Below are 72089 nucleotides of genomic sequence, written 5' to 3'. Positions count from 1 at the left end.
TTTAACATGCACCACAATTACATGCCACAACCAGAACATCAGAACCATGGGCAAGTGATGTTTGATTTGATGAAAACACTCGGAATTGGAGTTTTTTAAACATGATATTTGGGACGGACTTATTTTCATTTTTTGCTGATATTATATGAAGAAATACTTTATATAACTTTTTATATATATACGGTATAATTTTTCCTAATATTATATATACGCATACATGGGGGATTAAATTTTCTTTTTGACATTTTAGATCATAGTGACAATATTCAACACTTTCATCGAATGATGAAATTACAAATAGCATTTCACAAAATAAATACTTAGTCTAAACCAATAACATTACCGTTTCTTTGAGGAAAGTAATGCATGTGTTCATGTGTTGTCACCTCTATTTTATCTGTCGTATTTTTTCGAATAGATTTTAATTTGAATAATTTACTATATGATTCACACGATTGATATAATTAATTGTGGTGATGTTTCTTTTGTGGAACAAATAATGAATTTACATCTTACATTTTTTGGTCCGTAAATTTTAGGTTCAATTTTTTTTTATCATACAAAAAGAAACTTTACACAACAAAATAGCCAACGACTCTCAAAAAAAAAAAACTATTAACAATTATAAAGCAACAAAAAAATAGTAAAAATTCCAAAACATTAATATATAGACCGAAAATCCAACAAAAAGTTTTACCACACAAAATGAAATTATCTTTTTCTTTTTTCAAAGCATTATACTTTCCGTAACTAAGGATGAAAAAATTTATACACTTTTACATTATCAAGATCAAAAAATTGTAGACACATCGATCACCCCAAATACCAAATTGGAAATCACCCCAGTTGCAATTGTTTTCACCAAATGAAACATCACTTGATTAATTCGTCCGCCATAATTTACACCATAATGAGTTTGTGCCTGCCCATGATTTTGTTGGTATAGTTGTGGCACAATATTGTTGTTGTAATGGTTCATATTAGATGGACCAGGAAAATTATTTGGATTAGGATAACCAACAAAATAATGTTGTTGAGGTAATATAGATGGTGGGAAGTACGTCGAAATCCCTCGATGAGTTGTTTTATTTTGACATTGTATTGGGACGCAACGTATATGAATATCAAAATTACATAGTGCACATCGATAACGCCATGAAAAAGCGTTACATGCTCCTCTACAAATAACACAAGTAATTCCTTGTTCGATCGAGCTCAATAGCCTTAAAGGATGCGGCTGAAATATTGATGAAAATATCATGATTATCAAATTTTAAAAAAACACTTGTTGACAACCACATATATATGATAGATATTAAACTATAAGTGGTCCAAATATTTATATATAATTTTTTTAAATAAAAGAGAGTTAATTATTTAAATGATCATTTTAGGTTAATATTAATGCATGAAAATCAGTTTTCAATGTATAGAGTTGCATTGTTCATCTAATTTTTGAATGTCTCTTAAAGGTCACCTAATAAGTTATAATACAAAAAAGTCTACTTTTGTTTCTAAATGAACTCCATGAATAATATATATTTGATAATTCTTTGAGTTAATGGTTAAAAATATATCTTAATTTTTTTTTTGAAATTTTATATCTCGATCATTCAATTACCTGTTTAAATTATCACTCTATTTGTATTAAAATATACCAAGATGATGAGTCGATCAAATATTTCAAAATCAATCGATCTTACACAAAGCCCATAAAATCAACCTCCTAACATCTATAATTGAACTTACTAATTTATTTATTTTTAAAAAAACTTTTTTAGTTCAAATCCTTCTCCCCCTTTCTTCATTTCTCCATGACAATGAACCCTAAATTTTATACAATTCCACAATAAATCTTAATTCTTATACAACCCTAAAATTTTATAGAATCCTAGATCTTTTTTTATTTTTGTTTTTTCAAAATTAAAAGCTAAACTAAAGATATTATTGCACACTAAAATTAAAGGTTAATGGAAAAAAAATTAAACCAAGGTTAATGAGCACTTTCACTCATTTAATTCTAAAATTTTAAAATAAACTAAAAATAAAAAACGATCACATAAATTAGGACATAAAAAATACTAGCTAGGTTACCTGATGTAGAATATGGTTGAGTGTTTCCGGCAATAGAGTACATATAGGATGAACATCAAATCCACAAGGCTCACACCTATAAGATAGGCCTTCAATTAGTTCACGACATATGTTGCAAGCGCGATCACCACTCTGGTGATCGCGCTCAACAAGCCTGAGTGGGTGGTGAGGATGCATAAAAGACCATAGAATTCGAGGACACTTTGCACAATCTTCATGTAGGTTAGAGGTACAAGCATGGCAATGATATCTTGTACCAAAACCATAAGTCATGCAACCCTCACATAAATATTTAGGGTTTATGGTATCATGGTGTAGTATTAGTGAATGTTTGTGAGTAAAATGTTGAATGGTTGTTGGGATAGGTGCCATTTTTTTAATTAAAAAAAAAATGGTTGCTAGCTTAGAAGATGGAAATTGAATTGTGTGGAACTTAATAATTCCAAGAAGAAGAAGACGATTGAAGACTTTATTTATAGTTAGGATTCGAAGTATTTCACTGGTTTTTAATGTTTCTTTATAATTAAAAACAGTAGTAACAACTAGGATGCTTCCTATATGATGTGGACGGTTGCTTGTTGACATGTCGTCACAGTAATATATTAAGTGTAATTTCATAAGCGAGATATGTGGAGAAAGTATACACATATGTTACTCATATCTTGGAGTTAGAGAGGTTGTTTCTAATAATAATATGGCTATAAAAATAGTTAACATGACTGAATTAATAAGTCATAGCAAAATATTATAGAGAGTATGTCAACTGTCAATTGTCAAATCATCAATCTGAAAAAAAAAAAAAAAGCATAATTACAACGAAAATATATGGTAATTAAAATGCAATAAAACATAGACATTGAAGGACAAGAAACTCCATGAATAATACTATGACTTCTATATATTGAATAATTTGTATGAATTAAATATAAATTAGTGTTTAAAATTTCATTGAAATTGCAATAACTTGTGGATATGAGCTCATAATCTATAAAACTTAAATTCTGAATTTACTCTAGCTCTGTCTATGAGTGTTCAACTATAACATGTAATTCCTTTTTGATTCTAGAAAATAAAATTCATATGTCACACAAAATATAAATGATTAATCTTGATCGATCAAAATCTTTTATTTTGTCTTGTTACTTTTTGGACACCAACATTTCAATACTGCAAAAGAACCAGTCTCCTATTGATGACTCTCAAGTATTAAATGATATAAAAGAAAAAAATGGATTTGACATGTATGCGTTGACTGGTAATGAAACGTGTCGGGAAAGCTGTTTTTACTATATGTGTTATTTATTATGTAATACTACTATACTAAGGTATAGTTTGTTTCTATTAAAATTAAGAGGTCTGAATCTGAAGACACATGTGAATATTAAAATTTGTATTAAGATTTGGATATTTTGATCTGAAAACATATTTGAATATTAAGATGTGGTCTCTAAATCTGAACACTAAATAATTAATATCGTTCGTTTTCAATATCTGATTGTAAGATTGAAATCCAAATTATAGTAATAAAATATTATAAATTTTTCATTTCAACAAAATATATAACTTTTGATAAAAAAAAGTTTTAATAATCATGATTTGGAGTACTATTTTTTCATTTAAAAATCTTGATAAACAACAATACACCAAAAATATTATCGCAAAACAGTGTTCTTGACACACATAACTACAACAAAGCTATTAATATAAAAAAATTATTTGAAAGGATTTATAAAAACTTATCGGTTAGGAAAAAATGGTGTTTGATTGAGAAAAGTGAGACAGGAAGTTTTTAATTATGAGATAAAAATGCACCCCCAAAGCAAAGAAACTATGATTTATTATTTGATAACTTATGAAATAAGTTTGAATGTTGTTAAGAGTATCTTCTATAGATCTGATTCGTTCAGATCTCTTCAGACCCATTAAGAGGTTTTTTAAAAATAAAATAAATAAACTTAATCGGTTGATTCAAAATTTAGAGTTAAAAATTAAAAGTACTTAATGGACTGAATCTGAATAATTAAAATTCAGATATCCATTAAATATTAACAAATGAGGCCTAAATAGCTTTCAAAGTAATATTTTTACCATATTAGTGCATAAATAGAAGCTAACTTCGTGCACTAAAAAATGTTCATTGGCTATTTTTATAAATATTTTGATTGAATAGTTAAAGGAAAAAATATGTACTATTATTTTAATATGGATGGGAAGTAAATAAAAAAGTACTGAACCATGAATAACGTCATATTGGTAGTTGACATTATTATTATTATTATTATTATTATTATTATTATTATTATTATTATTATATCGCAAGTCAAGTGAGTAGTACGATGTCCTTCCAGAAATCCCTTAGAAAATTCAGAAAGAAAGTATTTAGAAATTAGAGAGTCGTATGGAAAGGAAATTTCGTGGGTTCACGTGAATTTATGTGCTTGGTTTCTCTAGATTATATATTTAAATATAAATATGTAAATTTATATTTAAATTATCATCTAATAATACGATGATAACTAAGTGTGTCTCTCTAAGTGATGATAGGAATTTAGATCTTATATCTATCTTATTTTTGTGAGTAACACTCTTCAAGTAAATATCGATAACTCTTTTAACAATTTTTTTTAGCTTTAATCTTTTAAAATTTTCAGGATCTAAAAAATTTCGCACCGTAATCTTTTTATATTTTAATATAATTAAATTAAATGTGGATATTGAAATTTAAAATTAATAGTATTATATATTTTGAATCTATAATTTTTAAAATCTAACAGTTCATTTTAAGAAACTAAAAGTTAAACCAATTAAATTTATATTTTAGATATTTTTTTAAAAACAGTTTATCCTTCTGAAATTTTGAATACTACCTACACAAGTGGACATGTTAGAGGTACATTTACCCTGTGGAAATCTTTTCTCTTTTCAGTTTTTAGTTAAGTTATATATGTGAACACAATTTAGTTTGTAGTTAAATAGAGTACTACTTCCAGGAAAACACTTGGAAATTACATATAAAGATAATTTCAAGGATTATTTTTTTTGGGTAATAATTTCTCAGGATATTACCAAGAAAATGAATGAACTTGATGCAAGTTGGGCACGGTTTTGTTTATTTATTTTTGCCAGTTGAAGATGGCAAATAACAAGCAGAATAATTGATTGAAAAATAAAATATAAATTGTTGAATATAACAAATTAAGCAAAAAGAAAAAGAAAACTTACATAAATATATACTTCCTCCGTCTAGTTTACTAACATGGTCAAAGTATACATTACCTATACACATTGATCGTAGATGTTGTGCATAGATATTTATATATACGATATGTATAGAGGGTCAAAATTTGCTTTGAACTATGCGAAAATAGATCACTTATACCCTCTATTATAAATTGGAATTAAAAATATCCCGTTGTTAATCTTAGGAGACCACAAATATCCTCAAGAGTTAACACACCAATTTTTTAGTGACGTGGCATGCCACATGAGACTAATCCCTCCACCTAAGCGTTGCCAACTGAGATTCACTACAAAAGAACTTGATTTGTCGCCGCAAAATCTCAAAATATTACCACTAAAGGTTATGAGTGACTTTTACTGACGAGTGACTAATAGTAAAACTTATTTTTTCAACAAAAGAATATGATAATTAATTTTCGATTGCAACCTAATTTTCTAAAATAAATAACTTGAAATATTAATATTAAAAACACCCAATATTATTACAAAAAATTATGAAAATTACTTCTCGAGTCACATCTCCTACTATTAAATTTATCATTGTACATTTTATACATTTACATATAACATAAAAATAAATTATACAGTATCTTCAAACTCCTACTTAATCGATATCATTTTTGTTTTTTTAAAAAGGGATAATGCCCAAGTACCCCCTCAACCTATGCCCGAAATCCCAGAGACACACTTATACTATACTAAGGTCCTATTACCCCCCTGAACTTATTTATTAATAATTTTTTACCCCTTTTCGGCCTACGTGGCACTATCTTGTGGGCCCAACGCTGGTTGACTTTTTTTTTTCAAACCAGTGCCACGTAGGCTAAAAAGGGGTAGAAAATTACTTATAAAATAAGTTCAGGGGGTAATAGGACCTTAGTATAGTATAAGTGTGTCTCTGGGATTTCGGGCATAGGTTGAGGGGGTACTTGTGCATTATCCCTTTTAAAAGTAATAAAGATAAAAACACGAAATTAGAATTTAATGTTAAAAACTTTTAGTGACGATTTTTTGGGCTGATGACTATTATCGCCTCTAAAGGTCTAGTTCTTTTATAATGAATCCTAGTTGGCAATGCTTAGGTGGAAGGATTAGTCTCACATGGCTTGCCAAGTCAATAAAAATATGGGATATTAACTCTTGAAAGTATATGTGGCCTCTTAGGATAACAGCAGGGGCATTTTTTTATCCCAAAATGTAACGAAGGGTATAAGTGATCTATTTCACATAGTTCAGGGGCAATTTTGACCCTTTCCGTATTAAATATAAAGTTTACTCTATTTGTACATTGTGTACAGATTTAAGTTTTGCACGGAATGCCCCGATTTCAAGTTAGTCTTTAATTTTCGTCCTTCTAATTTTAATGAAAATTTATGAGTCAAAAAGAATCACTAAGTAAAATGTTGACTCACACATACCACGGTGTATTGTTGTCAATTCACATAGTCGTACCTACAAGCAATAAGACCATGTCCATCTAAATGAATCAACCTTTCCACGGAGGTAAATCTTTGCCGCTAGGCAAGAGGATAGCAAGGGCACCTACAAACTCACTCATAAGGAAACACATCAAGTAGGTTATTCGAGTTGAAAATTTCATCCAGCTCCTAATCTATTGGTTATCTTGTTAGTGATGGTTCTACTTCGTCAGATTTCAATATTTGAAATACGAAATAGATTAAGTAATTTGAACTATGATTCATTCTTAATATTCAGACCTCGTGTCTGGGCTCCAAAAAAGTGTTCCGACTCTATCTTTCTTTCTTTACCCTAGACTCCGTTCTTCAAGGAGACCCACGTGCATTTCCTCTGTGTTGTGCTCGGGTCCAAAACCCAACGTTGTAGGTTCTATTCTTAATTGTGACCGAATTTCTCAAGTTCTCTTTAAGGCATAAGGTTCTGAAACTGAATGTATGCCTCTGAGAGCATCATAAGTTGAGTAGGAGCTTAGTTATGCACTTATAAAACATAATTTGTGGTTGTGAACTTCTTAAACCATAATATTCTGAAACTAGACTTATGCCTTATAATACATAAGTTGTGCCTGTGATTTATTGATTTCTAATATAATGTGTGTGATTTTGTATCTTTAAGTTGATATCTGTATGTTGCAGCAACTTAAAGAAAGTTGCCAATTCATGCAATAACATTATTGTTTTCATCTTTCATCTGAAGGATACATGAATTGCCTGAGAAAGAAAACTAATCCAGTAAACAAAATCACAGAAATGCTCTAATTTATACAAGGATTGCCTCCACTGATGTTCATTATTATAGCCAGTATTACTGCAAATAAGTTTGATGTGGTTATAACAATTGCTATTTCTTACCAACTTTGACGTTACATCCATCATTGTCTATCGTCTGACATTGGCCCAATGTTTCTTCAGTAAGAACACCAGATCACCATCAACTAGAAAAGTAAAGGATAGAAATCATTGATATATTACTAATAGCTCGAAATGAAAACAGTTAGACTCACCAGGTTCTAAATATCAATGAAAAAAGGGTGCTAGTTTTCGACAAAATTCTTGATGTTTTTAAGCCACCGGATATATTCCTTGGTGTCTTTGCTAATTACATACTCCAGTATAAAGTTAGCAGTGCTGCCTGTCAGCCCTCTGGCTTCAATATATTCATACACAGACTTCTGAAGACTTTCATTTAGAAATCTGAAAAGAAGACAACACAACTTGGATAATCAGTATAAGAAAGCTTTGTTGCTCGGAATCTCTAAAACTGCACTACTTCTGGAGGATATGACACACCCTGCAGTGTTTTTAAAGAGTCCGAGCAGTATGGTAAGAAAGTGGATACAAAGCAACTCCATCATATAATAGGTAAGTACTTACGAGAAAGCATGCCCTCTATAGTCTAGTTGATTGTTCGAACTTTTTGGCTGCTTGATGGACATGCCACAAATTGAAATTTTATTTGGAAAAGCTCTTACATCAAACTCTAGTGACAAGCCATTTTCTTTTGACACAGTGACGGACAATGGAATACAAGGTTGTGGCTCACTCTCTTCTTCACTGTTAACAGCATCATCTTCAATATTTTCACATCTGGAATTAGGCATGTCCACTACTATACTTATGGTCTCTTCACCATAATCTCTCGTAAGAACAATAACTCTTTTTCCTGCTTTATCGTGAACCTTAAAAGGAAAGTCATCCGGGATGTCCACAACCTACATAAAAGGGAAGTTTCAATAACAACTGGTGCCAAATAGGTGGTAAACGTGTTCTGTAACACTCCATTCCAGTATAATTACAGACAAATTGTGGAATGATATGCGCATTTTGCAATGATTTACACTTACAAATAAGCAGCTAAACGGCCTAGGGGACTTTGTTTAATGGTGAGGACTTGTGATATGTGAGTTAGGCTGGGGTCAAGGGCTAAGAGCCCTTCCACAGACAAAAAGGTAGCCACTTTTTGGATTGTTAACTGAAATACAGCCAGCATTTGCGAAGTACTTGAAAGATCACAGCTCAAAATGGAGGCAAAGTAATTGAAAAAGAGCAACATGAATTCCAAAAATACTCCAACAATTTGAAGTGTTCTAAATGAAACTTCGGGACCGTGTTCCGGACTTCCAACTTATGCAAGTAAAACTCAATGAAAGAGTCCTAGAATTCAAACTTATACAATACAAGCTCCACGTTCATATCCTGGACTTTGAATTGACAATAACTAATTATATTCAGGACTATACATTCGATTTTACTCTGATAGATTGTTCTAATAGATGATACCTCCTCTGAATTCTTTACATTGCAATTTGTTTGTGTCTTTTTTGGCTCTAACTTGTAAAATTAACTAATATTAATAACAAATACATTAGTTACATTGACGTTCAGCAAGCAAAATCTGAAATATGTTCCAAAAGTTTGAAAATATTAGAACATGTATTTGTGCCTTTCATAAATTTAGGTAAGTTGGCGGAGTATAGCCAAAGGATCAGTGAATGTGGGTTGATCAGAAGAAGTGAAGAACCAATAAAGCTCATCTTCTACATCAAATTAACTCATATATTACCAAAGAACCGAAAGACTGAAGTTGCCAAGTTTAACCGTAAGAACGTGGGGAACGTACAACTTCTAAGGATAACGCTGCAGAAATTATAATCTTGATGAACATAAGTCATTTTTTGCGTTTGGTATGACAAACTATTTTTTGGGGGGGTCGTTATTCAGAGGATAACTCATTTTTTGGTATTTAGAAGTCAAAATTATTTTCAAGAAAAGCATTTTCCACCAAAAGGGAGAAAATGACTTCCCTCATTTATGATAGAAGTCATTTTCTTTCATAGCTATCTCAGCTCTTCTCTTAATTTACTACCCCAACCTACACTGAAGACACTATAATAAATATTTAATAATAAAAAATTTCATCAAAGTTCACTATCCCATTCAGCTAACATTATTAATGATGTTTTTTCAGAAGAACTTTTCCCCTCTACAACCAAACACCGGAAAGCATTTTCTCTGTCTTAGTCTTTTAAAGAGGAAAAGATTTAACAAGTTCAAAAAATTTAAGCTCCCTATGTTTTGTTTTACTGGCGGTATCATTTTCTTTTTTAGCTTGTTTAAAAAAGAAAAGGAAGTTTTTTGACTTTGGAAAAAAAAATTAAACATAAACTTCCCCAAATCCTTAATAACAAACATTCATAGTCATACAAATGAAATGTTTAAGACTACAAGTTTTAAAAGTCCAGTAGCCACACAAATATTATCCAATGTGATTTATTTATTTTTTGGATAAAGGCAACATAAAATTTCAAAAAATATTATGCAATTTAGAACCATAAATTTCAAAAGTACTCTATCTTTCCTTATACCATACTCAGTAAAATTATGTCAAACAAATTGAAACAGAGGGCGCATTTGGTTTGATATGAGCAGCTACTTAAACATGATAGAGTAATTAGTTTAGTACTATTAAGCACCTGACAATGGATCAGCTAACGATGTAGTTATTTCAAAGAAATGGCTATAAGACTCAACAGGGGACGACTGGGGATAATGTCATTTGGTAGGCCAGAAAGTTTTAACAATCGGGTCAATGTAGCATATTCATTGTCTCCTAAACTGTGTAGCGCCTATGCTTTCAAGACAAACATATCATCCAAGTACTAAATTATATAGACAACATACATCAATGATATCTCACCACATGACCTTGATACATTCAAAACAGACTTATCTCACATTCAAGGCACAAATAAATTAGAAAACAAGCTTATGGTTCAGAATCTATTCTAGCCTTATCAAACATACCAAGTAAAGACTTTCTATGCACGCTACTAATATGTGAGGCCCAAACAAGTCAATGACAGAGAAATCTCAAACAAAAGCTTCTTATAAACCAGGTTCAACAGAGAAAATCCAGGAAACAACCATGGGAAGGAATCGCAAGAAAAAGGATCAAAAAGTGCATTTTTCAAGTAATTGAATGTTTAGAGACTACACTAGCGCGATTAAGGATATGTATAATTGAGCCAAGACTCGGGTCAGGACAGTTGGAGGAGACTTGGAGCACTTCTCGGTCATTATGGGGTTGCAACAAGGTTCAACCCTTATCCGGTTTCTATTTGCATTGGTGATGGATGGATTGCACGACATATCAAAGGTGAGGTGCCTTGGTTATGTTATTTGCAGTTGATATAGCACTTATGACGAAACTCGCATAGAAGTTAACGTTAGGCCGGAGGTTTGGAGACAAACTTTGGAGTCTAGAAGGTTCCGGTTGAGCAGGATCATTATTGAATACTTGAGATGCAAGTACAGTGATGTAATGCAAGAGGTTGGCATAAAAGTGAGGCTTGATGCACAACCCATTCCCAAGAAAGGAAACTTCAAATATCTTGGGTCTTTAATTCAAGGAATAGGGAGATCAATGATGATGTTACACATTATATTAGTACAGGGTGGACAAAGTAGAGGCTTGCCTCTGGAGTTTTGTGCAATAAGTATGTTCCACCGAAACCTAAAAGGTAAGTTTTCTCGAATGTTGGTTAGGATGACGATGTTGTATGGAGCAGAATATTGGCCAGTTAAGAACTCTCATGTTTAAAAGATGAGAGTTGCAAAAATGAGGATGTTGGACATAATAGGAAAGATAAGATTAGGAATGATGATATCCTAGACAAGGTGGAGTGGCCTTTGTGATGCACAAGTTGAGGGAAGCAAGGCTGAGGTGGTTTGGACATGTGAACAAGAGATATGAAAATGACATTGTGAGGAGGTGTGAGCAGGGGTGGCTCGACAGTGTTAAAAAAAAGACATGTGCCTTAGGCCCCCAAATTTAAAGGGATTCATTTTTAATAATAATAATAGGTTATAAGTTATTATTTTTTAACAAATATTGAATACTATTTATAGAAAAAGTAAATTTTTTATGAAAATGAAGAAATTATTAGAAGAAATTTGACATATTTGGAGTATTATATCTCATGAAAAATAATTTAAAATAAGAATGACTATATTATTAACTGAAACTAGAAGAAATCAATTATATAAAAGTTATTAACAATTCAAGTTTAAATCCCCGTTTGATTTTTGCTTTAGGCCACTAATACGTTTGAGCCGCTCTTGGGTGTGAGAGGTTGGATTTGGAAGGGGGGCGTACGAAGATGTAGAGATAAGTTAGAGAAGTATTGGGAGGGGTAATTAGACAACACATCACACATCTTCAACTTACTGAGCACATGACCTTAGACAAAACAGTGTGGAGGTCGTGGATTAGGATAGAAGGTTCGTAAATAATTGTGTGATTATAGGTTTGGTACTCTATATTTGTTTCTCCATCCATACCAATATTAATAGCATTATTCTCGTAGATTCCAGTCCTTTGATTTATGTTACTACTTGTTATTTATTGTGCTTTGGTTATTGTATTATTTGGTTGTTGTTACTGTACCTTCTCTTGAATGCTAAGAAATACTTCCCTTATTATTTAGTATTTACTATGTCCTATTTGAATCTTACTAGCTTTGATAAGCTTTGCTTGAATCAAGGGTCTTTCAGAAGCAACCTTTTTACCTCCATAAGGCTTGCGTACACTCTACCCTCCAAGACCTCACCTATGAGATTCAGTGAATATGTTGTAGTCTCATTTTATGTGGCACCTTCTTCTTTTTTAGTCCATACCCCAAAAGGTATGTCACCTTACTATAATTAGAAATAATTTAACTTTAAAATTCCCCTTTTGCCACTAATGAAATGAATCTCAACCACACAAATATCCAAGCATTGTTTAGACCACAAGTTTCAAAAGTCTGTTTTTTTTTCTTAGACATCGTGTCAAGTCAAAGAGTGTCACATAAAATGGGACGTAGTCGTGGGAAGTTCGAAGTAGCATTTGGAATAATTGAGTTACCAAAAATGCTACTAGGGAGTAGCATTTATGAATATCCAAGTTAGTTTTTTTCCTATGCATGTTGAAGCTCCCAAGTATTTAAATACCAACAACAAAACAACATACCACAATGTGTGATTCCACAAATGGAGTCTGGAAAAAATAGGATCAAGAATGTATATAGACATTACCTATGACTTTAGTGGCACAAAAATATGAAAGCAAAATAAAAAGATATAAGGCAAATGAAGCCACAGGAATGTTTAAGTTATTTTTCCAGATGGTTGATATATTCTGAAGAAAAATAACTTCCTTTTGTTTATGTTGTTATTTATTCAAAAATGATTATATTCATGAAACTCGAAAGACTCTTGGAGTCGACTAATTAACAAATCACAAATGTATGTTAAAGATACTGGTGCCTCATATACTAAGCGAAGAACCCAAATAAGAAGTGACTGAATTAGGTGATTAAATTCAAACCAGACATGATGTATAGTTGTACTCTCAACACAACAGACTAAGCAACAGTCAGAATAACCCAAAAAAAAACCAGTCGACATTTCATATCAGCATTCATATGGAAGGAACTTACGCAGTCGTGAAATTCAGAATCTATGGCAAATTTGATTTCGGAATCGACGATTTGAAGCAGAATATCATCAAAAGAGCTTTGTTTTCTCTTCTTCTTGACTGCGCTGGTGGAGTAAGGAAGCGCCGGAATCAAGAAGCTTCTAGAAGCTCCGCCGCAATGGCCATTTCCGACGGTGGAAGCGGTGGCCGTAGCAACGGAGCGAAGTGCGAGAGGAATTGTGAACTTAGAAGCTCTGCGAATTGCGGAGTATAGCGCCATATGAATGGGCGTAGTGCCAAGGTTCCCCGTTACGGCGCTTTTGATTTAACAAATAAAAATAAATCAAAGGGCGTATTTAAAATTCTAAATAATTTTTATAGCATAAAGCAGTCAAAGTTCAAAGTGTTTCTTCGCCACAGCTGATAGTAATAATAAATTTTCATAAGTAAAGTTTACACTTTTATATATGTTAATTAATTTTACATGTTTATGACTTATCTATGTTTAAAACATTACAAGATTGGCACACTTCTTCCTTGCAAAATAGTTTATTTTTAACCTCTTTTTCACTAACGAAGCCATTTAAAAAAGGAAAAATTGTATAAAATAACAAACTAATAACCTAAATTAAATGGAATAGCTAGGGTTTGATTTAATTGTGCTCCATAGCAAACATTATCTAAAATTTGTCAGCGTCTCTCTCCCAGGAATCTCGCTCGCCACTCTCCATTCTCGCTCGCCTCTCTCGCTTTATACACAGAAGTGTATAATTCTGTTTCTGTTTTGTATAAAGCGAGAGAAAATTATTTATACACATGCAAAAATGTATATCTTCGTGTTATACATTTAATTATACAATTTACAAACATTTTACTTCAAAAATTGCAGAAAAAAAGGCCAACGAATTATACAATTGCAAATTATACAATTGCAGTGAAATACAATTTTCTCTAACTTTATACAACAGAAGTGTATATATTGTGTTTCTGTTTTTGTATAAAGCGAGAAAAACATATATCTTCTTGCTATACACTTATAATTATGCAATATATATACATTTTAATTCGATTCAACTATATGCAAAGCAAATTATACAATTGCAGCGAAATAGGCCAGCGAATTATACAATTTAGGCCAGCCAATTATACAATTTAGGCCAGCGAATTATACAGTTTTTATGTTTGCTATGGAGCGCAATTATGCAAAGTTTGCTATATTATACAAATATGAATCTTTTGTTTCCTATATGTGAAAGTTGCCCTTTAAAAAATATATGTTAATAATAAATGTGAAAAACATCTAAATTCGGCTCTCTAATTTGTGAAGTATTTACTTAGGGCCTTGGTATAATAATAACATTTAATTACTTGAGTTAGTTCATTTTAAAAAAATAATTACTTATTTTATATATATTTTTTAAATATTATTATTTATAGCAATATAAAATAATAGTATTATATTTTATTGTCAGATTTTTTTCTCTCTCGCTTCTTTCTCTTTTTCTTTCCTAGTTTTATTATTTTTCTCTCTTTCTGGTACTTTTTTTTCTTTTGTTTCTTTCCTTATTTTCTTTCGTAGAATAGTCAATGATTCATACAATGAATAAAATTTGTATAAATAATTAATTAATTAAATAAATAATTTAATCATAACAAATAAATAGACATAATAATTGCAAAATGAATTGAACTTGAATTAAAAATGTATTAATTACATACTAAAATTGAATTAAAAATGTATTACACGCAATGATGTATAGAGTAAATTAAACTTGTATTAATAATGAATTAAACAAGTAATTCAATACTAATAAATAAATCAAGAAATTGCAAAATAAATTAAATTGCTTTAAAATTGTGTTACACAATATTAAAGTTGAATTAGAAGAGAAAAATAATAATAATTGAAAAATTAACTAACGAAAGACAAGACAATAATCTATAGATTGAACTAAACTTGTATTATTCATGAATAATACATGTATTATATGTGTTATAAATTATTTTAGTTTGTATCACCGAGAACATAAGTGATATTTGCAATATGTATTACAAGTGTATTAATTTATTTTAGTTGATATCACTAAAAAAAGAGAGAAGTTTGTAGCATGTATTATAAATGTATTGTTCGTGATTTTAATGTAATTTTAATACAATTATGAAACATATCTAATACAACTTTAATACAATCACGATATCTTTTTATAAACTTCACCTTTTTCGAGTTTCAAAATTTTAAAAAATTTAATACAATCACTATATTTTGTTTAAATTTTAAAAATTTAAAATTTCTATTGGAGAACATGATATTTTATAAAAAAAAAATTCCTTTTCTTGTTATGTTTTTGAATAAAAATAGTGAAATATGGAAAAAACTAATTCAAAAATAATTATAAAAATTAAAAAAAATGGAGGAAGAGAGAATGACACAGAAAGAGATGATTGAAGAAGTAAAAAAATATAAAAAGAAGAGGAGGAAGAAAAAAAAGAGAGAGAAAGAGGCGAAGGAAGATCAATACACTTTTTTAATTCTTAAAAATTGTTATATTTAGTTAAAAAAATTATATTGAAAAATAATAAATATTTTTTTAATATGATACAATTATGTGATTAACCCCTAATAATAATAGGGAAACTCCATTATCTTTTCTCACTAAGGGCTCCACTTTGAACCCCAATTTTATGCATGTTAAAAACCACAAAAATATACTTGACCATTAATTGAACCACCTCTTATTTACTAACTAATTACCTCCGTTATGTACTCATTGCATGTGTTACAACACATTAGTCGGTAACAGGAGAAGAGCGAGACAGGAACTGAAAATGGGCACTGCCAAGTGAAATTTAAGCATGCTATGTGTCTATGCTAGTTTCATGTCGTTTCAAGTAGTAGCATGAGAAACATGTTCAATTCCCAAGTAGAAACATGTTCAATTGCCAAGTATTAACTATGATGTTTAGAACCTCAAACATTATTCTGTTTTCTTTTCTTCTTTTTTTCTTTCCCGTCTGATAGACAAAACTTACTTAATTCATCCACCAAATATAGCCTGCATAGTATTTAACTACTCCGCAATAAAAGAAAAGATGACTGCAAAAGTGGATGGTTTGGTAGTATTATCCCAGCAAATCAAATTGTTTGAATACTGTCTCGTAGAATCTGCGAGGTTTCTTGAATGGTTTTCCAGCATAGAGTCAATAGAGGGACAGGGGTGCAAGGAAACGTACATCTAATGGTTTGACAATTCACCTATCTCCAAAAGTTTAAAGGAAAAGGAAGTGCACAAGAAGCTTAAATCTCTGAGACAAATGGATTCAACAGTTAATTCATATTGTGACCCTAAATCTCACCATCCCACAGCTCTTCAAGTGTTCTGTACTGGCCATGCGTCTCGTGAGCAAATGAAGCACCTTTCAGCAACCTTGCCTGCAATGTCAATAATCCATGAACTGTATTAATAAAGTTTGTAATCAAAGTATCTGGTAAACAGACTTATATAGCCACTTATCGCAACCATCCAGGAAGATTAAAGAGTATAAGTGAGGCAGTGCACAGATAAAAGGGCCTTTGAATTTCTTTTGGTCCAGATGGGTGTTGTCTAACAAGCACATGGCAGAATATATTCATGTACATTAGATGTTCGTTTGACAGTATGAATCAGTCACTACTAAGAGGTATCAAAGCATCTATTTGTAAATTATATGAATCTCACCAAGAGGTATCAAAGAACTCATGAATACAAGTCTGACAGAGATTCCTTATGTGCAATGCAAGTCTCATTCATGTTTCTTTCTTCATTTATTTTTTTTCCCTTGGAACAGGGATTGCTATCTCAGAGAAGATATACAGCTAATTTTCTAGGTCCACTTGCACTTTCCAAATTTGAAATTAATATGACAAGAGACAACAAATTTACAGTTGCAGTCTCAGTAATATCGATGAAAGAATTTACCTGTGGAATTTCAGAGAACTTGGCAAGCAAGTCATCAGGTATAGACCAGTTCAGTACATCAAGGTTCTCTTTAATCCGTGCTTCATGTGTGCTCTTAGGAAGTACACTCTGACCCATCTGAATGCCCCAACGAAGACAAACCTGTGCCGGAGTCTTGCCCAATTTCTCAGCAACTGAGATTACAGCTGGCTGCTTTAGCACATCACTTTTAAGCCATGTTGTACCTGGAGAACCAAGCGGCGAATATGCCTGAAATAAAAAGGTGTCAATAAAAGGAGGAAAAACAACTCATTGTAAATCTACTAATGTAGACAAATGACTAGTCAATAGTTACCAACAACCAAAATTGTTGAACAAGCAAATTTATCCCCTACGAACAATTGTTAATAGTAATGAAAATTGGAAAGAATCAAATGAAAACGTGACCACAATGTACGCAAGGAGTACAAGAGCTTTAGAAATGAACTCACAGAGAGGTGCACGTTATTGGATTTACATAATTCCCGCAATTTGGCTTGTTGCCACGAAGGATGGCACTCCACCTGGTTGACAGCAGGAGGAGTGCGTGCTACTTGCAAAAGATCTTCCAGTTTCTTAGTAGAGAAATTGCTAACACCAATAACTCTAGCCTTCCCGGAATCATAAACTTTTTCCATTGCTTCCCATATCCTGGGTATGTTGGTTGGCATAAGATTTTCAGGTTTAAAGTCAACCGAGCCAGGTTTCATACTGACAGGCCAATGGATCTACAGAAACAGAAGTCTCAATTCATTTACAAAGACATTTGATACAGAAAAAACAAAAAGAACAAGTAAATCACTTAAATTTATAAAAGTCATGAACTTTTAAATTTTTTCCAAGACATGTAGAAGTTCAACGGCAGTATCTAGAGTTCTCAGGAACATCGTGGCAGCTCTAAAATTTCATTTTGGTGCATCTACTTAAGGAAGAGTGGGAGTATACTGCAGTAAACACTTCTTAGAACTATTTGGCAAAGTTAGAAATACTAGCAGAAAAAAAGCTTCACATTAAGAAGAACTTACTAGGTACAGGTCAACATATTCCAGCTGCAAGTCTTGAAGAGTTTTGTCTAGTGCGACTGGTACATCTTCAGGTGCGTGATTAGTGTTCCTAAAAAAAGTTAATACACTTGAATGTATGAGTATCCTGAAACACTATGGAGACCACAATGATCGAAAAAACAGAGGCCCATCAGCACCATTTTAGTGCTAAAAGCAGAGTAGGAATTGAATTACCAAGCCATCAGGAAACATAAATAATAAAAGAGGGAACTCAACAATGATAAAGAAAAGACAAACGGTAAAGATTATGAGAATAACTCCACAGAGTTGAACAAGTTAACTTCATAATTGGAAAGAAATAGACGCCGCATATATAATTTTAGGGTGAACAACAGGGAGGTAAAGTTGTAATAGGAATGTTTGAATACATACCAGAGTTTGGATGTAATGAATAGCTCTCGCCTCTTGACAACACCATCTTTAAACAGCCTGCTCAATACTTCACCAATCTTCGAAGTAGAGCAAAATGACACAAGGAATTATGTTTAGTGACAGGTCAATCTATTAAAGTAGGACACGTTTTACATTCTAACAAATAAAACTTGGTTTGAACAAATTCAACAAATCAGACCAGAAAATGTTGATGACTGATTGATCTGGAAACAAATGATAATCATTGATCAACTTTCCCTAGGCAAAAGATGAAATCCAAAACCATCAAAGATTGACACAAGATTTGTCCACAAGACCTTAATATTATAGGCATAATGTCTATCACATCAATAGGGAACCTTAAGTGCCACCTTAATGGCTTCTTTGCATATGTACTGATTTTTCAGATCTTAACATAAAGCGATCATTTCAAATGTTGCAGCAATATTTCAGGAACAGTAAACAAGATACATTAAAGCTGCATTTACACTTGGAATTGAAATTGTAAGTGATAACTTGATAAGCCCCTCTATCATGCCGTCTCAGTGCAAAACATCCACTGGATGCAAAAAAACAAGTTATTATGTTCACTCTTTTTTGAGAAGTAAATCAACAAATAAGTATCCCTCTCCAATGATTTAAAATCCTTTTGGACTAGACAGTCATACGGTTTGACATGATCTCCGACCAGCCAACAGATTATCTATACATGTTTGTCCCTAAAACGAATATGGCCAACATATGAAGGGGCGTGTTGTAGATATAAAACAAATAACGGAAGTGTCATTTCCGGCTTTAGATGAGAGAACCACTTCAATAGGATGCAATGTTCAGTATGAATAAAGCCAAATTACCTCCTTCTCATTTTTATAAATTTGAGCACAATCAATATGCCGGTAGCCCATCTGTAGCAAAAACAAGAGAATGATTAGGTTGTACCAGAATGCCAAAAATCACTAAGTTGCATGTGACACTTAAAAGTGGTTTCACTCTTAGAACTACTCCAAAGTTACTTTAGTAACAACATAACTTCATAACATCTATTTTGGCCATTACAAGTAAGAACTACGACACAGAAAATAATTCTCAAATAAAAGTTAGATCCATGCACAATTTCATCACTAGGCATATGTTTGAAGTGGGAACGCATATTTCCTTCACTTTTTTCCACATTTGAACAGGATATCACCGTGATCTTACTCTAGGAAAGCATATATTACACTATGTTTGGATCATTGTTATCCATTGTATTGTATTGTAATCGTTACTATGCCTACAATGTTTGTTTTGATTGTTACTTAAAATGTATTGTATTGTATTGTTAAATTTCATTGTTACGTAACAATGAAAACCCCTATATTATGGAACAACCAATTTGGTGTGTTCCCATTGTTACTTAATTTCTCTTTCCAATTATATATTTACATAATATTTCAAAATACTATTTTACCCTTTATCTTAATTATTTAAATCTAGTCAAACCTCCTACCTAGAATAATTAGGATATTTTAGTAAATTTATAAATTACAGTACAATACGATACGATCAAACCAAACAATTAAAATATTATTAAACAACAACAAACAATACAGTCTAGTCAAATATTGTATCTACCATACAATACAGTACAATAGAGTACAATACAATACAATACATTATGAAACAATGGGTAACAATGATCCAAACAAAGTCTAAAGGGAAAAAACATTCAGAACATGTATCTCTAATGTTGAATCCGATTACCTCCAATAGTAAGAGCTTCTACTCATTGTTTTCAAATTCTTAATATACAACAAACACCACATCCAGAGAGAACACTGCTGTTTACCAGAGACAATCTCTCTGCCCTCGATACTAACTATTTAATCTTTTCACACCTAGAGACATCGGAATATAGCACTATTTCCAATCAAACATAGTGCTCACTCGATAACGTTTCATGTGACATACTTCCCTTTACACTCTTTTCCCAAAAAAGAATTGGCACCTTTCAACTTCAGAAACAAATTCATTTTACCCTTAATGAAATTATTACAATGTGTATGACTTGTATACCACAACTCTAAGAAATCTTTTTCCTTTCCTAAACTATGTCCACAGAAGTCTTTAGTGTTTTGAGGCATCCACTCCATAGTCAGCTTAGGATACTTACCAGCAGAACATAGCAAAACACATATATCCATCTTTATTCATATGAGTTTTTTTCCCCTAAACTTAATTGAAACAATGCACTAAACAAAAATTAACAGTTAAGCACAAACTTTATGCACTGCAATTTTGATATATAATCGTTTGCTCCACTATATTACAAACTTTATGCACAAACTTTATGCACTGCAATTTTGATATATAATCGTTTGGTCCACTATATTAGTCTCTACCGAAGTGTTTGCTATATATTTTAAAAAGAAAAAAATCAAAATGTCCAAAACTAAAAATATCTGAATTACGAATAATAAATCTTAAATTATAAACGAAAATCTCAGTATCATACTACTACTTATTAGGCATGCGTTTTCAAGCTTTTCGGAGAGGCAAAACAAGCATTTACGAAATTTCACTCAACAAAACATAAGTCACAAAAGCTCGAATACGTTAGATCGAGTCTCATTGAAGAAGAAAAACAGAGTATCAACTGTTAATTCGTTAGTTATTAAATCTACATAGAAACTAAAACTACAGATATATAGATACACGGTGAGAGATAGATAGAAAAAACCTTGATAGCAGTCTCCACGGCTTTGCCGACGACACCGGGATCGGACTGCCACGTTCCCAAACCGACCGCCGGAATGCTGAAACCGGTATTCAACTCAATGTACGGCATCTCCGTCGCCTCCGCCATTGATACAAAAAAAGAGGAGGGAAATTGAAAAAAACGAGAGTGAATCGTATACAGCCAAAGAGAGAAAGAGTGATTGATGAGTAGAGAGTAGCAATGCGAATTGAACTTTTCACTTCCACTCACTTAATATATGTGAATGAAATGAAGATCGTGTGCAAGTTTCAACTGTTACCTTCTGAAGCTGACACGTGGTCGGTCATCTCTCAGAACGATTAGTCGGTATTCTAGATGGTTATTTTTGGGCAAGTGCGAAGGTCTTTTTCAAAAAAAATTAATTTGTCAATAATTAGACGGCAGAATCTTGTGTAAATAAATCAATTTTAGATTTGGAGAAAGGGCTAATAACGAAGGCCGTACAAAAATGGGGAAATGGATTTAGTCGATTTATAGAATTAAAAAAATTATGTTATTTATTTATTTTTTTAAAAATATTTTTGAATTTGACGTAAGTTATTAATTTTATCTTAAAAATATTTATCTATTTAACGAACTAAAACTTAACTACACAAATGACATAACAAATAGTCTCAAACTCTTGAATGAGCATGTAGCTCCTAATAAAATACCAAGAGAAGGGTTGAAAGCACTTCTAAATATTAATGTATTTTTCTCATCATGCAAGATTAGAATGAATTTAATTAAGTTTAATTAGTCGGATAAATAAGTGTTTTTAGGCTAAAAATAGTTAAAAGGATGAAACTAGGCAAGAAAAAATATTGTGGAGATCTTACCCGAAGACGTTTTGCTCGATTCAGAGTGGATTATGAAGGTTAGAACAAGGATGAACACGATTGAAATATTAGGATAACTAGGTCAACGCTTAGAAAAGGTAAAATGCACTCTAAGTGTTCTTGAGGTCACACTCTCAAAAAGATTGAGATCATCCAAACTGATTTGAATAGAATACACAAAAGACAAAACTAAGATAGAGATAAAGAAATTATCGCTACCTTAGAATGCAAACTCATGGAGTCGTTGAGCACTAATGATGTCATGAAGGTAAAGATAGAGGCATGAAAAGAGCACATGACTCAGACAATATATATATATATATATATGATCGCTACCTTAGAATGCAGACTTATGGAGTTGTTGAGCACGAATAATATCATGAAAGTAAAGATGGAGGCACTCAAAAGAGCACATGACTCTGACCAAATATATATATATATATATATATATATATATATATATATATAAAAACATATTAGTGGTCCCGTGAATTTGACACAAATTTACACCTTATATCGCATCTCATTGTGTCATTTTAATACTTTTCACTGATTAAGCATGGTATATGTGCTACACGATTTTTTTAAGGGCGTTAGAGATTTTTTTTTGTAAATATTTTAATTTTTTATAAATATTTTATTCTCCTTCTTTCTTGTTTTCTCCTTTTCATCTTCTCCACCTTCTACCATCCTCCATCACCACATAACTTTAAAAAAAAAATCTACAATACTTTATTAGGTTACACTCTTTGAATCTTCCATCTTCTTTGATAATCGTATTGACATCTTGATATATATTCGAAAATAAAATCGATTTTAAGAAAATAAAAAAAGAAATCAACTTCTTTCAAATGGAAAAATTGATTTACATTCTTACCTTCTCTATTGAAATTACGAAATTAAATTGATTTCAAAGGATAAAAAAAAAATAAAGAACAACCTCCAATGAAAAAAAAAAGAAATTTATCTTATATATTCTTCATAGTAAATCTCAATTGTACTAGCTCAAGAAATCAACTAATTACTTGTCTACTTTTTCTTTATAGTTATTCCTAATTATTTGTTCATTTTAACAAATTAAGAAAGGATAAAATTTTTTATCTATTCTACCCTCAATTAATTATTTTGAAGAATGTGAAATTTATTAAAAATTTTAAGTTTTTAATTCATCTACTTCATGATTAATAGAAATAAAATGATAAACTTGTTATTGCCATTGTTTTCTTAATAGGTATATTAATTTAAAAACTAAATTAATTATGAACAGAGAAAGTATTAAACATTTTATTTTACCATTAATTCCTTTGTCTCCCCCATTCTTTCTGCTGTGCGGAATTTGAGATAATACGAGAAAATATAAACGCGAAAAACAAGACAACAGATTTACGTGATTCACCAATAAATTGGCTACGTCCACGGGAAGAGAGGGAGCAGTTTTATTATGGAGAGGCAAAAACAGAATTACAGAATAGGGTTTCCCATAGCGTCTATATATATAGTGCTAAGCTACGCCCTAAAAGGCTTGGGCCCAACATACAGAATCAACAGAAAATTAAGGGCCCAATACAACAACATTGTATACCGTCGGGCCGGGGGCGTCTCCGCCCCCCCGGACCCCCAGGCCAGGGGGCGCGTCGCCCCCTTGGATCCCCCGACTCGCTGACCGGGCAGCGAGACCCCCGTCCTTTCTGTTTGTAGCGGGTCCGATTCAAGGCATTCAACACTTTCCCTCTATGTTCTTCTTCTCTTTGTTAATTTCTTAATTTCCCAAAAACCATCTTTATATGCATTAACTCCTAATTGTATCACCAAACATTATAGAGAAATTAAGAGAGAAACAGATACATGACTTATCTCGCAATTAATTTTCTTATGAGCAACATACAACATCAATAGTATTCACTAGTTGTTTAATTGGCTATCGTTTTATGAAATTTTTGAATTGTTGAGAGGTATTTGTAGTGTAACATTGGAAAATAATAGCATAGACTTTGCAATGGGGCACATCTAAAAAAAAGAAATGAAAGGAGAAGAAGAACGTAGAGGGAAAGAATAGAGAGACGAGAGAGAATGATTTAGGAAATTAATGGTAAAATAAAAGGTTCAATATTATATTTTAGCGTGTCGGGTTAAATAAGGCGGGTTATTAAATTGTAAATGGATATATATTTGTTTCTTAAAATTTTAGTTAATAATTAAAATTTCTTTTCAACAAATTTTAATGAAAAAATAATTAAATAGATTGAGTGACTTTCTATGCAAAATAATCATAGTTAAGTGACTTTTGAGTTGAAAATAAAAGTTGACAGACTTTTTGTGAAAAAAATTAATAGTTAAGTGACTATCAAAGTTATTAGCTCATATTAAAATGCTCACAGTCACCAACAATAACTAATGTATAAATGTAAATTTAAAAATTAAGAAAATTAATCACTCAACCTAAAATATTTCACGATTTTATAAACAAGTCTGAGTTTATGTTATCTAGTCTCAAATAACAATTCTATATTAACTAGTTTCTCTCCGACATCAAAAAAACCACTTAATTAACCATCCCTAACCCAACTCAAATGTGGTTATGAGAAACTCTCTTATTTTTCCTAGTAATTGTAACTGTTAAGTGACACCTTAAAAAATTCTTGTTAATTATCTATTTCGATATCATTTTTTCTCTTTCAAATTCAATTCTAATATTTCTTTCTTCCGTCTCTATTCAGTTGTCCGTCTCTATTTAGTTATTCACTTTTGAAGTGACACACATACTAATCATTATTATAGTTTAGTTATAATTTTACTCATAATTTTAAAGATTATGCAACTCCCCAAGTATAATAAATGTATTTTTTGATTCCAATACAACTTAGTAGTACTAAAAATTTTCTAAATAACAGCATATTTAAAAAAAGTTTATTATCCTTTCTTGATTTATTAAAATAAACAAGTAATTAGAGATAAATATAAAAAAAATATATAGAGAAATAAATAAAAACAAAAAAAGTATATTATAAAACGATACATAACAAGACTTAAACTCTGATAAGACTCACACCTACATATAGCAAGACCAATTCAAAAATTCTTAGATTCTATAATGTGGGCAGATCCAACAAGATAGTAACAATAAAAGAAGAGTTAAAATTTGACACAATTAGTATAAAAGCGAAGTCCACGCAATATTGTCTCCCATGACTGCCTTCACAATGAGTACAAAATAGGTCGTTATAGCCAATTTTCGTCAGCGAGCTACTAGCTTGTAGTGCCAAAATTGTTGACAATAGCATATGCCGTTCACTAGCAATAAATATCAAGTAATTTTATTTATAAAAAATATGGGAAAAAACGTAAAATATTTTCAAAGTATTAGACTATAAAATTATCCTTAATTCATATATTAGATTCAAAATATCCTTCTTATCCACCTATTTACTCAAAAATATCATTTCATTCACACTTGGATTTCAAATTGATCACTTATTTAACAGTTTTGAATTTAAATTATTTAAATATTTTTTTAAATACATGACGCTCAACTATCTTTTTTTTATAATTTAACTTATTTATATAATTTATAAATCAATCCACTATACGTCAATCACTAATTAAACCCCACTAAATTAATAAATCCGTCACAAAACTAATGCAACAACAGGAAATCTATTGCCAACGCGTGTTTTTAAAAATTTGAGGCGAAAATATCTGTAGAAGTAAATTATCATACATTCAAGTGTATAAATAAAAATTACCGATAAACTTAAAAATCTGACTATGCTCATCTTAATTGTTCTTTTGTCTCAATCATGTGATGTTACTTCATAGATAACTTTTTTTAAAAAAATAATATATCAATGGTTTTAAAACAAATCATTAATATTTATAAAATTATACTTAAAAAAAATGCACGAATTAATTCGGGATGTACTATTGCTTTACCTTTAACCATAAATTTCGAATTCACGCTTGAAAGTGTACTCCTAAATAAACGGTTCAACTTAAATTTTATTGGGCTTCGATTCGGACTCGAATAATTTTGAATGTTATTTTTATGAATCTATAATTTCGTTGTGTTTTAGTAGTGTTTATGACGATTTTGATATTATAATTGGTTTATTAATTAGATGGGGTTTACTTAGTAATGAGTGAATAGTGGGTTAGTTTATAAATTATATTAATAAATTAAATTATAACCAATAGTTCAGCGCTAAGTATTTAAAAAAATAGTTAACCAGTTTAATTTTGAAATAGTTAACCAAGTGGTCAATTTTGAACCCAAAGGTGAATAATAAAGATATTTTGGAGCCAATAAGTGGATGAGAAGAACATCTTAGCGCCAATAGGTGGATGAAATATAGTTTTATATCATTTCTAATACTCCAAAAATATTTTAAATCTTTTTTCCGTAAAAATTTAAGATAAATACGAAAGTGTAAGAAAAATTAAAATATTTAGACCTCATCTTATAAATGGTAAGTTAATAAAAAGAAGACCAATTAGATAATACTTGAAATAATTTGAAGGACTAGTCTTTTTTTTTTTGGTCAATACAAGTGCCTAAATATTATATTATTAGTAATTATTAGATATTAGAAATTAATTCTTGAAATATGATTGTCAATCCTAAAAAACATATTAAATGAATTAGTTTCTATCTCCACGTCTCTACAGTGTAAAAAATATAATTTTAAATTTAAAAAAATGAAAAAGCAGATCCAAAATGTAACATAGTGACATGCAAAATCATCTCAATTAGATGATCTTATCAATCAACTGCTTTTATTTGCCGTTCATGTTTCGCTTTATAAATTACACGAGCTCAAATATGTCCCGCTAAATATAAGTTCAAAATATTTTCCTTAATTTAATGTTTGTTTTGTTATTTCATTTTTATTTTTTTATAATTATTTCAGAATAAATTTAACTGAGCAAATTTAACAAAAATAATTAATAGAGGCATAGAATATCTAAAAAGAAGGCAAGTGCAATAATATATGCATTATGCAATATCTTAATGATTGTTAGCAACACAAAAAAGTTGTTTAAAGATTAGAAAAAAAGTAATGCATAATTCTTTACTTCTTTTTCCTTATACGGCACTCTTTCTTTTAAAAATAAATTTATTGAAAGAATATGACTTCTTTTAATTTGTTATAAAAAGATTGATCTTTATTTAAAATAAAATAATATTTGGCTAAGCCGTTAAGCTGTCAAACTGACTTATAATTCCTTTTCAAATTTATTCAAATAAAATTACATTATGAAATATAATTAAGTTAGAATAATTTACAATTAAAAAACTAAAAAATATATCTATAGTGAACATTTTCATTTGCCTTGTTCATTCTCGATTTGCTGGGTTTTTACTGTCTATGAAGATTCGGTTTATCATCTTCTTCGTCTCGTCTAATCTGATATAGTTACAGAGATCGATGCTTAGCAATTTGGTTAGTTAGGGTGCTGATATGGGTAATAATACAGAGATCTAGGGATCTTAAGAGGGCCCTTTTAGTTTTCTTGCAAAAAAAGGGCCCTTTTTGGAGCATAATAGCAGTTAAAAGTTCACTTTTTTTGGGAGAAGAAGAGTAGGAGGAGGATGAAAGAGCTGGTGGGTAGTCCAGGAAGTGTGAGTGGATTGTTTTTAAGGCTTGGACAATGTTTATTTGCAGTTGGGTCAATTGTAGTCATGGTTTCTGCTTCTGGGTTCTCTAATTACACTGCTTTTTGGTATGTTCTTTTTTTTTTTTTTTACTTCTCCTTTTTTGGATGAGTTAATGCTTCCAATCTTCAATTGTAATTGTCTGTTTGTTAGTGTTTTTCTGTGTAGTAGTTTTTTCCCCTTTTGGTGTGTTGATGACTATAGCATTTGGCTCTTTCTTTTGTTTCTGCTAGTTATTTTTTAGGTCAATTGGGATTTTGCTATGTATGACTTTCTCTTCAGTTAGGTAACAACAAAAACATACCCAATATAATCCTACTATTAGGGTATAGTGTAATCTCACAGGTGAAGTTTGAGGAGGGTAGTGTGTACCTAGACCTTTGTCCGACCTTGGATGGGTGAGAGGTTGTTCTCCATAGATTATGTATCTCCTTTACTAAAATAACATACCCAGTATAATACCACTTGTAGGGTATAGTGTAATTTCACATGTGAGGTTTTGGGGGGAGTAGTGTGTACGTAGACCTTAACCCTACCTTGGAAGGTGGAGAGGTTGTTTTGAAAGATTATGTATCTCCTTTAAGCTAAGTAATTTCATTTTTTTGGGAAGTTTAGTTGGTGTATGCTACATAATCAAATCAATCTATCACTTTAACCAAAGGGTATCTCAAATTATTTGTGATAAACACAATACATATATGTACTCTTTTAACTTGGCCTTACCCGGTATCTATTGCCCTCTTGCTTTGAGTGTACATAAGTAAGTGCTTAAATTTATATAAAGTTGCACAAGACACATGTGTCCTATGTGGTGTGCTACATGTATTATTCCACGTGGAACATAGGTGTCAACTTATTCAACTTTATACAAGTATAATTGGTCACTTGTGCACGCTCAAAGTTGAAAGACATAGATGTTAACTAAGGCCAAGCTAAAGGGTACACTTATGTATTATGCCTTTGTGAGAAAAGTCAAAAACTTTGTTGACATCTATGTATTATGCCTTTGTGAGAAAAGTCAAAGTAGGATAGGGAAACTTGGGCTAACTTGATTGTTCACCAATTAGATTTCTAGCCTGCATTAGTATTTTAGGTTTTCCACTCGGTGTCCGGCACCCGCATTGGGGCCTAACTAAATTTGGATTCACGCACTACGATGGCACTCCCAACAAGATATTTTTTCCATTTCTGAAGGATCGAACAAAGAGTCTGGTTAGGTCCCAACCATCTCCCCACAAACCATGTTGGTTCTAGTGTGCATTAGCTAATCATGCTAATTATTAAGCGCGGGGAGAAGTTATTTCTGTAGTAAATTTTATATAGTTGTGTGGAGTGTCCATTTTTTATCATAGGAGAGAGCTGAAAACAGATTTAGAAACAGAACTATCAAATCCCTTTAACATGTTCTAGCCAGTAGCATTTCAAGCTAGTTACGAATCTTATATGGCTCCCTTCTAATTTGTGATCTATCTGACCATATTATTCAAAGGAGGATCGATCAACTTTGATATCTTCTGATTATTGAAGTTTACAGTCGAGAATGTGCTTCTTCATTATAAAAGAAGCCTAGTAAAGATGTGAGTTTACATTGTATGAACATTACTTAATAAGAGGTCTTCACATATGGTTCCATATGAGTGGTCCCTAGTTCTTGATTTTACAATACATGATAGCACCATCAATATATCTTAAGAAGTTCTATTTACTTGACAAGCAGGGGCTTCCGCATCTTCATTCTCTCTATTTATGTTATGCACTTTCATCTGAAAAGATCCACATCTTTTATGTGCGGATGCATGTCGGGTCAGTTAATGGAACTATGGGTGAAGATACTTTTGAATTCTTGGGCCAGTTTGGATGAAAAGACTTGATCCTGCCTATTATAGATTCATACACTTAAATTCATTGCACCTATTTTGATATAGCTCAGTAACTTTGTAACTCAAGAACAGTTTATTTTCGCCTTTATTTTGGATTCATATCTAATGAAAGTTTAAGACATGTCATTTTGAAATCTTCATCTTTGAACATTTGAAGTTCCCTGTCAAATCAATCTCCAAACCAACCTTTGTGTATTGATTGTTTTGTACGAAGTTTTGCAGTTTACTAGACATCTCTTTCACTGTTTTTGTTACCAAGTTATTCAGTATGGTGATCCTCTTAATGGACATGGACCTCCTATTAATAGGCCTATTTAATAGGAGATCACTTTTCCATTTAGTTGATGTATCTTGGCATCTTGCTTTGTCCCTTATCTATCATATCTTATAATGTTTGATATCTTGCAGCTATTTAATTGCATCAATGGGGCTTCAAGTATTGTGGAGCTTTGGACTTGCATGTCTTGATGTGTATGCTTTGAGGATAAAACAAGATCTTCAAAATCCAGTCTTAGTGAGCCTTTTTGTTGTTGGAGACTGGGTATGTACTTCTCAGCTTGCTTTCTCTTTCTGTCTAACGCAATGCTTTTTAAGTGTTCAGTTGTGACATATACAGGCAGCCTTCCTTGCACATTAATCCCCCTGATTTTTGTTTTGTCTCAATAAGATAAATACTTGCATCCTTGTCACAATACTAAGTTGCTAAATGATTTAACCTCCCTTTGCATCAACGATAAGGCGCTCGCCTTTCTGTCCCCTTATCCCTAGTTCTTGCTTGAGATTTGAGAATGCTGTTTCTTGCTCACTTTCATGTCAGAGCTGAAATTTCAATCACAGTTCAGATTAGGGTGCCTTTGGACACTGAAATAATATACTATCCCTGTACTAGAGAACTTCAAAGAACTACACGTGAATTTTGTCGTGCACTTGTAATTATCACAGAATTTACTTGTCAACGATGTGTGTTTTATGCAGCACATACAGGTTTCACTAAACATAGCATTTTATACCTCGATGAATGCCCTATTTACATGATCCGATAATGTTAGTTACCTTGTCCATGCCGTTCAAAGGATCCTCCCTTTTTCGTTACTAATCTTGTTCCTCTCAATCTTTCCTTTTCCATACCTTAAATAGAGGCTGCTAGAGAGAAATATCTTCTACAATGTTATGGCTAGTTTTTTAGAACCCTTGCCATTATATAATTTTCTTGACATTATGTGAACTGTAATTTGTGGATAACTGGCTTAAGTGCAATCAATACAGGTAACGGCGACCTTATCACTAGCAGCTGCATGCTCGTCAGCAGGGATTGCTGTTTTGTATTCCAAAGATTTACACTTTTGCAGTAGTTCATCGCATCTTCCCTGTGGCAGATTTGAGCTTTCTGTTGTCTTTGCATTCATAACGTGGTTTCTTATTGCCATTTCTTCCCATGTGATGTTTTGGATCCTTGCCACAGTTTAACATTGGTTGCCACTCAGAAGATAATTCCAGTCATGTTGACTTCCAAGCACCGATCATGTGTATGTGACTATCTTCCTCACCACTGTCATCGTAGAATGTCTTCTGAACTGAATTGATTTCTTCTAACATTTGGGGTTAACAATCGAACTCTGTTGAGTTCCATTTCATTCGAGTGTAAATTTTAGTGTTCAAGTTACTGAGAATCTTGATGGTTTCAGTTTATCCATGATCTGGACATTTGAAAATCAAAAGTTTAATGGCATTCCACACTGCATAAGCACCTTTGTACTTTTTCCAGTTTTACGTTCACGTTCTGTTCACATTACATTAAGGGTAGCTTTTCATTAACTAAGAAAACTCAACGAGTCGTGATCATCAATGTGATCATAAGAAACAGACCAATCCTTGATGGATTGAAATGACAACATAACAAAAGAACATTCTCTGGGAACAGATCTTTAATTTCCAAAAAAGTACCACATATATACCATCAATTTTACTCACATGACAATCTCTGGCTCCAGAATGCTGGATTTTATCTCTTTATGGGGTAGAACAACACCACCGTTGCTATAAACTTCGTCGCCAACATGAACATCTTCTCCCAAGATTGACATGTTCTCTACCCGAGCCCACCTCCCAACAGTTGAGTGCCATCCAACAATGCTACTTGAGATACAAGCATGGTTCTTAACTCGTACACCACGCATTATACTACAACGTGAAAGCCTAACTCCTGATTCAATAACACATCCAGGGCCAATGGCCACATCTGGACCGATAAGACATCCATCTCCTATTACAGCACTCTCGTCTATTAAAACATTTCCAAGAATGTGGTGTCCAACAGCCAGATCAGGAGAGGAAATTTTCCGCAAGGAATCTAGGTATAATCTCAAGCCTGTTATGTAATCCCTTGGCTGACCAATGTCCATCCAAAAGCCAGGGAGGACCATGGCATGGAGCTGCTTCTCTGCTGCAATGCTGGGGAAGACTTCCTTCTCGATTGAGGTGGGTCTCAACTGAATCCGGTCCAAAACAGAAGGGTTCAACAAGTAGATTCCAGCATTGATCTTGTTACCCACGAACGCCTTTGGTTTTTCTACAAACTTTTCAACTCTCCCAGTCGCTTCTTCCATGACCACTACACCATATTTTGATGGTTCATCAACCTAACAAAGAAAATACATTTGAATATTTGTTTTCCTTTATAATGCATACAGAAAAGTAAAAGAAGCAAGGAGTTTCCAACCTTCGTCACCATAATGGAAGCTTCTCCGCCGTGGGACTTATGAAACAAAATCAGTTCTTTCAATGGATAGTCACATATAACATCACTATTGAGGACGAAAAAGGGTTCACCAGAGTCATCTCTCAATATATCACGAGCTAAAGCCAGTGGCCCTGCTGTGCCTAAAGGCTCTGTCTCTTGTGAGCAAGTGATCTTGATATCTAACTTTTTTTCGAACTCTTTCAGGAAGTTTTGCATTATCTAAAATGAAAAGGATAAAGAAATTGACTAGTAAACATTTGATGGTTGTATGAGAGCTAAGTTTATGTTAACTAAACTATAAGATCTAGCCTTACCTTTGGCTGATAGTTAATTGCCAAAACTACTTCGGTCACTCCAATAGCTTTTAGTGCTTCAATCTGGTCAAAATTAGATTTGTTACAACTCGTGCATAATAAAGCTTTCATCAACAACAAAAAATGTAGTACTCTAGTACCACTATCTATAGATTACGGATATGCGCTACTTTGATTCTCAAGTAGAAGGCGCAAGATACAAGAGAAGTATCTGATCATGGTAACATACTAACTCAACTAACAAGGGAATCAATGTATGCCACTCGAAGAATAGAAGAAGCGAGAAAATAACTGAATGATTTGATTCAAAATGCTAACAAGATCAAATGGTTCATGGTTAATATAACATTTTGAGTTTAGTAGGAAAAATGGGGTTTATATTAGTCCCAATGACGAGGAATGAGGCTATAGAATAGAAGTATTACATAATGAAAAAATAACAGAGGATGTAGGAATTTATGATCCATCATAAACAAACAGGAATGATAGAATGAAACCTGATGAAGTATCATGGGCTTATTAGCAAAGTCAACTAGCGGCTTTGGCACGCTGAGGGTCAGTGGCCTCAGCCTTGTTCCAAAACCTCCTACAAGGATGAGCGCCTTCATGATGAAAACCAATAGGCTGCCTGCCCCAGAAAAACAAAACATCAAGAAATATAACCATTTGCATCATGTCGAATTTTAATCAAAGGACTAAGGAGGTGTGAGATGAAAAAGTTCTACATATTGTGAGGACCTTCAATCAAAGGATAGAAAAGATTAAAAATATGACAGTAACATTCCTTGGTCTAGCGCAAGAACATGGGTAAAAGTTGGGTTATGGCTTTCAGAGAAACGTTAATGGAACTTGACAAAGTGTAAGAAGATAAGTAGAAAAAAGTATCTACCATGTCAACTAAGAGGAGAATTGCAGCTTCAGAAAGTGGCAATGAAGCAGTATCGCAATTGGAAAACCGCATATATCAAAACAAATCACAGAGTTCTGCAGGTCACTATGTAATTGTCTCATGTACAAGATTAGGAACAGATATGTATCCAATCCGAGTATGCTTAACTTTTATTAAGTTCTGTAACTGTATGTTTAAGGACTCTTACAAAGTAGCAAAAAAAAGCAACCCAATACACAAGCATCCCGAGTTAACAGAGTCTAGGGAAGGAGCACCCCAAGGGGTAACCCATTCTCATGGATACGTCTGAGAAAAATGAAGTGCATATGTAAAATACGTTTGGCAAACTACGGAAGTAGTCCAAAATATGTGGTTATTCCTATACAACTAATAAAACTAAGTCATTTAGAGTATGAGTGTGCTTTGGGTGATCAATTTCATATATCTGATTAAATTGTTGCTTCACACAATAAGACTAAAGCTAAGTTGCTTGATCTGTTATCCAAATCTAATGTTGATATCTACTATGACAGACTCATAGATAAAGCTCCAAACTTTATCCATCACTGTGCAGTTTTTGGCACTTTATCCCCAAGCACATAGCTCTAGTGCATCTTTCTCTCTGTTTAACTTCCCATTCAGATTCGCAATGACAAGCTTCCTATTACAACCTAACTAAAATACTCAACCATGTGACTGTTAACCCTTTTTTCTAGAATTGGGGTGGCAATTGACTCCAAAGCCAGATAAAGGAGAGGCAACAACATCAACGTACCCAGATAAAGGAGAGGCAACAACATCAACGTACCCAGTTTAGTCCCACAAAATGGAGTCTAGGGAAGGTAGAATGTACGCACACCTCAAAGGTGAGTAGAGAGGCTCTTTCCGACAGACCCACAGCCCAAGACAAAAACAATCTAGAAAAAGACTCATTGAAAATACAAGAGACAAAACAACATACTCTTTAAAATCCCACACGGCCACAAGTAAGGTCTGGTATGGTAGAATATATGCAAACCTTACCTCTACCTCGTGGAGGTAAAGCGGTTGTTTCCAAAAGTACAAGAGATGATAAAAACAACAGATAGTAAAATAATCAAACTATGACAAGCCATCGAAAAATTGATGAGTGATATAGATACTAAGGACTCATAAAGCCAATTGAAGCATACTTGATTGCTTGGTACCAAAAAAAATTCATTGTTGTGTTTTCTAGAAAATTGCCTACTTAATTTTAGGTTCAATTGTGTCTATTGCTGCAGTATGAACTAAAAGTTTCAGCAGATACATTGTTTAAACATAAGGAATAGCAACATAAAACCTATTGTTGCTTCAGCTAGTAGGAAGCAAATAATATAAACAATTAGCAAAACTATAAGGTTTAAATCGTTATTTCAGTCACAAATTGGTGTAGCCAAGTAGTTAATGAAGCTAGAATTAATCATTAGACACTAGGGTTTCATATCTCGGGCCCGGTGATTATTATTCGCTTTAGAGCTCGATTAATTTGACTTTATGCCTTAAACTCTGACTAATCTAAATTCGTATCGAAAAGTTGCACTCGAGTAAAAGCGAGACCACTTCATTCAAAAATACTTGAACACGAAACTTTAATTAAGAATATTTATTGCTTACCGTAAAAATGGCGACGGAGAAGACAATGGGCTGATCGGAGACTGAAAAGGTGACAGAGATGACCTTTTCCCCTTCACTATATTTTATGTGCTTTTTATAGCGGAATCACGGCATCTTTTCTGTTTGTATTTTTTTTTCGTAAACCTTTTGTTTGCAATTTTAAAAAACAGAAAGCCTAAAATATCCTCCGAATGAAAATAGTACAAAATTTTATCAACCTGTATCTAAAATATTTTTTTCACCCATCCATTGACTTCAATATATTCTTGTCATTTATATTTATATTTAAAATAGATCGATTATTTAAATGTTTCAAATTTAAACTATTTAAATATTTTTTAAAATATTTGGCTCTCAACTATTGAATATAATTTAATTTATTAATATTATTTATAAACCAATTCACTACCCACCCATTAATAATGAAGCCTCACCTAATTAATAAAACATTTCTAATATTAAAATTGCCTTAAACACTACTAAAGCACGATGAAATTATCGATTCCTTAAAATAACATTCAAAATCAATTTGAGTCCGAATTGAAACCCCAATTAAATTTAGATTGAACCGCTTATTTAGGAGGACACTTTCTATAGGATTTTGTTTCAAACTTAAATTCGAAATTTATGATTAAAGATAAAAAAAAAGAAGTAGCACCTCTCGAATTAATTCATGCCCTTTTTAATTATAATTTTATAAATATTTATTTTTTATTTTAAATATTAAAACTTCAATATATTTTTTTTAAAAAAAAGGTTTCTATTAAGTAATATCACATAATTGAGGCGAATGGATAGTTAAGATGAACATAGTTAGACTTTTATGTTTATCGGAAATTTTTATTTAGATACTTGAATTATAATATGTTTTGATTGAAGACTTGAATATATGATAATGTACTTCTATAGACCTTTTCGTCTCAAATTTTTAGCAAGACTCATTGATAGTAGCTTTTCTGTTGTGCATTAGTAATGTGACAGATTTATTAATTGTGTGTGGTTTAATTAGTAATAGATGGGTAGTAGATTGATTAATAAATTCTATTAATAAGTTAAATTATAAAAAATAGTTGAGCTCCGTGTATTAAGATAATATTTAAATAGTTTAAATTTAAAATCGTTAAATAAATGGTTAATTTGAATCGAAAGGTGGATGAGAATGTTATTTTGGAACCAATAGATGAATGAGAACATTATTTTGAGTGCTTTATTAATAGAGTAACTTTTAAGTTTTAGCAAAAATATAATTTATCTTAGTGTATTAGAGATATAGTTTTTATTTGCATTTCATAGCAAATATACTTTTATGAATTTTTGTTTTATAAATAGCTATTATAATAAATTTAATTATGCTTCATGACTATAATTTGCATATTTATGTGTTGTAGCTATAGTTTAAATTATCTCAGTTGTACAATTTGCGAATCTATATAATTTGCGAATTGTATAATTCATGGGTGTACTTGTATAATGCAATTATTTCCGTATAAACTGGAAATAACGAATTTATATACTTACAAACATCAAAAGTATAAATAGTTATACAAATTTCGAATTACACAAAAGTTATACAAATTATATTATAGGAATTCCAAATTATACTAATGCGCAAATTACTACAAAAGTAAAAAGTTGAGTTGTGTAATTATAACTAAAAGTAAGTCGCGAATTGTAATTAAGACAAACTATAGCTATATTAAGTAATTAACTAGTATATATTTGCTTATACGCGTAATTTTTTCTTTGTACATAAATCACAGACAAGCAATTCATTTGTATAAAAAGTGCATCGATTATATATGTATATCGGTTAGATAATTGTATATATATATATAACTATTATATATATGCATCAATGATTGTGTTCATATATCTGCATAAAATTTTAATTTGTATATAATTGAATCGAATTAAAATATTTTTATATCAGATCTCTCTCACGCTTATCATTGTATTTTGTATAAAGTGAGAAAGAGAAAAAAAACAAAAGAGAACTGAGGAAAGAAAAATTTGTATTGTATAATTATAAGTATATAGTTAAAAGAGATATGTATTTGTATATACAATTTTTTCAATTTTATACGTACACAATTTATACATTGTGTTTGCATAAAATGAGAGAGGCGAGGGAGAGCGGCGATATAGATTTTTAGGAGAGAGGCGAATGACAAATACAAATTAGAATTAATAAAAAAGTGAAATAACATTTATTTTGAATTAATATTTCGTTTATACAATTTTTCCTTTTTAATATCTAAAAATGACGACATTATTTAAAAACTGATTTTAATATTAATTAATCATTCTCCAAATTATTAACAAGACTTAATATTATATTAATTAAATATGAATATTGCGATAATATATTTATATTAATTATTATTTCTTAAAAAACTTGTAAAGTTCTTAATGAACAAATAAAAATGAATGAGAAAAACATTTTTTTAATTGATGGACAGAGGTATCACTTATTTTGGTAAGCGGTGATAGGTATTTGATGAAATTAGTCAAGATGAAAGTTATTGGATTGAATACCACACATAAAAATTCTTAATTAATTAAGTAATTATTTAAAAGTAAAGATAATTACGATATATATGGATGTATGTATAAATAAGATAGTTTTTCCTCTATGGCCAAACGGGTCAAAATTTGACCCGTCACTCTTCTGTGGCCTGACCCGAACCCGAACCGGCAACAGCTCGAGAATCTGGACACACAAGGGCACGATCCATTATCCAGTTCCATTATTCCGGTAACAATTGAAGAAAAATGGCGGGCATAGTAATGGCGGCAGCGTACTCCGGCGCTACTCTGTATGCAAAGTCACATCTACCATTGTCTTCATTTTCCATTAGAAAAGAATCGAAGCATCTTCTTTCTTCACACTCACTAATAAGTATTCGTTATCCCCAAATTGTATCAGCTTGTTATGCTCAGTCTTCTTCCTCAGCGACTCCGATCAATTTCAATTCCTCAACTAAGCTCTTTGTTAGCGGTCAGTTTCTTTTGATTTTTCATTAGTACTATTTTTGCTATTTTCTACTTTTTGTTGAAACTAATTTCATTTTGTAGGACTCTCGTTTCGCACAACTGAAGAAAGCTTAAGAAAAACCTTCAACCATTTCGGAGAGCTCGTTGAAGGTTAAAAATGAAAAAATTCAGTTCATCTTATCCTGCGTTTGACCATAAATTTTGGGAGTAGTTTTTGAAAATTTATTTTCAAATGTATGTTTTATCATGAAATTTGATATATCTTTGAATATGTTCATGTTTTCAGATACTGATTCAGAATAAAATGTATGTCAAAACACAACTTGATCAAAACCTCAAATTTCAAACTTCAAACTTCAAATTCATTCATACATATTTACCACTCATGACTCGTTATATGGCAAATTTTGTTTGTACCCTGTGGTATTTTGTTTGTACACTGTGGTATTTTGTTGTACCTTATACCGTAACTGAACGAGTATTAGCCAAAAAAGGGCACTCATATGGCAATGTTGTTGTTGCACTCACGCAGTTGAGTAAAACTTGCAGCTATCTTATGGATGATTAATTTGTTATGAATTTCTAAAAAACATGTATGTATCTTCGATTTTGCAGTCAATTTGATGATGGACAAAATAGCGAACAGACCAAGAGGATTTGCTTTCATTCGTTATGCTACGGAGGAGGAATCACAGAAGGCAATTGAGGGAATGCATGGCAAGGTAATTAGTAAGTCTTAAACCACCATTGATTCTTTTGCCGAAATAGAATCTAATTCGAACATATCCTTCATTCTTGATGATATTGTGTACTGAAAATATATTGGCATATGACATATCACATGAAAACGTTTTCAAAAGTAATGAAATGAGCCTTTCATTAAACGAACATGGGATGCCAAATAAAGAGGACCTGAATGAAAGACTCACATAAGACAAACTAAACGTTTTATTCAGTGTTGTTAAAGGCACACTTTTAAGCCCTGAAGCGAGCATCAAAATATGTTAAGTGTTTCGCCTCTTAAGTGTGCTTTAGTATCATCATTAGGGCTCTAAACACACTTTTTCTTGCAAATGAGCATTTCTTGAGGAGACGACACTAAATTATTGATATAGTCGACCCCTATTTGTTTGGGATTGAGGCATAGAAATGCTTGTGTGTGGAAGATCAGCTATGGTCATCAGTGAAGCAAGTCATTTTTGTGTGACATGGTGCAAATAATTTTCAATAAATAGCATGATTTGCATGATGATTGGTTGTATTTTAATAAAACTAACTTCTTCATACACCTGCAAAGGGAAGCAGACTTAAGTTTCGATTATTACTGGAAGAAAATGTCATCTTTTGGGGTTTGGATAAACTCTGTAGTCTGTACTAGCCAACTGTACTGATCATATTTCAGTCAGTATGCCAAATTTATGGGCTTGTGATTTGTGAGTGCTAACTTAATCCGGGTTAAGTGTGAAGTTACCTTCTGCTTCTTGTATGTGCAACCTCAACTTCCGTTCTCAAATTCATCTCGTCCATCTGCATACATAAAATATGAATGCCTCGTAATGACATAATAACAAATGCATCTTATTTACACTCTTCTATCCCCATTTGCAAAATGCTACATCCTAACTATCCCTAACTATCATTGTCACTTCATGGAATTCTTGTTTGTTGAGTATAGTTCTAACAAACTGCCCTTCTCAGTTTCTGGATGGCAGGGTAATTTTTGTAGAAGTAGCTAAGTCTAGATCTGAACTTCGTCGAGGGCCTAAATCACAACGATAGCAGACAATGATGTAGACATGCATCTCCAATCAAGGCTCGTCTCCGCGACTCATAAGAAAAAAACAGAAGAGATTCAGTGGTGGACACGGACGCGCTTCATTCACCCATAAATCAATCATCATGCATCTCTACGTTTATCAGAATACGCGTGTATCAGTTTCTGCTCGACTTACTACACTTAGGGATGAAGATTGCTTACTTCGATACCATTGAACTTCTAATCCTTTCTCAGGCTACTGTGCAGTTACTAATATATTGTTGCACATTTTTCTTAATTTATGTATTTATTCGTATTTGTAGTAAATTCTGATGAAACGGCCTCGTCTTGTGTTAAAATCTCTTGCTTACTTTCAGCTACGTATCTATCTTCCCTGCTTCAGGAGTGAAAGGTTACCTTGTTATAGCTACATCATAAAGATTTCCTTGACAAAGCTGTGTTTAATTTAGTACTCTCCTGATGTTTTCGCGCATTTGGTTGTAAAACTCTTATTTTTGTTGTTTTTTTTTTTTAATTTTTTGTAGTAGTACTGCAGCAGTATTTGATAGAAGTGGACTTGGTATGGAGTCAAGATTTTCACTAACGGGTTCAAAATATCAAGAAAGTAAATAAAATTCTACATTGCTTCATTCTCATTGATGAAACAAACAGGAAAAACGTGTTTTTTTAAAAAATTATGTTCTAGCTTTGAATAAATTTGACAAGTTGATGCAAATGCTTTCACTACAGGCATTATCTGTGTTGATTTCAGTCCTAAGAGTATAGTTGTTACATCAAAAAACAGGTGTGGGTTTTTTTTCTTTATTAAGTAACAAAAGTTACATATATATTAGTAATCAATGGATCCATGAATGTATTGGCCCATTAGCTCAGTTGGTTAGAGCGTCGTGCTAATAACGCGAAGGTCGCAGGTTCGAGACCTGCATGGGCCATTATAAATTATTTTTTTATTTCAAGTTATTTTCTCTTCTCTTATTTCATTTTAACAAATAATAACTCATCTGTTTAAAGTCTTTATTATCACAACCTGCTGTGGGTAACTTAAACTGTGATTTTTTTTTTTTTATAATCGAGGTGTTAGGATCAACTTGCACACATCACGATTAGTGTTATTTGGTATTTGTTATCTCCCACTAACACAATTACTTGATATATCTATCCACCAAGATTCAGACAGATGAGAAGGAATAATCTCCTAGTATTCTTGTCTCTATTGGACTTCAAACTTGAAAACTCATGAATCATATTCCACACCGTTGATTAATCCCTAGACAACACCCTTTGAATGTTCATTAAAATCGAGACAATTTCAAATTTAGATCAATACAAATATATAATGTTAGAAGAAAAAGATTCATGTTGTGAATATGTAAAAAAACAAAATTAGTTAGCTTGTAACAAAATCAAAGATGACATCATATTCTATTAACTAAACCAAAAATTACAATAATCCATCTAACTTTTTGAAGCCTGGCCACTAACAATACCAATAACATACTCCAGTTCATCAGATACTTCTTTCATCGATGGCCTATTTTGCCTCCTATCATCTAAACAAGCTGATGCTAAGTTTCCTACAGCCTTAATTGTCTCAAGTTCCACTTTACTTGCCCCATCTTTAATGAAAGGGTCAATTACATCCATCAATTTTTCTCCATCCATGATCCTCTTCATATACACAACCAAGTTCACATTTTCCTCGTCTCGATTAAAATCAATCGCCTTTTTAGACGTCAAAAGTTCTAGAAGCACAACTCCAAAACTATAAACGTCACTCCTATCTGTCAGTTGAAGGTTCAGATAGTATTCAGGATCGAGATACCCCAATGTACCTTGAGCGGATGTGTTGATATGAGTATTGTCACTTTCACTCAGCTCGACTAATCTCGATAGTCCAAAGTCCGAAACCTTAGCATCGAGCTTATCGTCTAGTAAAATATTACTCGACTTGACATCGCGATGATAAATCGGCGGAACGGCCGATGAGTGTAGGTACGCGAGCCCATCCGCGGTTTGTTGAGCGATCACGAGACGCCTCAACCAACTAAGTGGGGCCTGCCCGCGGAGACGGAACACGTGGAGGTGCTCGAAAAGCGTACCGTTAGGTACGTACTCGTAAATTAAAAGAGGTAATTCGAGCTCGACACAACAGCCGAGTAATTTTACTAGACCACGATGGTTCACTTGGCACAAGATTCGAACTTCATTAAGGACTTGTAACGTGCCCTTAGCGTTACCGGGTTTTGCTCTTTTAACTGCAACTATAGTACCATCATCTAAAATACCTTTAAATACTTCACCAAATCCACCAGTGCCTAAAAGGTTTTCTTTGGCAAAATTATTTGTTGATTTTTTAATTTCTTTGCCAGCAAAAACTTTAGCTGATTTTCCACTTGTATTTGCACTTAATATTTCTTCTCTTTCTTTGACAAGTAACCTTATTGTTCTTCTTTTTATTAGATAACGTCTGTAGACTAAAAATCCACCTAAGACCATGAGAACCACTGATATAACAGCAACTGAAAAAGAAAACAAAATAAATAAATAAATACAACACGTTAGCACTAATTATATAATACACTCAACTATAGCTTATTTCGATTCACGTCAAACGTCTGAACACATGATAAAATATTCTTAAATAGATATTGTCAATTCAAATTTTGAAAAAAACTTTTGCTCGTGTTCTCGATTCTCGATTATTCATCGAGTAAATAAGTTAATCACTTAAAATATGTTATCTCTTTTAATTATACGCGAATTAGCCTCTATAAGCTATAGAACCTCCTTATGCATATGATTAAAAGTAGATAACATATTTTATGTTATCCTAATAGATACTTCCTCTGTCTCAATTTTTATGACACATTTTATGTTTTGAGAGTCAAACAATTTAAGTTGGACCGAAAATTTGTGCATGGAATCTTCAATTATTATATTTTTGAAATGAAATTTATATATTTTACGTAAAAAGTATTATGAATCACAATAATTGATAATTCAAAATGTTTATAAGATCTATAAAAAATTACGGTAAAAAATAAATTTGTTTGACTCTTGAAATTCAAAAGGTGACATATAAAATAGGACGAAGGAACTATTTGAGAACACACAAGAATTTTTCAAAATTTAAATATAATGTATCTAATAAAAATATTTTATCATTATATTCTGATGATAAAAATAAGAAAATAAAAAAATATTTTTTAAAAATAGAACCTGCGATAAGAGGCGCTTTGTTCCTTCGAATTTTGCAAGCTGTGCCATGTCGACATTCTGCGCAAATTAAGAAATAAAAATTAGTTAAATTAACTTATAAATTTCTTCTAAATTTTTTTATCTATATAATTTGTAATTTCTTAAACTGTTTATAAGTCAACTGTAAATATGCTTACGTTTAATACATATTCTTTTTATTAATAAATACTACTATCATTTTCCAATATTTATATAATTTATATTATATGATTAATATTAATAATAATTAACTATAAATAATATAGTAAAATGATTATTTCATTTATCATTAAATGTTATTATTATTCATAAATCTTCACTAGGCAGCAGCCATGTAGTGTAAATTTGATTGGGCAGGAAGCAAGGACACAAAATCTACTACAAAATCCCTAAACAATAGCCAATGAATTTTATAACATAATTTTTCTTTAGAAATTAAATGAACAACTAATTATTTAATTCCTTTCTTTTTGAAATCCAAAAATATATATGTGGTCCATTTGAGAAATTTGTTTTGCTTCGAGTATTATATAATTAATTAATCTATTGTCCAGAATTAATATATGAAGCTATAACTAATTACAACACTAATTTTAAGTCTAGTCTAGAATGCTCAAAATAGAGATCAAAATATATTAACTGCGTTACAATTTATGTGACATATTATTTTTAATCTACCTAATTTTCGAATGGCATAATATTTTTTATTTAATTAAATTATGTCACGTAAATTACGATATATAAAAATATACATTTTACATTGAAAAAAATGTATTTAGAATTATTTATCGGGTAAACATCAAATATTTTTTTAAGTTTAATATATATTAGTGTGTCTAGATTAAAATAAATAAATAGGATTATACGTCGAAATCATCAACACAATCTAATCTTAGTATATCAAGAAACAAATTCCATGTTCTATGCCCATCGGATCCCCCAACTTTAATTTTTGTAATGCTAAAACATATTATTATTTTTGGCCTAAGTATTTGCCTTCTGAACTTTTTCCTTTTTTTATTTTTTTTTTATCTTATCTTTAAAAAAAGGAGTATATATAAAGAAGTTACGTGATTAAAAATATTTAATTTAATTAATATCACCTAAAATGATCATAGTAGTAGCTAATAGCTAACATGACAAGGCCCCACGTTCAAGTGTGTTCTATAAAATGATGGAACTCCTAGAAAACAAATTAAGTGGAGTACTATTTTACATGACACTACATTATTTCCACTTTAGTCTACTTTAACTAACTTAAATTAAGTGCAAAATATTACATTAACAATGTATACCTAGCTTGAACTTTCAAAGGGTAACACCTTCTTATGCTTATAAATAATTTCACTTTAAACTTCTCATTTTGTCCGTAGTAACACAATATCATAACTAAATTGTGACGCCCATGGTGGATACCGAAGGTAATTCTCTCAAGAAGGAAGAAATAGATATTACACCTTAAACGAATTTCACATTGAAATAAAAAGAAGAAAGGAACCTTATAAAAATGAATTGTCTTTTGAGTTAGAATAAGTCGGACAATATCTTAACAATTGAACCAGCCAACCAGAACTATTACATGCACTAGTATGAATGTACATATACTAAAAATAAGAAGTTTCATAAGTATATAGTATTTTATACTTCAAAATTTCGTATTCATTCAAACACATTCAGATAAAATAGAGAATATCAAGTATATATGAGATGAATTATACTTACTTTGACAATATCCTTGTGCATCCCAATAGTGTCCAGACTTGCAAAAACACCTCTTCTTTCTAACATCTTTCGGATCAACCAAACACCTAGAATATTTCAATGCATCACAATCCACTTGTTTTTTACAAATAGGTGGATCTGGAATTTGCCACATTAATTCAAGCCCAGGTTGTGGCCATTTTTCAATTGGCAATGAACTATCCAATCCAACAAAACTTTGATATGCCATACACCCTTGTGAATGAACCCTAATCATATACTCATTTTGTGACCCTCCTGTCCTAAATGTACAACACAAACTTTGTTTCCTACAAGCACCCCACTCTAAATTTTTTTCAACATAAGGATGACACACACAACTCGATGAACAATTTATCGGTACTTGCAAGTGCAACATATAGTCCGTGCAATTTAACAACAATATTACGTTGCTAGCCGTGATGTTGAATGGTAGATTCGGGTCAAGTTGGATCCCCTCGGAGCGAAAATCAGACGATAGACATGTGTTAGGGTATGGGGTAGGTGGTTTAATGACTAATCGTTGAATTTGTGGGGTAACAGATGAAATAACGTAAGATGAATTTTTCATCGCATCGAACCATAGTGTACCTGCATTGCAACTTACTTTGTATAATGGATCGCCACAATTAGGCCCCGTGCTTAATGGATAAGGCACGGGGATTTTGCCACAATTTTCACAAATAAGTTTATTTTTCGTTGCGATTTTTTTTGAAAGTGTATAATTTATCATCGAAGTGAAAAATATGATTAGAAGTAATGTTTTTTTCTCCATAGTGAAAAAATGGAAGAATTAAGTGAAAATTATTGATGGTTCTATGGAGTTTTTATTGATGGTGTGGCTAGATTTGACCTCGTACAACTTAATTAACTAGTGGGGAAAAGGGATTTATGTTTTTTTAATTTATTAAAATATTTTATGGTTGTGAATATTATCAATGTCTCGAAAACAAGAGGGCCGACATACGTAAAAAGTACACAAGTTTGTTATTTTTTGTAAATAATACAACACAGGTCAGAAAATTGTCAACTTGAAGTAATTTTTGTGTCTAGGTTTTCTACAAACGGGACAACGATTTTTGAGGAAGATTGGAGGATCAAAGAGTGATCATTGACATATATTGCATTTTCAATTTTACATATGATTCGGAATGGAATTAGTATTTTCACTAAAGAATTATAAAATTCAAAAAAATAGACATGAACTAGTTGAAGAAAATTCGAAATATAATATATATACATAACATATTATTTTAATTATATATAAATGTTAGAATTTTTCACCAAAAGGAAGTTAGATGAACTTCTGATTATATGGTGGCTTCGCACTGTGCAAGGACATTATTTGATTGAGCATGAAGTTTAATAAATAGAGTTTGAATTATATGCATTGCCAATGTATGAAAAATTTATTACGCAAGTCATCGCCTGTTATAGGTAGAAGATAATGTCTTACATTCCAAAATCACTAATCTCGTATGTTAAAGAATAAATATCCTTTAAATGACGTGATGATCATGTGAACTTCTTATTTACACTAAGGATGCATATAATATAAAGTCTAATAACAGATAAAAATAAAGAATTTTCTTTTAAAAGGATGTTATCTCAATTAGCCTTAGGCAATTATGATTATAAATTATTCAATTATAAATTAAATAAAAGTTTAAACTATTTTTAATAGTCTATAGAACGGATCAAAACGTAAAATATTTCAAAGTAAATTGAAATAAAAGGAGTGCTAGCTATTTCACAATATATATATAGTATATTATATGGTATACTTGTACATTAGTATACTATTCTTCAAGACAACATTGATACTTTCACATGCATGTAATCTACATATATAGTGGGGGTGATCTGTTATTCATACATGAACATCAAGGAGTTATCATAACTTCTTTTTTTTTTTTTTTGAGATATTACAAATTAAAATCTGATATCATAGCATGTCTAGAAATTGAAGGAAGAGATTTGGATAACCAATGTGAGGTTAATTATTAGAAGAGAGATTTGAAGATGGTTTTCTCCAAATATAAATAATATTTTCTTCGTTTAAAAAAAATGACTTTTTTTTAGTCTGTCTAAAAAATAATCTTTTTATTTTTTGGTAACATTTTAATGTCAGTTTTTCATGTAACGTGTTTAAGATCACAAGACCAAATGACACTTTTATACATTTGACATAACTTTAATTTAGAACCACAAAATTCAAAAGACTTCTTTATTTTTTTTAAATTTCGTGTCAAGTCAAACTAGATTATTCTTTATAAAACGAAAGAAATATATATTGCCAGCTGGAAATTTTTTATATCTGGATTACTGACTATCTTGGACATGTTTTCATGGATAATAGTTTTGAGTATATTGAAGTTCAAAGTAATAAGGCGGAATCAGAATTTGAGATTTTGAGATTTAAATTACTGGGGCACTATTAACTTAAAATATATATGATAGTTCTATATATATATATATATATATATATATATATATATATATATATATATATATATGCGTGCTAATATTATTATGGATAAGTTCCATTTGGTTGTTTTTGCAATTCTTTGAAGTATCACTTTTTCAATCTTTTATGTAATAGCTTACCTATACTATAGTTGGATTAAAATGTTAATTGAATTGTTCCCTTAAAGTATCAACCCTTTTGAATAGGTGTTTATTTGTGTTCTTAATAGAAGATGACTTTAATTAATGTGAAACTTTCACGTATAGCTACTTACAAATAGTTTAATTACTCTCTATAGCTATAGTTTGATAATTACAATTCTTACCTACATGTTATAGAGAGGAGAGAGGAGAGCGAGACCGAGAGAGAGAAGAGAGGTGAGAAAGAGGGCAAAAAGTGAGAGTGAGTTGAATTGTATATGTATATCGGTTAGATTGTATATTAATTATACATATGTATTTGTATATGGCAACCGAGATTGGGAAAGGTAGGAAGAGGCGAGAGAGATTGGGAGAGAGGCGAGCAACATTGGGAGACAGGCAAGCGAGAGAGGACAAAAAATGGGAGATAAGTAAATTATATATGTATATCGGCTAGATAATTGTATATTACGCATATGCAGTTGTATATATGACAATGGAGATTGAGAGAGACTAGAGAGAGGCGAGCGAGATTGGGAGGGAAGAGAGAGGCGAGCGAGAAAGGGCAGAGAGTGCAAGAGAGATGAATTGTATATGTGTATCTATTAGATAATCGTATATTATACATATGTATTTCTATATTCCGACGAATCATACATATACAAACTCAAACTCAACCATGTAATTATGTATAATGTTAGTCGTTAATAATAATAGCAAATTATAGATACAATAAATAATTAAATAGTATAAATTTATTTGATCACGTAATTTTTCCTTAATTATAATTATAAGATTCTTTTAGTTTTGTTCTTGGGTTTGCTTTTTATATAGAGTAATTGATTGTCATACAACCATTATTCTCAATTTATCCACCTGATAATGGTGTCATTCTTTTAGCTGCTATTTTTTTTGTGTTTAGTTAAAAGTGTTTTTACTTATTTTTCGTATATTGGATGTTTGTATAATTTCAACTGTGGTCAAAATGAGTTGATAAACAAACGAGTTATTACTTCACACAATATTACTTCAAATGAACTGACTTAGGCTAAAATAAATATCGTAACTCAAATCTCTTTAATTTTTATTAAGCTTTAATTATTATATTTATTTTTTTATAATTTTTAATACCTAAAAAAAATAAATCTCGCAAATTAAAATAACAAAATTTTGCATATATCAATTTGGACTACACAATTATTTTAGATTTTGAACTAATAGATAGACGATTGAATAATCCGTCCCAACTTAAAATTGGACAAATTTTATTTTCATAAATCAATTCTATAAAAGTAGAAAGAAAAAGATATAATAAAATGAATATTTGCTTCTCAACTAAGTAAAGTTATACCAAACAAACAGTAAAATTATAGTAATGTACACTTTGATTATTTATTTTTTTAAATAAGAAAACATAATTGTAAAGTCCCTTTTGGGTTATCCTTTACAATTTTACTTTCACCAAACTAAAAAAAAAAAACATAAAATAAAAAACAACACACCTTTTTTCAGGCATTTTCCATTTTTCTTTAAATTAAAAATACCCACTATATATTTTTCACCTTTTTTTTCCAAATAATGAGTATGTAATTTATCTGTTTACAGCACGAGTTGAAATCCAGTGACACCTCGCCGTCGGTGATCCACCGGAGACCATTGATCTTTTACCGGCGGCGACTGTTGAAGATGAAGCTGATGACGATTTCATCGAGAACTCATTATCCGGTGACCCGAATAACTGTATATCCGAATTCTCAAACCGACCCGACCCGCCTGGAAGTCTCATGTAAGAACCTAATAACGGCGAATCATTATTCATCCATCTTGGTGAACCAGTAGCAATTTGGCCTCCATTTTTGTAATCCATTATTGCTTTGTAAACAAATGGAATTAATCCTTCCATTTTTTATTTTTTTTTAAAAAAAGCAATTGGATTTTTGAATTTTGGTATTTAGTTTTAGAGATTTATTTATTTTTGGTAATTAATTTGGAGAATTTTGGAAGGGGAAGAGGGGTTTTTAAAAGAGGAAGAGGGTGACGTGGCTTAGTGGTTAGAGTCCAGCTGTCAATTCTTACTCAAGCTGACAATCAAGCACGATTTTTTATTTTTTAAAAAAACAATAAAAAATCCTTCCATTAAAAAAAAAAACATGAGGCATGTTTAGTAAGGTAAAGCATCCCAGTGCGATAGGTATTTATTCATCGTGAAGTAGAAAATGTTATCTTAAATATGAGATTTTTTAATATAAATTTAAATTTTATCAAATTTTAATATAAACGCGGATTCTAGGCGGAAAACCAAAAAAAGTAAAGTAGATAATAGGAAAAATTAAGGTCCTATATCTACTGAAGTAATTTAAAAATATGCGTATATATTTATCATTTGAAATGATGTAATTGGGTAGAAATATTATATATGTGCGCGTAATTATTAAGCATGTAAATATAATGTATTTTAGTGTATATATATATATGTATGAATATACTTCGTTCGAAATAATCTCACTTTCATTGTTATCATTTTCCTTTTTTATCACTATTTTATTTACTTTTGTTAGTATAAGATTGTTAACCCTCAATAGTTATAATCCATATTGATTACTATTACAATGTTATTGCAGATTTTGAGTTTAAATATTGTGTACTTGATTTTATTTAACATTAGAAAGTTGATTTGGAGTTTTGATATCATTATTGATCATTATTTGTGAAGTATTGGTAGTGTAACAATCTCGATGAAGTTTTGATGATGAAAATTTATTTTGATGGTATAATTATTAATTATTTGAGTTATTAATAAGATGATTAAAAATTTTAAGACATTAAAAAAAATTCGTTAAAAAATTCTAATTAAAGAAACTACCAAAAGAGGGATTTTAAAATTATTCCACATAATTCAGTGACAATTTTAATTATTTTTTCTTATGAAAGGTTTATGTGTACGAAAAAATTTAGCCGCTAATAAATAAGTATATATAGACCCCAACTTATTAATGATAAGTAAATTTGGACTATTTCACAAAATAATGATAAGTTCAAATCTTTTCCCTATATTCTTTAACGAGTTTGAATTTTAATTAATTTATATCAATAAAATATATAAAAATAATATATTAGCTAAAATAAAAGAATATTTTATTAAAAGAAAGACAGAAGAGAGAGATTTTCCAAGTAATAAAACATTGAATAAAGAACTTCAAATGAAAGCTACCTCCAAACTAATTTACTTTATCGAAAAAATTAGCTATGTTGTAATCGTCGACTACCCTATTTTAAAATTGTTACTAGGGTATTTAATTAGTTTAATTACGTGAGGACACCCTTAAGAACTAACGTAAATTATCTTGTTTTAAATTAATTAAGTAGGACATATTTTCAATTTATATCATCACTTATAATTGACATATTTAAAGTAAGTTATACCTTATCACTTAAATAAATCGTGTAAGGCACATAGTATAAACTTCCTAATCTATCACTTCTCACCAAATCTCACTTTATTATTCCTCTTTTAACACATTTTATAAGTAAGAGATAAATAAATAAAATAACATAATATCATAAATAGAATATAGAAAGGGTGGTGTGTATCAGGATGGAAGTCTAGTAAAATTAAGAAGGAACCTTCACAAATGATCTATATATAGTTAAAATTAATTTTTAGGTATATATGGTAGATGTCGAACTTTCTCTGACTTCTTCATACGTTCATTTTATCATATATTGAAAAAAAAAAATAGTGAAAATATTTGAATCAACACTAGTGTGTATGCAATCTTACTTCTAACTTTTCAACACCCTAACTCTCGACCCAAATAAAATATATCAAAAATCAAATAAAATAAACATATAATAAGGAAATCCATATTAAAACAATGGGGATAAAAACGACAGCAAATGAATAAATGAATAATATAAACCTAAAATTACTACTAATATAATAACCAAACCTAATCTGAATTAATTCCATTATTTTATTAATCCTTAAACTAATAGCCATGACTTCTTTTACTCGCTTCCAACTTCCATTGGCCTGTAATAATATTATTATTATTTATGTGGTAGTTATCATTCTAGCTTAAAATAAACATTCCTCTCAATTTTCTTTTTAAAAAATATAAAAATAATGCTTATTGGTCACTCATTTTTATAATTAGAGGAGTTAAAGAGTGGCTTTTCACAAACTTAACTCAATAAAAATATAATATTTATATAGACAAGTTTAGAGAAGCAATTCATTATTCAATAAATTTCAAACTTTGTGAAATTGACCCTCCAATTTATTTTTTGTTTATACAAAAAAAATGAGGTATTAGTTTTGATAGTGGAAAACGAGTATATATACGTGCCATATATGTGTATACAAGTTTTATAAAAAAAGAAGAAATATTGAATATTTGTTAGTTGAAATGTAGCTTTTGATTATTTGGTGTCAACCATATCTTTATGAAATATTGATATATGGTGATTCTATTGGAAGATTTCAAAAAGTGATAATACATGCTGCCATTTTCATTAGAGCATATAACAGCTTAACCACAGCTTTACAAGCAATATTAATTTATCTTTTTTCTTATTTAGGGTTTTTGATAATAGAATCAACAAATGTGGAATAATAAAATTAAAAAAATTGTTTGGCTTGAAGAGGAATTTTTCTAGACAAAGAGTTGTCACCTAATGACTCATAGATAGATCCATATTGACAAATTGGATATTTTTATTGAGCAAAGAAGCAAATATACTGCTCAAACTCTACGATTTAGAGCAGATTATCCTTCGTAAGAAAAAGCAATATATATATATATGTATAACAAATAGTATATCTATATCGTCGTCATTTAATACATATTGTATTTATCTGTCTTGTTAAAAGACTATTTTTTTTAAAGTAATTTTATAATTAATTTTAATTCTTTAAAAAATAACCTTATCCATTTTTACTCACTCAAACCCGATAAATTTTAAGATAATCATAATCTTTTTTCTATTCAACCTAATAAAAATTTTATGATTCTTCATTTGGGTCGGGTCTAAAGGTGTAAGAGGAAATGGTGAAATATAAAAAAATTCAAATCATGTGATATTTTTTAAAATTAAGAACTTAATATTACATTTTCTAAAATTAAGTAAAAATATATTGATGATAGTGTATATATGCATTTTTAAAAAATAAAAAGTATATATATATGCCCTAAATTGCAAAGTTAAAAGGGGTATATTTGCCCCTTTGCCCTTCTTGATTTAGTTACCCTTGCTTTTTTCCCCTTATTTTAGTAGAAAAGTGGATTGATGTTTACTATTTGATAAATATAAAAGGCATAATACATAAATGTGTTCTTTAATTTGGCTTTAAATTATATTTATGTCCTTAAATTTTGGATGTGCATAAATAGACGCTTAAATTTGTATAAAGTTGAACAAATAGACACACATGTCCTACATGTCATTTTTTATCCTAAATGGTATCCTACGTGTATTGTGTCATTTATGACTCATGTGTTTATTTATTTAAAAGTTAGATAGTTAAAGTGTCTGTTTGTGAATTATGAAAGTTGGAGGTCAAAGTTAAAATTTGAATCCAAATTTAGGGTCCAATATATGTATTATGCCTATATAAAAACACTAAAAAATTTGATTCATAGTATCTTCAAGGAATAAAATTATTCCTATTTTGTAAATAAAATAAAAAGTGAAATATTTTTTTCTAGTAAAATGTGTACTTTTTTGCATTGTGCTATGCACATATTTAAAAAGTATACTCGCTTACACTGTACGCTAATCAAGTTTCTTAATCCTAATTAATGATTTGATTAAGCATAGACAAGATTAATTCTTTTTTTAATGGGTTGGGATAAATGTTGTATTAGCCTAGTGCTTAATGATTAATGACATTCGCATACGTTTATCAAGGTTATCTCTGTGTGTTAACATGCTAGACGTCTAGAAATTTGAAAATTTAAGAGCCCAAAACATTGGTAATTTACTCCATTTCTCTCAATTATTTGTCATTTTAGAAATTTAAGATACTCCCCTATATTGTTTTGTCATAATTTTTATTTTTAGAATTAAACTATAAAAGCTTTGACTTATATTTTGAGATGTATTTTTTCATCATATTAATATACAAAAAATTGCAATTTATAGTACTTTTCGTATAGTTTTAGAATATCTATTTTTTTTTGTTTAAATATCAAATTAATTTATCTAATTTAACTTTAAAAATTAATCAAACTGACTTTCTAAAAGCACGACATGACAAATAATATCGGACTGAGGAAATAATATTTTTAATTTTATTTTTAGTAGTAATTATTTCTGAAAACTATAAATATCTCAGTTATGGAGTGATAACACGTAAATAAAATAAATAATTTAAAAAAAAATGATATCCTAAGACATATATAAGAGTAAAATAGTTCAAAACCTATTAAATAAATGCTTTCCGTTTTGTATTAGTTGTCCAAATTACTATAAATACTTGTCCATTAACAAAACAAGATAGGTTTATTTGATTTTTCTCATTTACATTTACGATTAATTATTTTTTGAAAGTGTAGTTAATTTATAAATTTTAAAGCAGATAAAAATCTATAAAAAAAAAAAAGTTAGATAATTAATATCAAATATACATATGAAGTATTTTCTTAAGAGTACAAATTAAAAGAAAAACATAACAAATAATTTAACACCGACATAATTAACATTTTAATATCCTCTGAAGGGTAATTAGACGTGTTACATTATTACAAGGAATGGTTAAGTTGTCGATAAGTAGATGAGAAGTCTCTTTGATTTTTCCAAATTATAATTGTCAATAATTAGATGTGAAGTCTCTTTAATTTTCCAAATTTTATATATTAAGGAGGTTGATATAATTTGAACTACTGTTTTTATCTCATAATTACTATTTCAACGACTTCATCAACAATAATTAGTAAATAGACATGATCACATCGTAAAAATTTATCCACACAATATAAAATAATATATACTTGATAATATTACTTTTAAATAAATTTAATACTACAAGTACATAATAATATTGAATCGAAATATTTTTTCTTGATCGAAGCAAGTCTTGTGGGCTCACAATCGTTGTCTAGATCAAAACTCTTTTAACTTCAATTGACCTTCCAACTTGTTTACTCTTTTGACATAATATTATTTAGGAATATTTTTCTAACGTGTGTTATATCAAAATTCTTTTACTCAATTATGATTAATTTAACTATATTATCATTTTATTTATTTACTTTAATTACTTAAAAAAGATTATTGCCATAAAATTAAGTCATTTACTATAAATGATTCCCCTTAACATCAAATTCTTTTCTTGCTACAAAATTTGAATGGTAATTACTAAAATAAATATTATATCCTGGTTCATAGTTGATAGCACTATAATATACAACGTTGAATTTTGACCAAATTATTTCCTATTTTTTTACTATAATAAGGTCTCTTCCCATTGATTAATTAATTCCTTAGAAGAGAAAAAAAGAATCTTAGTTGCTTGTTAGACCATAATTTTCAGATATTACCCAATTTTTGCCGACTCTCTTTGAGATGAAGTCATTACTTGCATCACCAATTATTAATGTAAGCATTGATACATTAATTTGATGCGTGTGATATATTAATCGTTAAATAAGATACATTATATTTTACACATGATATACTAATCTGATGTACATTTTATACATGATACACTAATTTGATGTACGAGATCACTAATTTGATGCGTTGATACAATAATTTGATGTGTGAAAATGAAGACTTTTGAATTTATAAAACTAATAGAGGATAATGATATAAATGTGAAATTTTTGTCATTTTTTTTCTTACAAAATTATGACATCACTCCCCATTACTATAATATTTGTTATATACTATAACACGAGAAATTCGTTGACTTCATAATATTTGTTATATCGAATAGGTAAATCTTATTAGTAAAATGTTAAATTAATTTAATTTAGTTATGTTAATTTATTATATTTAATTTTCAAAAAATGAAATATGATGAGTATTTTAAGACGTTAGAAATAATCAAGTAACCCACGAAATATTTCTATTTTTTTTTTAATGTCGTACTCATAGTGCGATGACAAAAACTGCGTGTGCGTTTGTGCTTTGCGTTAGGTAAAGGAAGAATTATAGAGCTCTTTATGTTTGGCATGAACGAAAAATTCTTCATAAATATCTTACTTGTTTTTTTTGTAAAAAAATAACTTTTTGGCGTTTCATAAATAAATAAATAAATATTATTCAAAAAAATATTTATATGTAATGTAAAAATTTGAAGGTACGGCATAGAGTCGTTGTGGAAGGGGAAGGGTTAGTAGAATATTATTTATATAACTTGTTTTTCTATTATCACCACTCAAAGTAATTTTTTCAATTTTTTTAGGAATTTATTTCCTAGAGAAAATGTTACATTTTGACTGGCTAAATACAAAAAGCTCAAAAACTAAACACAGCCAGACTTGATTTAAATTTCTTGACATAAAATACTATATCATTTTTAGGAAATTTATTTGACGTGAACTTAAATTAATCGAGATCAATAAACTGAGTATATTACATCATAGAATAAAATAACTACTATGATAAGATTGTCCTTTTGAAATTTATCAGGTCATTCATAAAATATAAATAATTCTAGAAGTCTGATTAAACACTAGATTATTGGAGAACAAAATTGAAGATGTTAACATAAATTTATTCACTAATATTTATTTTTTTAAAAAAATAAAAAATAAAACCAAATAATTCTAGTCAAACATCGATTTAAAATACATTTTGGCTAAAGGATGAGATTAATATATGATTAATTTGTTCATTAGTGACTACTTATCAATGAGTAATGGAATAATGACCTTCCTTCAAAGAAAATTTCCAAAAATGGTTGATCAAAGCTTAGGATTCTCCTAAGTTTGAATTTTTCCTTAGAAGAAACTTTGTTCGATAGAGTGGGAAAAACTTTTAATTCCTTAGAAGGAAATATTTTTCACTAAAAAATAAAAATTCGAGGGTTTCTCTGTTTTACTCTTCTTTTATTAAAAATTTACCCACATCGGGAGTTTACACCAAACTAATTAAATTTCCATTATTATGTGATTTAATGGAGTAAAACACATGTTAATTAATAAAAGTTCAGTAAAATGAATTATAAATTAAAACATATTGCATGCATGCATTGAATTGGTGTAAACATCCGGTGCGAGTAAGTTTTAAGTGTTGTTTTACCAAGTATATAGTGTAACAAATTATTTTTTTGTTAACCAACATGGTTGTGGTGGGATTATTTTATTCCTCCTACTTTTATTATGAAGATATTGGGTTCGAATTCTAAGGACCGGAAAAAGATTATATTAAGAGCATCGCTTATAGAAATGAATTTTGTATTATGCGAATTCATATTTAATCAAGTCTCAATACAAATACTGTATGAAGAACCAAAAAAAATTGTAGACCATCTCAAGTCAAAAAAGTTAAATTTTGGGGCTTCAGACCTAATGATATTAAATATGAAAGAATCTCAATTGTTTCACCAAACTTGTTGGTGATCCATAATTTATTTATTATTATATAAATAATATAACACATATCAAATAACAAAACAATCGGTTGAAAGTTTATTAGCTCGCTATAATTCAACCAATTAGCTCATTTGACACCTCTAGTTTAGGCACGTAAATAAAATTTGGGCTTGATCCATAATTGATTCATGGCCCAATTTAAAGTTCTAGAAGTCTTGTTATATGGCCCACTCTTGACTAAAGTCCCTTCGAAAAATTCAATTGGGCCGTCAGTACATTGGCCCACCAGCCCATGCAAAAAACCAAGGCCCAATTTTATATCCTACCCATTGCCCAACTTAGTGCACAAATTTTGGTATGAACAATATTTCCAAAAGAATTAATTTGAATAACCACATACCTAATCGTTTAAAAGAAAAATAATCGACGTATGTATTTGTATAACATGTCTATACATATTTAATCCGTATATAATATCTTTATACATATTAGAAAACGTAAACATTACAGTTTATTGTAGAACGATCTCCAATTCCTAACTATGAAAAGTATATATTTTAAAAGTTAAAAGAAATGTTATGTTAATTGACACTTCGTTTCATTTTATTTGACATGACTCATAGTACAAGGGTCAACGTAAATATACTTAATTTTCGTTATGAATTTAAATATAAGTACTTTAATTTAAACTTTTTTTTACATATTTGGATTAACTACATAAAAAAGTAGAACAAAGTAATTAATAATTCAAAATAATGAAAAGATATTTCTGAAAAACGTGATTCGAAATAAAGGAGGTATAATTTGAGCTAGTATCCTCGCAGGAGAATTAGTATAAACCAATTGATTAAATAAATGAGATTTTTTAACAAAATGTCTAAGTGTAAAAGTTAATAAAAATAACATAACCTTTTCTTTTTTTTTTTAATTATAGTATCTATTGATAAATTAGGTATAGATTTGGGGGGGGGGGGGGCGACTAGGCATGCTTGTTATGGGAATATAGGCCTTGTGAGTTTTTCGGGTACATAGTTACTTTAATTAGGGAGCATTTTATCATTTAATGTTGAATTTTTCGATGCAAATTTGAGTTTAGTTGCAATGTTAATATCGAACACCTAATGAAAAACCAAAAAAAAAAAGTACACCACATGTAAAAGAGCTTTTTGTTCGATAGTTGAAGCAACAAAAACACATACACAAATTGGGAACCCTCACATTTCCCTGGCTTTATCTGTGTCAATAAAGAATTCAAAATATTCTGAGTTTTTAAAATAGGTTCGAATCAAATAACACTAATACGAAAATCCAAGAACTCATTCGAATGGATATAAAGGTAAAGAGACATATTTGTCAATTTCTATTTATTCTGTACTTTCATTTTCATGGTCCAAAAAGTTACACTATGTCAAAGCTTTCTTAAAAGAGAGAAGGATTATCATTTTCAAGCTTTTTGTCTTTGGCATGTGTAGATAATTCACTTGATTCCAAGCACTTAAAAGCCAAAATTTAGTCGTCCCCATTTCATATAAGTAGGTTGGTATGTAGCTAGACAGAGTCATTAATATCAAACTTTTGAAAACAAGTATATAGATATTTATTTTCTTCTTACTTACTCCCTGTGTCCTTATTTAATTGTTCACTTTAGAGGTGAACACATAATAATGCATCAATTATTATCATAGGTTAGTTATAATTTTACCCTTAACTTAAAAGATTATGCAACTCTCCATGCATAATAAATGTACTTTTTGATTCCAAAAAGCATGCATTACAACTTAATAGTACTAAAAATTTTCTAAAATTAAATAAGGACATATTAGAAAAAAATAGTTATCTTTTCTTGATTTATTAAAATGGATAAATAAATAAGGACAGATATAACAGAAAATATGAACAAGTAAATAGGAAGGGAGAAAGTATATCATATCATTATGTGATGGTTTATATATGAATATAACTTTTCATTCATCTTACGTTATTGTCCAAATTTTGGCAACTATATTTATTACTCCTACTAGCTACTACATATGTATCATGTCAACAATAATAATAACATTTTAGTATCAAACAAGTTGAGGCCAAGTAGCTATATAAATCCTCAAACATTTTCTATGTTTATTATTTAATATAAATTCATCTCAGATCAACATTATACAATATATATATATATATATATATATAACATCCGTCGTGGACGGCATACATAATTTCCTTATATGTTATCAATATAGGAACAATTTTTTTCTGCTTTCAAAACCTTTTCAAGCTCATTAGCTCAAGCTTTAGTTGTTACACCACTTGTGTGAGTTTTCCATTCTTATGAATCGTGAAACATACTTGATGATCCTTGATATAATTTAAAACAATTCTTACCTTATAAACTAATTTTTAAAACTAACCTAAAGATTTTTTTTCCTAACAAATGTTCTCCTCAACTTCTTATCTGAAATTACGTACAACATGTAAAAAAAAAAAAAAAATTATAAATTACTTTTTTTTATTAAAAAAAAAAAAAAGTGTGACGAGTTGGGGACTTTTAAGTTGTATATATCAATACGTGCCATGTTTCTCATGGATGTTGGATTTGTCAAAGTTCAATAATTGAAATGGAAAACCGCCCTTTTCGAAATGACATGATGTATATGAAAATGATGGTGCCTTTGCTCTTTTTTTGTTCAACTTGCCTTCCATTACACTCCAATAGCTACTCTCTTTTTTTGTTTCCGTATTTCATATTTATATTAAAATTTTGATGAACTTAAATGTGTATAGTTACGTATAATTTATATTTTAAAAAAATAAGAAAAATACTTTTAAACTATTCTTTTCTTATTCAGGATTTAAATTTCATACGAAGAGTCGCATAATCTTATTCTATCCTATGTTAGTTATCACCATGCACATTTGTAGTCTTCAATAGCTACTTCACTATCCACCCTACTATGACCATTGTTGATTCCAATAGCTACTCTCTTTTTTTAGTTTCCTGTTTCATATTCATATTAAAATTTTGATGAACTTAAATGTGTAAAGTCATGTATAATTTATTTTTTTTTTAAAAAAAAGAAAAAAGAAAAATGCTTTTTAACAATTCTTTTCTTATTTAAAATTCAAATTTAATACCTATTGCAAAGAGTCGCGTAATCTTATTCTATCCTATATTAGTTATCACCATGCACATTAGTAGTCTTCAATAGCTACTTCACTATCCATCCTACTATGACCATTATTGATCTCCAAAAGCTACTTTTCGTGTGCAAGATAACTCTTCATTCATTATTTCTCAAACTAAACAAATTAGAATAAAATAGAAAAACCCTCTAGGGTATTGTGAGGGTTCATTTGAACTCTCTTGATGTCAAAAGACTATGACGTATTTATAAAATTAAAACTATTTTATATGCATATTCAGTAGATGTTGAATTGCCTCTTGATCTCTTCGTATGTGTATTTCTTTATATTTTAAACCCCTTGATAAAAATTATAAATATCTAGCACTGATCTATATGCATTATAATGTTTCAAAATTGATCACTACCCCATTGAACAAAGATGACTTTTCCACAACTCCCCCTAGAGACAGAATTATATAGAGCAGATTTAATGTATTCAATATATAAAAAATTCCGACAAGATCGACCTATGTATACAAATTCAATAAATTTAAACGTATAATAAGATCACACTTATTCTGAACAACTAACTCTAAGTATTAGAATTCTCCCTTTTCTTGATTTCTTTTTTCAATTTTCCATTTACTGAAATTAAATAAACTAAAACTCATCTTCCTTCTTAGTGGACTTCAACAACACAAATCACGAGTCTATATTACTGATCATAAGTTATATGAAGTCCTAAAATCCCTACAATAGAAGTTTTGATAATCCTAGTTGATATAGTTATAATTATGTTTTATTAATAAATTACTTAATAATGCTAAATCCTAAACCCTAAATCCTAAAAAAATTATTTGATTGGTTAAAATGTTCTATTCATCTGTTTGTATATTTTACTCACCCACCAAATGCAGATTGAGGTGACTTTTGTTTCCTAACTCATCCAGTCTCGAAGAGGTAAACTTTTTTATCGAATCAAAAAGGAAATTTGTTTCAAAGAGAAAATAGTAATAACCATAAAACATATTTAAATGTAACGATCCGTTTAATCATTTTGAATATTACAATCCCTTTCTTCTAAATGAATCTTCTCATAAATTTAAAATATGATGTATGACTTATAGGGATGGTGATACGATTTTCAAGATAATCAATTATGTTTCGAAGATTAAAAAATAAATTATTAGGAATTTCTATGTGTGGAAATAACCAAAAAATTATAATGTGATTCATTACAAAAGATTTATCTATTCTGATAAATCATTGTCTTAAAGATAATATTGATCATTTGCTATGTTTGACGTGACTTTAGGGATATGTTTTGATTTTGATTTGATTTTAATACGTGGGGATAAGAAATTTAAAGTTCGATTGCAAAATTATTTTTATTTATTTATTGTAAGTAAAAGTTTCTGAGTGGATTTCAACTTGATGACCCTCAAATCATCAAAGATTTTATGGGAAAAACCAAGGAAGAAAAGAGAAATAAAATTGATATCTAAAGTCATAATTTCGAATCATACATTGGCCTACACACCTATTAATTGAAGAAAGCATAATAGTTGCTTTTATTAAATTGCTAATATAACCTTTTATATATATATATATATAAATGATATTCGTTTTTGTGTTTGATGGATTTCGAGGTTTGATTTCTTAAATAATTATTTAAGTTATGAAAAGTGTCTATAAAAAATTACTTTTATTTGTTTTGGATCGTAAAATAATTTAACTTATTTTTAAAAAAATATTATGTAAGTCTCATTTTAAAAACATTTTTAACATGTATTGGGTTCGAGCTTCCTTGGGTACGGAGTCACATTTGTTAGGGAGCGCTTTACCTAGCAGTTTCTGCGTAAATCTAGATTTAATTGGACTTTAATGTGAATATCGAACATCGAATGAAAAACTTTAAAAAAAAAAAAACATTAAAAGATTCAATGTTAAAAAAAAATATTATTTACTCAACTCCTTTATGTTTGTGCCATCTTCATCAGTTCATTAAAATAAGAATCTAACTCATTTAATCTCTTCTTGTTTATAATGTTTAAGGAGTAAAACAATTTTTCTTACGAATTTGGTGTCACAATATTTTTAATTATAAGAAATTATGCTTTATTGTGCCATTTGTTTGAGTAACCTCTTTTTTCTTCTTCAAATTTATCAAAAGTAAAAATACTCTTCTCACTTACATTATGTTTTTAATCCGTCACTCTAATACTATAATTAAAAAAAAAATTCTAATTGAATAACGTAATATAAAATTATAAAGAGAAATTATTGAATAAATTTGGAATTTTTTTTGTACATGTCACAATTGAAGTACTATACTTTCTCAATTCTCCGTTTTTTTTATAAGTTCTTTTGAGTCAGGTCATTTTTAACTGGTTAAGGACATAAAAAATAATGAATATATAAGTTAAAAAGAAACAAAAACAATTTTAAGTACATAAAATATTTAGTAAAAAATTAAAAGATACTTATTACTTTTTTAGTTTTTAAGATATACTCTCTCTTGTACGAAATTATTTGTCATGTTGCGCTTTTCGAAAATCAATTAACTAATTTTTAAAGTTAAATCAGATCACATTAATTTGATATTTTAAACAAAAAAATTAGATATTCTAAAACTATATGAAAAATATTATAAATTGCGATTTTTTACATATTAATATGATGAAAGAATAAATCTTAAAATATTAGTCAAAGTTTTTATAGTTTGACTCTAAAAATAGAAATTATGACAAACAATACTAATTGTTTGGGATAATAATAAGAATATTTTTCTATTGGTTGATTTATCTTTGGAAGAAAGTATTCTCACTGATATTATTACTTATAAGATATATTTTTTTTAAAAAAAATGATTGTACTATTTATTGTGGTTACTGTTTTTTTTTCTTTCTCCCTTGTATTTTCCCATTGGCCCTTAATGATTGCTCATGGACGTATATATATAGTAATTAGAAGTGGGGAAGTTACATATTTTACAGGACCAATTATATTCGTTAATTAAATATATAAAATATATATTATTTTAATAAAAAAATATATTATTTCAATGATTAATTATAGAATACAAAATTAATCCCAATATTAGAAGTTTGAACATTGAAAATATCCTTTGCAAGTTTAACCATTATAATAAATCTTATTCTATTATATATAGCCTTTAAAAAATTTTAAGGTTAATATATGGATCTCTAGGATAGAAAAAAAAAGGCATGAAATGTGTATAATGATAATTGCCTTTTAAAAGTCAAAACATTTATGAACGATTTCATCACCCAAAAATAAAAGTAAAGGAAAAAAGGTTTTGGGGGTCAACAATTCACCTAAGAAATTGATGGAACCATATATACGTATTTTCATCGTTTGATAAATTGTATAAAAATAATATTTCATAAAATATATTAATATTTGTCAAAAGTAACAATATACCTTAAAAACAGAGCGCGATTATTATTTTATGTCACGTAACTTAATAAAGAAAATTTAAATTAAATTTATTAAAAATTAAATTTTAAATCCGCTTTTAATAATAAGTGCTTATGATATTTTAGTATTGCTTACATGTAGTGTTACAGATTTTGTATAATTTATATATTACTTGGCCAAAAGTAAGAATGAACCATACGTAATTTGGTGGTACTCTTGAGTAACAATACGTGGCATCGTTTGATAGGTTTAACGGTCCATTAAAAAATATTTAAAATTTTGTCGGCAATAGAAAATAGAAACATGCAATAGTCATTTTTACGTAATAGAATCGAATTCAAAATTCAAAATTTAAATTTAAAAAGAGATTTAAATTTCTGATCGAATTATTAAAATAATTCATGTATATATGTTATGTGTTAAACATTTAACTTTATTTATACTATTGTCATTACAAAATAAGCTTATTATATTATTATTGTGATTTTGTAATAATCAATTTTACGACATGGCCTTTTGTTAGAGGTACACGTTACCAAATTGGTTCTACTAAAAGCTTGACTTAATCAAAAGATAATTCACCCACCGTCTAACCCTTTGTGGGCGGGTTAATGGGTTCAATTTGGTGATATGAATCTCTAATATGAGGTGACGTTAAAAAATTGAAATTTATAAAATTACTATAGAATGAAAAACAATAATAATATAAATGAGTGTTTTCAACAAATGACATAAACGAATAATTCAATTTTTTAAAAAAAAATATAAAAAATTTTGTTCGAATGAACTTATTTTGAGCGTTTTTAGATTAAAATAAAAAAATTAATTGCACTATTAATATTAAACATCGTGTCCACTCTCCAACGTAACTCATTTTCACTCGTACTCTTCATTGCCCGCATCCTCACCATCACATCCACCTAATTGGCTGTCCCAATTTTTATAATATTTATCTAAATTACATATAAATAATTTTAAAAATATATTCTTTTATTTACTTATAGATTAAAAATACAATTTATTTTTTTTAAAAGAATATTGTTCAAGAAAAAGCTTTTGTTATATCGAAACACCCGTAGGTTGAATAAATTATCTTCTTTCTCATTGTCAATCCATTTTGTCGGTCTTGTTCAATTTTATGGAAACAAATATCATATGAATTTATCAATTACTTTTTCTCTGTCCCTTTCTTGATACCTCCCTCTTTACCTATTCACTTAACCTTTAATTTTTACTTTTTTTTTAATAATAGCGTTTATTTTATTGAAATAGATATCAATAATATAGGTTGCCTAATTAATTGAAGTATGTATACGATTTATTGGGATAACTTTTCGTTTCCTAATTTTTTGACAAGAGCAATATAATTTTAATCAATCTTTAAAAGGATAAAACATATACTTACTATGATCGAAATTTCAGAGACACACCTTAAGTAAATTAAGGTCCTATTATCTCTGAAGTCATTCTTTTTTGTAATTTTATACACTTTTTGACTTCCGTGTCACAATTGAAGCGCGCGAGAGATATTGAATAACACGTAAACCAAAAAAATATACAAAATTATAATAAATGGATTCAGGGATAATAAGACCTAAGTTTAGTTGAGATGTATCTCTGAAGTTTTGGTCATAGTCTGATACTAGTAATTTTTCCAAACCTTTCAATAGTACCTATTATTTTTTTTCAACCCATTGATTCATATTTAGTAAAATTCATTTTATAAAACATTGTTTACTTGGTCGGTAAATACAACTTAAACTTAATTATTTTAAGAGTTAGTCATGCAAAATATTAATTAATTAAGAAAATGGAGCAAAAGACATGACTAATAATTAAATTAAAATCTAATTAATGACGCCACAACTTAATTATTGGCCTTTGGTTGTGCTTTAAACTATTTGCCTTTTGGAGGAACGGGATCCAAGGAAAGAGAGAGAAGAAAAAGGAAATTGAATAGTAATTTGGACTGAGTTAAATACATTGAATTTGTAGTGATAATGTCACTTTCATACAAATGTTTAATGCAAAATGTAGTTGTCTCCCTTTAAAAATCAATAGTATACTATTTGACAATAATTTTTTTGGTTGAGATCTATATTAGGAACTATTAATTTAGAGTTGTACATCGGATAGTTTATTTTTGGAGATCAACACTTTTAATATGACTTTTTCTATTTTAAAAGTTTTAGCTTCGAAGTTGAGATATTTAATTAAAAATAAAGAGATCACAATCATTCTACTTCTACGAGACTACGACTTATGTTTGAGTTTTTTTTGTTAATTAATCGTTAGCTTTCAATGGTCTTTGTTGTTATTTTGTTATAGCTTTTAAGAAATGATTTCCCTAGAAATTTCAACACTAAGCTAGCGTTTGATCATAGATTTTCAAATATTTTTGGCAAATATTATTTGAGTGAAAATTTGGTGAAATTTCACCATGTGTTTGGCCATAGGATTTGGAAAATATATTTCACCTTTTTAGAAAAATATAATTTATACTCATAAGTTTTAAAAACTATCAAAACTAACTATATGTTTATATTACAAGTCAATTAGATGTTCGTTATAACAATAACAAATAGTGTCCATGACACTAGAGCAATGTGATAATTTGGAGTGAGTGCAATAAACATCATTTCATACATTGTGAAGTAAATCATTCCCCGCCAATATGTTTCCTGTCTCAAACTTAAGGCCTAAAATTAAGATGAAAGAATTCAAACCGTACCACCACACCCCTCTCTAAATAACATAATGTATAGTGTATATTTGTAAATAAATAACTTCTTAGAAAGAATGCAATACATATTATTTAATATAAAGAACAATTAAAAATAGTATCAAAGTAACTTATCTCTAACATAATATATCACCGAATAACTTGTCTTCAATTACATCGTATATATAAGTAAAATAACACCTAAAATTATTAAATAACACATTTTGGACACCCTTAAATACACTAAAGTCTTCTAGCCCAACGGTATCTTGGGTCTAACGCATTGCAAAATGCGCAACAACAAAAAGTTGTAAACATCAAATTTTAATTAGGAAATTCTATTTGTTTCTATACCGCTACTAAAAGTGAAAAAGGCTCTATATAAAATTTCTTTTTTAGAAAAACTTGTTCGATTTTACTCTTTATTTTGTTGTTAAGTCGCCAAAGGTTGGTGAAATCTTGAAGTATAAAAGTGATTTCATCATAAACTGAATTTTCTCTTTTTCTTTTTAGTTCACTTCCTATTAAACATGAAAATTCAAGCTAAATCTTACGTGGTTTGATTTTAAAAAAATTAGTATATTTTTCCATTAAAAAAATTTAATTGTTAATGTTACATAGTTCAATTTCAAAATTTTAGTGCACCGATTGTCAAATTATCTTTTTTTACCTATGTGATTTGGACACCCTTCATGAAACTTCTGGCTTCGCCTGGGGCGTAACTATCCTTTGGCTAGGGTGCCTAATTGGACACTCTTCGTCAGAAAATTACACCGTATTTATAAGCAAAATAATAATTTAAATAGTTAAATAACACATTTTGGACACCCTTGAAAAACAATAAAATTTTTCTAACTTAGTGATTTCAGTTGTTCAACTCTTACTAAGTTCTTTGCCCAAATCCTATTCTTTTCATTAAAAATTTAAAATAAAATTTAAAAATAATTATTTAATTTAAAGTTAATAAGCAAATCCTAGTTTATGTAATCCATAACGCTACTAAAGTGAAAGTACTTTATATAAATTTCTTTTAGTATAACTCGTTCGATTCTATTCTTTATTTTTCATTTCTCGTTGTTGTTCATCAGATGTTTATAAAATCTTGAAGCATAAACATGATTTCGCTCTAAACTGAAATATCTCTCTTTTTCTTTATTGGTTCACTTCCTATCACATAAACGTGAACATTAAAGCTAAATATTATGTAATTTGATTTTAAAAAATTTGATATATTTTAATTAAAAAGATTAATCATTAATGTCATATAGTTTGATTTACAAAATTTAAGTACACCTACATTTAAATTATTTCTACAAGCTATGAAATTTTTGAACACCATTCATAAATTTTTTTGTCACGCCACTGTCTTCGAATCAAACAATTAAGTAAGAATCTAATTGTTAATTTTCCAATAAGTCAACGAAATAATAATAAAAGTATAAAACTATTAAGTTGACATCAACTCATTATTCCAAATTAAATACGAGTATCATTTACATGTGTTACGTTATTGAACGTTAAAAGAACTTATACATTAATTAATTTATCCTTCATAATCAACAAATTATATATATATGGAAGGATTAACAAATGTGCATTGCAGAATGGTATCGACGGAAATGTTTATTAATATCTAGTTGGTAATTAAGTTGACTTCATTAATAAATGTTGTACAGGTTATACCTATAGTAATAGTACAAGTTCAACTCCTATTTTGAGTTTGATGTAAACATTGTTATATGTTTAATTTGTCAAATTTTAATATTCTTAGATTATTATACTAATGAATGTGCATTATTCAAATTTTAATTATAAATTTGTTTTCGTTTTTTAGTGCTTTTGCTTACATTGGAAACAAACACTTCTTTCTTGCTATCGATGAGTATTTGTGAAATAGCTGAATGATTTAATAAAATAAATGATCTAGACATAAATTTTGAATAGATATTTGAATATGCGATTTTGTCTCAAGCTTTGAAATTATGGGATGAATTTAATGTTTGAACATGCAATTTTCATATCATCATGATTTAAAATTCTCACAAAAAATTGACTTTGAAATTTCATATCATGATTTTACATTTTTCAAATACAAAAATTAACCACATCCTTATATTTTGTAGTAAAAAAACTCACCATTTTTAAGCACTTTTTTTTTTTGCGAGAATACTCAAAAAGTGATCTCTATATATGCACAAAATATGAACACAAAGATATTGATCAACAAACGACTCAATAAATATAGTACACAACAACTCATATTTAATTTTACTTTTTTATTAAACTAATCGATCAATAAATGTTGTATGTTGTTTTTAAAATACCTTTATGATACTGGATTATATTTTTGTTCATAACGTTTGCTTAATAAGTAAGATTATATAAAAAACTGTGATAACTTGATAGTTCCACAACTTATAGAGTTGTTATATCTGTAAGCAAATTAATACTTCCTTCGTTCGGTATTGTTTGTCATGTTGCGCTTTTTGAAAGTCAATTTGACTAATTTTCAAAGTTAAATTAGATCACATTAATTAGATATTTTTTAAAAAAATTAGATATTCTAAACTATATGAAAAGTACTATAAATGCAATTTTTTGCATATTAATATGATGAAAAAATATATCTTAAAATGTTAGTCAAACTTTTTATAATTTAACACTAAAAATAAAAATCATAACAAACAATATCAGACGAGTACAACTTAAAACTTAAATTACATGTCCATACAAAACCTCCACTCATCTCATCTGATATCATATCATGATTCAAATCATAATTTCATTAAATTGGCCAAATGAGCCCTAAGAAAACGGTATTTAGTTAAAATTATTATTTTCACATATCTAATATTTACTTTAAAATTAATAAATAAATATATGTATAAAATAAATTTAATCATAAATAAAAAATAAATGAGGCGTTGAATCTAAAGCAATTATTTTAGTGACCTCCTTTGAGCCGACCATGTGAAATGGTTGAAAACTTTCCATTATTAATGATCTCCATTAGAAAACTTTTGGCTAAAGACTAAAGTACAATTTACTTTTTTAAGGTAATTTAATTTCATAAAATTCAGATTAAAATTCCAATTAATTTAGCTACGAAAAATATCAGACTAGTTGACAAAACAATGTACAAGCTACAATGCTAATGTTATATACAGTAAAACTACAAAAAGAATAAAAGAAAAAAGGAAGAAAAATACCACATCACCTGCGTTGGATATCAACCTGAATTGTCATGAGATGGTTAGAATTTTCATTTTTAATTAAAAATTTCGAATTTAAAAATATTATCTCGAAATAAATCTGCAATCTGCTATATGCAATTCAAATATGCTTAAATTTTAATACAAATATCAAAAAGTCGATTAGGAAAAACGAGAGGGGTGGGTGGGGTAAAAATGTGGGACTGGAATCCCACTGCTTGTTGAGGAATCATTGAAGCCAAAGTGTGGGGCAAATTGATATAAAAAAAAGCCAAAACAACACATTATCTTTAATCCATTACCCACTCACCACATACTTTTATATATCAACAAAATACTATATTGTATTTTTAATATCATAAATTTCTAAATGTATTTTTCCTTTTCAAAATTTTGTTCACACAAAACAATGAAGTATTAATTAATATTCTATTCCATTTTAATTTGTGCAAAATTATTAGTTAACCACAAAAAAAGTAATCAAAATTTATTAAATAAATTAGATATTTTAGAATTAAAATTTAATTTTTTTAAAATTATAAGACAAAAAGTTACAGATTCTTCTCATATTTATATAATAATGAAATTCATTTGAATTTCAAAAAACAAAACATATTTTACATAAATTAGAATTAGAATGGAGAAAGTATTATTGTTACAGTTACCATGCCAACTCACAATTTATTTTAATAGAAAAATCCATTTTAAATTGTGTTTTATTAATTTTTTATACTTGTGGCTGTCTATTATTACTCTTTTTTTTTTTCAATTCTATTATTGTCTTTTTTTTTTAGCTTCATTATTATAGTATTGTTTATTTTTTCTTTTATTTTTAATATGTCATTTTCATAACTTATGTATAATGAAAAATATTTTACTTTTATGAGATAAGAATAAAATTGGTATATAATTAATTGGTATATAATTTTTTTTATATAATTAAAAATAAGATTTATAAAAGCATTATAAAATCCGATCTCCGTCTCTTGGCGCTATATTTATACTCACAATGCTCTAAATTCTCAAAAAAGTCACTTCACGCTTTTCGCAAAGCCATCATCTTCGGCTCTCTCTCTCTCCTTGTTGCCGCCGGTGCTAAACAACACTGAGATTTCTGCCGGAAAATGAGTTCGTCGTCGTCGTCGTTCTTCGTCTCTTGAAAGCTCTTAGCGGTACTCATTTCATTGATTTACTTTTTTACGTTGCGTTGTGGAAGTAGAAGAAGGAGTTCAATTCGAGTTACTAATTATGGACGCTAAACAATTCGAAGTTTACAAAAGTTCTTTCCTTTGAAGCTTCTCTCTGTTCGTTAAACAATTAGCTCGTAAGTGAAATTTTCACCTACCTTATGCTCATTATCTCTTTTGTAATTACTGTTCTGCTTATCCTTATGGTAGTGTAGAAGCTTTGATTTGTCTGCAACCGTTATATACTAATATTTTGGTTGAATCGAAGTAGATATTTGCACAATAATTTGTTGAAGTTGAAAGAATATTAGCATTTGAAGTTTAGATTGGGGAAAAAATTGTGGATGAAATTGTGTTTGGACCTGTTAATTCACTTGAAAAAAATAGTTTGTAAATGTTGAAAATGAGTAGAAATCACTATTGAAATACACTTCTAAGGCATTTATCTCACTATTTCACATGAAATTCAAGTAAAGTATTTATGGATACTGAATTGTGTGCAGTTATTCATTTTTTACCTTAAATCAGCTGTCTATATCTTTAAAAGCTTAAATTTACTAGTTAATTTGATTAAATTTTGAATTTTTCTTGTAATATCTAAACATTGTTGCACGGATTAGGTGCAAAATGAGAGAAAGATGGATTTTAGAAATGATTTTATGTTTTTTTTACTTGGTCTCAGTATGATAAGAATATCAAGAAATTAATGTGTTCTCTTTTGAGTTTTGTCTCCAAAGTGATAGATTAGCACAGAGAAATCAGAATTCAAACTGCAATGTCAAAATTTTATTTTTTGAATTTTTTTAAGAAAAAAATAAATTCTTTTGACTAATTTGAGTAACATAATTGTGATTTCTTCCTTAATATCTGTTGTTGTGAGTCAATTCTTGTGTTTTACTTGGTTCAAATTTAAGTACCTTCAAGAAGCTAAAAGCCTTTCTGAATCTTTGTCTTGGTGTAAAGATTGGGATGTAATGATGTACATGAATTTGTTATTTTTTTTAGCTCCTTAAGTTTTGTATATCTTCTGGATGCGTTGTGATTACTGTATAGTTATTTTTTGACTTCATGTATTTTAACTTCCATTGCACTTATCTGGAGTAAATCATTACTGTGTAAATTTTCTCCTTACAGTTTATCCCGTGGATCTG

General features: G+C 29.6%; 8 protein-coding genes and 1 non-coding gene across 12 annotated transcripts in view; 4 read left to right on the top strand and 5 right to left on the bottom strand.

Annotated features, from left to right (window-relative positions):
- Nucleotides 1–641: 641 nt before the first annotated feature.
- Nucleotides 642–2875, bottom strand: LOC109121108 (uncharacterized). Its single transcript, XM_019215616.3, has 2 exons — nucleotides 2095–2875; nucleotides 642–1237 (listed from the first exon to the last, which is right to left on the bottom strand). The coding sequence occupies exons 1-2, from the start codon at nucleotides 2740–2742 to the stop codon at nucleotides 791–793; spliced, it is 1095 nt and encodes a 364-aa protein (XP_019071161.2). The 5' UTR covers nucleotides 2743–2875; the 3' UTR covers nucleotides 642–790.
- A 4567-nt stretch (nucleotides 2876–7442) lies between these two features.
- On the bottom strand, nucleotides 7443–13703 carry LOC101259779 (uncharacterized protein At2g39795, mitochondrial-like). 2 transcript variants are annotated; one of them, XM_004246399.5, is made up of 4 exons: nucleotides 13292–13703; nucleotides 8187–8524; nucleotides 7817–8006; nucleotides 7443–7747 (listed from the first exon to the last, which is right to left on the bottom strand). In XM_004246399.5, exons 1-3 carry the CDS (start codon nucleotides 13547–13549, stop codon nucleotides 7847–7849), a joined length of 756 nt encoding a protein of 251 aa, XP_004246447.1. In that variant the 5' UTR covers nucleotides 13550–13703; the 3' UTR covers nucleotides 7443–7747; nucleotides 7817–7846. The 2 variants fall into 2 exon arrangements, with proteins under 2 accessions (XP_004246447.1, XP_010325834.1); XM_010327532.4 differs by having other exon boundaries at nucleotides 7443–7718.
- Nucleotides 13704–16392: 2689 nt separating this feature from the next.
- Nucleotides 16393–21719, bottom strand: LOC101256514 (aldo-keto reductase 4B-like). The gene is made up of 7 exons (NM_001328683.1): nucleotides 21399–21719; nucleotides 19534–19584; nucleotides 18680–18756; nucleotides 18269–18356; nucleotides 17696–17971; nucleotides 17226–17474; nucleotides 16393–16699 (listed from the first exon to the last, which is right to left on the bottom strand). The coding sequence occupies exons 1-7, from the start codon at nucleotides 21522–21524 to the stop codon at nucleotides 16613–16615; spliced, it is 954 nt and encodes a 317-aa protein (NP_001315612.1). The 5' UTR covers nucleotides 21525–21719; the 3' UTR covers nucleotides 16393–16612.
- Nucleotides 21720–27315: 5596 nt separating this feature from the next.
- On the top strand, nucleotides 27316–31529 carry LOC101260370 (CASP-like protein 5B2). The gene is made up of 3 exons (XM_004246401.4): nucleotides 27316–27973; nucleotides 30194–30326; nucleotides 31052–31529. The coding sequence occupies exons 1-3, from the start codon at nucleotides 27843–27845 to the stop codon at nucleotides 31250–31252; spliced, it is 465 nt and encodes a 154-aa protein (XP_004246449.1). The 5' UTR covers nucleotides 27316–27842; the 3' UTR covers nucleotides 31253–31529.
- On the bottom strand, nucleotides 30193–35611 carry LOC101257102 (mannose-1-phosphate guanylyltransferase 1-like). The gene is made up of 5 exons (XM_004246389.5): nucleotides 35364–35611; nucleotides 33337–33467; nucleotides 32840–32902; nucleotides 32505–32744; nucleotides 30193–32424 (listed from the first exon to the last, which is right to left on the bottom strand). Exons 2-5 carry the CDS (start codon nucleotides 33445–33447, stop codon nucleotides 31753–31755), a joined length of 1086 nt encoding a protein of 361 aa, XP_004246437.1. The 5' UTR covers nucleotides 33448–33467; nucleotides 35364–35611; the 3' UTR covers nucleotides 30193–31752.
- Nucleotides 35612–38001: 2390 nt separating this feature from the next.
- On the top strand, nucleotides 38002–40493 carry LOC101260667 (organelle RRM domain-containing protein 6, chloroplastic). 2 transcript variants are annotated; one of them, XM_004246402.5, is made up of 4 exons: nucleotides 38002–38361; nucleotides 38439–38507; nucleotides 38973–39079; nucleotides 40056–40493. In XM_004246402.5, exons 1-4 carry the CDS (start codon nucleotides 38136–38138, stop codon nucleotides 40134–40136), a joined length of 483 nt encoding a protein of 160 aa, XP_004246450.1. In that variant the 5' UTR covers nucleotides 38002–38135; the 3' UTR covers nucleotides 40137–40493. The 2 variants fall into 2 exon arrangements, with proteins under 2 accessions (XP_004246450.1, XP_010325835.1); XM_010327533.4 differs by having other exon boundaries at nucleotides 38973–39086.
- Nucleotides 40494–40992: 499 nt separating this feature from the next.
- TRNAI-AAU (transfer RNA isoleucine (anticodon AAU)) lies at nucleotides 40993–41066 on the top strand. The gene has a single exon. It is a non-coding gene; the product is annotated as a tRNA-Ile (tRNA).
- Nucleotides 41067–41493: 427 nt separating this feature from the next.
- Nucleotides 41494–45958, bottom strand: LOC101251218 (wall-associated receptor kinase-like 20). Its single transcript, XM_026032895.2, has 3 exons — nucleotides 45094–45958; nucleotides 43350–43410; nucleotides 41494–42658 (listed from the first exon to the last, which is right to left on the bottom strand). The coding sequence occupies exons 1-3, from the start codon at nucleotides 45884–45886 to the stop codon at nucleotides 41590–41592; spliced, it is 1923 nt and encodes a 640-aa protein (XP_025888680.2). The 5' UTR covers nucleotides 45887–45958; the 3' UTR covers nucleotides 41494–41589.
- Nucleotides 45959–70714: 24756 nt separating this feature from the next.
- Nucleotides 70715–72089, top strand: part of LOC778232 (transcription factor pfi) — a 7269-nt gene continuing 5894 nt past the window's right edge. The window contains exons 1-2 of one of the 2 annotated variants that reach the window (XM_010327414.4): nucleotides 70715–71075; nucleotides 72073–72089. The exon at nucleotides 72073–72089 is cut by the window's right edge and continues 518 nt beyond it. The gene's annotated coding sequence lies outside the window, so the exon portion shown is untranslated. 2 annotated transcript variants of the gene reach the window in all.

This window comes from Solanum lycopersicum, chromosome 9 (assembly GCF_036512215.1).
Source record: "Solanum lycopersicum chromosome 9, SLM_r2.1".
Lineage (NCBI taxonomy): Eukaryota > Viridiplantae > Streptophyta > Magnoliopsida > Solanales > Solanaceae > Solanum > Solanum lycopersicum.
This window is presented reverse-complemented; position numbering and strand designations above follow the sequence as displayed.

Excerpts from the sequence above, each read along its gene's own strand:
- LOC101260667 (XM_004246402.5), top strand. The coding sequence starts at position 38,136 with ATGGCGGGCATAGTAATGGCGGCAGCGTACTCCGGCGCTACTCTGTAT. Across the intron at positions 38,362-38,438 it reads AACTAAGCTCTTTGTTAGCG|GACTCTCGTTTCGCACAACT; the intron begins GTCAGTTTCTTT and ends TTCATTTTGTAG. Across the intron at positions 39,080-40,055 it reads TTGAGGGAATGCATGGCAAG|TTTCTGGATGGCAGGGTAAT; the intron begins GTAATTAGTAAG and ends TGCCCTTCTCAG.
- LOC101251218 (XM_026032895.2), bottom strand. The coding sequence starts at position 45,886 with ATGGAGAAAAAAACATTACTTCTAATCATATTTTTCACTTCGATGATA. Across the intron at positions 43,411-45,093 it reads TGCACAAGGATATTGTCAAA|AATGTCGACATGGCACAGCT; the intron begins GTAAGTATAATT and ends TAATTTGCGCAG. Across the intron at positions 42,659-43,349 it reads GCGCCTCTTATCGCAGGTTC|TTCAGTTGCTGTTATATCAG; the intron begins TATTTTTAAAAA and ends TTTGTTTTCTTT.
- LOC101259779 (XM_004246399.5), bottom strand. The coding sequence starts at position 13,549 with ATGGCGCTATACTCCGCAATTCGCAGAGCTTCTAAGTTCACAATTCCT. Across the intron at positions 8,525-13,291 it reads ATTCTGAATTTCACGACTGC|GTTGTGGACATCCCGGATGA; the intron begins GTAAGTTCCTTC and ends CCTTTTATGTAG. Across the intron at positions 8,007-8,186 it reads TATAGAGGGCATGCTTTCTC|ATTTCTAAATGAAAGTCTTC; the intron begins GTAAGTACTTAC and ends TCTTCTTTTCAG.
- LOC101257102 (XM_004246389.5), bottom strand. The coding sequence starts at position 33,447 with ATGAAGGCGCTCATCCTTGTAGGAGGTTTTGGAACAAGGCTGAGGCCA. Across the intron at positions 32,903-33,336 it reads AGCCCATGATACTTCATCAG|ATTGAAGCACTAAAAGCTAT; the intron begins GTTTCATTCTAT and ends AATTTTGACCAG. Across the intron at positions 32,745-32,839 it reads CAATTAACTATCAGCCAAAG|ATAATGCAAAACTTCCTGAA; the intron begins GTAAGGCTAGAT and ends TTTTCATTTTAG.
- LOC101256514 (NM_001328683.1), bottom strand. The coding sequence starts at position 21,524 with ATGGCGGAGGCGACGGAGATGCCGTACATTGAGTTGAATACCGGTTTC. Across the intron at positions 18,357-18,679 it reads TTCATTACATCCAAACTCTG|GAACACTAATCACGCACCTG; the intron begins GTATGTATTCAA and ends AACTTTTTTTAG. Across the intron at positions 17,972-18,268 it reads AATATGTTGACCTGTACCTA|ATCCATTGGCCTGTCAGTAT; the intron begins GTAAGTTCTTCT and ends CTGTTTCTGTAG.
- LOC109121108 (XM_019215616.3), bottom strand. The coding sequence starts at position 2,742 with ATGTGTATACTTTCTCCACATATCTCGCTTATGAAATTACACTTAATA. Across the intron at positions 1,238-2,094 it reads TCAACCATATTCTACATCAG|CCGCATCCTTTAAGGCTATT; the intron begins GTAACCTAGCTA and ends TCAATATTTCAG.
- LOC101260370 (XM_004246401.4), top strand. The coding sequence starts at position 27,843 with ATGAAAGAGCTGGTGGGTAGTCCAGGAAGTGTGAGTGGATTGTTTTTA. Across the intron at positions 27,974-30,193 it reads TCTAATTACACTGCTTTTTG|CTATTTAATTGCATCAATGG; the intron begins GTATGTTCTTTT and ends GATATCTTGCAG. Across the intron at positions 30,327-31,051 it reads TTTTTGTTGTTGGAGACTGG|GTAACGGCGACCTTATCACT; the intron begins GTATGTACTTCT and ends CAATCAATACAG.